Genomic DNA, 72,089 nt, shown 5'->3' with positions numbered 1-72,089 from the left:
TCGAAAGTATTGACTCAGCCAGCTGTCCATTCGAATGAGAAAGCACACTGAGTGCACTCTGACTTCACAATGATGGTCGATGCTGACGATTTGCTTCCTCCCTCGGATCGCTCATTATCACGACCCCAAAAGGACCCTGAGAATCCCCCGCTTGACCCCCGAGGGGGACCAGCTGCCAGATGCACCCAAGTCACATCCTCGGCCCAGATGGCAGTGCACAGTGGTGAAGGCACATCATACTGGTCTGAGGAGCTGGCAGAAGCAGAGAATCCAAAAGGCTCCAGCGGTCGGAGGACTGCTGGAGACCAGGACAATGCTGAGTCTGAGGCAGATGATGAGGCTCTGGCATCATCCACCAGGCAGCAGATGCTGGATGTCCAATGGGATGCACTAGAAGATCTGGCAGAGGTCCCTGAGGGTCTGTGTGCCATGGTCTCTGTCATGGAGGAGTCCATGCGGAGCGTGAGCACTGCGTTGATCCAGAGCTCAGAATGCACCGCCTCCTCCATAGAGGGGGTGGTGACTCTCATGGAGAGGCAGCTCCTGGAGCTCAATCAGCAGGTCGCTGCCAGTGTGAGAGATGGATGAGGCAACTAGTAACTCTACTAGCTGCCCGTCCATCTATGGTGAGCAGGGAGGTTCAAACCAACCTCATGCTGGCAGACAAACGGCAGCTCACATCTACAAGCTCCCGTCAGGGCACTCTGGATGATGGCAGCAGCTCCTCCGTGCCCTCTGCCAGTGAGCGTTGCATCTTAGGAGACCATGACGATTGAGGAGTGCCCAGCCTAGATGGGCCTGCACAGGCTCTGCTGACCAGACGATGGCCACCAAAGTCATCAAGGCCAATGGGGCATTCGAGTCAGCAGGCTGCCTCCAATCCATCCAGCTGCCAGCGAGCGGGGGCCTAGGTGTAGCTCTCGCAAATGAAAGTTTCAGTCACTTTGATCACTTAAGGAGTTCTCACGGGTGATTTATGTTTCCTTGGCACGTGTGTACTGGCTCATTTATATAAGACCATAAGACCATAAGACATAGGAGCAGAAATTAGGCCAATCGGCCCATCGAGTCTGCTCCGCCATTCAATCATGGCTGATAAGTTTCTCAAACCCATTCTCCCACCTTCTCCCCGTAACCTTTGACCCCCTCACCAATCAAGAACCTATCTATCTCGGTCTTAAATACATTCAATGACCTGGCCTCCACAGCCTTCTGTGGCAATGAATTCCATAGATTCACCACTCTCTGACTAAAGAAGTTTCTCCTCATCTCTGTTCTAAAAGGTCTTTCCTTTACTCTAAGGCTGTGCTCTCGTGTCCTAGTCTCTACTACCAATGGAAACATCTTCCCCACGTCCACTCTACCCAGGCCTTTCAGTATTCTGTAAGTTTCAATCAGATCCCCCCTCATCCTTCTAAACTCCATCGAGTATAGACCTAGAGTCCTCAAACGTTGCTCATATGTTAAACCTTTCATTCCTGGGATCGTTCTTGTGAACCTCCTCTGGACCCTCTCCAGGGCCAGCACATCCTTCCTGAGATACGGGGCCCAAAATTGCTCACAATATTCTAAATGTGGTCTGACCAGAGCCTTATAAAGCCTCAGCAGCACATTCCTGCTTTTATATTTGAGTCCTCTCAAAATAAATGCCAACATTGCATTTGCCTTCCTAACTACCGACTCAACCTGCAAGTTAACCTTAACAGAATCCTGGACTAGGACTCCCAAGTCCCTTTGCACTCCAGATTTCTGAATTCTTTCCCCATTTAGAAAATAGCCCATGCCTCTATTCTTCCTACCAAAGTGCATGACCTCACACTTCCCCACGATGTATTCCATCTGCCACTTCTTTGCCCATTCTCCTAACCTGTCCAAATCCTTCTGCAGCCTCCCCACCTCCTCAATACTACCTGTCCCTCCACCTATCTTTGTATCATCTGCAAACTTAGCCAGAATGCCCTCAGTTCCTTCATCTAGATCGTTAATGTATAAAGTGAAAAGTTGTGGTCCCAACACTGACCCCTGCAGAACTCCACTAGTCACCAGCCGCCATCCTGAGAAGGACCCCCTTATCCCCACTCTCTGCCTCCTGCCAGACAGCCAATCTTCTATCCATGCTAGTACCTTGCCTCTAACACCATGGGCTCTTATCTTACTGAGCAGCCTCCTGTGCGGCACCTTGTCCTACACCTTAAGCTCCCTTATCAAATCTGCCTCATTACACATCACTAAATCTAGAATTGCCTGTTCCCTAGTAGGCTCCACCACAAGGTGCTCCAAAAAGCCATCTTGTAGACATTCCACAAATTCCTTTTCTTGGGATCCACTACCAACCTGATTTTCCCAGTCTACCTGCATATTGAAATCCCCCATGATCACTGTAACCTTGCCTTTCTTACACACCTTTCCTATCTCCTGGTGTATCTTGTGCCCCACATCCTGACTACTGTTGAGGCCTGTACATAACTCCCATTATTTTTTTTTCTACCTTTGCGGTTCCTCAACTCTACCCACACAGATTCTACATCATCTGACCCTACATCATTTCTTGCTATCGATTTAATTTCATTTCTTACTAACAAAGCAACCCCACCCCCTCTGCCAACCTGCCTATCTTTTCGATAGGATGTATATCCTTGGATATTTAGCTCCCAGTCCTGATCCTCTTGCAGCCATGTCTCCGTAATGCCCACCACATCATACCTGCCAATTTCAATCTGCGCCACAAGCTCATTTACCTTATTTCGTATACTGCGTGCATTCAGATACAACACCTTCAGTCCTGTATTTCCTGTCCCCTTTCTCATTGTCATCCCTTTATCTGATGTGCTTGAAGTTAGATTCCTAGCCCTTTCCAAACACTCTGTCCTATTTTGTGTTCTGGAGACTTTAATAGCCTCTCCTGGGCTCTCCTTTCTTTTCAGTTTTTTTCATAATTTTCCATGAAGTTGAATCCACCCCCCCACACGCTAACCTGCTGCTTTGTTTCCCATTAGTCATGCTTCTTGGAGTTTTACCCTTCCCTCCCCCCCCCCCACTTTCTAGTTTAAAGTCCTGTCGACCACCCTACTTACCCTTTTTGCTAGGTATATATTTTCGTTCATTGTAAAATTGTCTCATTATGTGCAGTGGTCTTAGTGTGCTTCGTGCATTTGATAGGGAAGAGGCCTGGGAGTCACGTGCGACACAGAAGAAGGGCTGAAAAGTTTATAAGTTTATTTCAGAGGTTGGACCTTGACTTAAGGGTGACATGATTGCCTCATCAAGAAAGATCAGTAAGATGGTGTACCCCTTGCCATCACCTTGACTCCTTACTTTGGATGTCAAGCTAAGGGTCCTCTGAATCAAGGCCTCCCTAGTCTCCCTGCCTCCCATAAGGATCCTCACATCGGGATCCTGCTCGTCACCCCGGGGCTTCTCCTCAGACCCAGCGCTTGAGTCACCCTCTGCGGCCTGTGAGCAGGATCGCTGTCTTCATCTTCCAATGGGTTCCCCCTTTATAGAGGCAGATTGTGCAATGCACAGCAAACAACAACAATAAAGGAATCGTGCTCTGGAGTATATTGAAGTGAGTCCCTAAGCAGTCCAGGCAGTGGAACCTCATCTTGAGTGAGACTATGCTCCTTTCAATTACTGCCCTTCTGGAGGCACCTAAGTTTATAGCTCTCCTCGGCTTCTGTCCCTGGGTGTCTCAGGGGCTTCATGAGCCACCTTTCCAGCGGATAGCCTTTGACCCCCTGGAGCCAACCATCCAAGCGAACTGGTGCAACAAAGAGCTTTGGCACCTGGTAGTGACGGAGGATGTAGGCATCATGACAACTAGCACAGACCTCAATATCTGACCCTTGTGGTCAGAAACAAGCTGGACGTTAAAGGGAGTGGAAGCCCTTTCTATTGATGAAGACACCTGGATACCCTGCTGGTGTATTTATGGGTACATGTGTGCAGCCAATGATTCCCTGGATAAAGGGAAATCCTGTAATTGCAGCGAATCATCCTGCTCACTCAGCCTGGCTGGCTTCATTGGTCAGAAGTGAATGAAAGTATTGACCCTTCGGAACAGAGCATAAGTGACCAGCTTGATGCAGCTGTGGGCAGCCGATTGGGTGACATCACATAGATCTCCCACTGACTCCTGGAAAGAACCAGAGGCATGAAAGTTCAGGACCACAGTAACCTTAAGAGCCGCTGGCATAGGATGGCCGCCTATACCGTTAGAGGCGATCTCTGGATCAATCATCTCACATATGGAGGTGACAGTCCCCCTGGAGAAGAGGAACCTTCTTTGGCACTGAACCTCAGACACGTTCAGGTAGTAGGAGTGCTGCCTGTTGGATAATGACGCCTTCTCCAGACCCATCTGCCTTGCACTTCCTGCTGGCCCAGTACCCCTTCTGGCTGTGCCTCTCGATCCATGGGCCCCACTCTTGGATGCTGCCTGTGGGCAACTGGGCTGCTCTTCTTTCTGGTACTCTCCTCCTCTTCTGCAGAGGTCCCTCCAGCAGAGTAAACAATCCTCATTTTTGTGCTGATGTTTCCACAGGTTTCTGCACAGAAGGGGCATATTGGCAGAAGGCCTCAGCAAATGATAAGAAATCAGAAGGTTCTCTTGAACAACACAAAAATGCCAGAAACTATCTATAGACCAGCTCGACACCACTAACAGTCAAACTCCTAACTATCCAACTTTGCATCTGCCTGTAGGCCTTTAATCCCACACTGGATGTAGAATCTTTGAAAAATGTGAAGGCCGTCCAGCCAAGGGTCCCATGAGCCAAGTGTAAAAGTGCATTGGTCATGTAAAATCACAGTCAATTGCCCTTTAAGTTATCTCAATTGGTCCTTTAATTGTCAGTGGGTGCGCTTCCGACTTCCACACGTGCCCACCGCCTGAAATATCGTGAGGAGGCACAATGACATTAGGACTCCCTCCTGAGGTCATTGTGCCCCATTTCATGAATGATTGGGACCACCGTGCTGCGGCTCTGCAAGTGTAAAATTCTGTAAATATTTCCACGTGTCTATCTGCAGCTGCAACTCACTAATCTTATGCAATACACTCCACGCATACATGTACATGCACTTTAACCCTGGTTTAGTATTATTACTTTCTCTCTTATGCTGAACCCACCTAATATCTTACTCTAGAACTGTCTATCTCTTCCAATATTCTTTGCACCTTGTTATTCCTCTCTAGTATTACCTTCCAGTTCTCACACCTGCCAATTTGTTTAAATCTTCACCAATAGCACGAGCAAATCACATTGCAAGAAAATTGGTCCTGGCTCTGTTTCGGTGCAACTTGCCAGGCTGTACAGGTCCCAAGAGTCTAAAGCCCTTGTCACGATGGTGTGACTTGTGCATGAGTGATATCAATCTGTAATTTTACCGGCTTATCAAACATATATATTTAACTGTTTAAAAATGGCTTTTTAAAAGGAAGAAAAGACACTAACATAAAATGGCTGCCACAAGTCATCTGATGTCTGGTATTGCAAGTTGTCCAGCTTCTTGAAAGTTCCAATGTGAATTACAATTCAGACATGCCACAACATCCTTCTCTGTAATTTCACACCTGCTGATAAAAAGAACTTCAAGAGCATTTACTGAAAACGAAACTGGGCCTCACGTTTTCATTTCTATAAGGCTACCTCTCAAGTATAGACAGGATGTCTACTAGGACAATAGATACATGGAAAGGTATTCTTCCTATCTCATCAATGGGTATTAAGGAATTAATGGCTAGGACAATATAAAATATAATCACCTCAACCATGAAACAAAGGCCACAGTTGGTTCAGATATCAGCTAAGCAAATACTTTCTGAAATCAATATGGGAAGAGAGATCATGTAACTGAAGTAAACATTTTTGAGATCTCTTTAATATAGCACACAAGCTGCTAAAGCAATAGTACGGAAAAGCTGACACTGAAGCAGTAATGAGCTCCCCTTCTTCCTAAAGTCAAGGCTCTAACCCTGATTGTTTAAAAATCCAGCACAGAGATAGTGAATTTCCATTGAAAGGAACCTCAGGTGCAAAAATCATTGACTTCTGGGAAAGACAGCTTACGTTTTAAAAATAAATCATCTCCGGCAATTGTAGCTACACTTGGGCTTCCACTCCAGAAACTTCAAGATCACAGTAGAGAAAAATCTGCCATTTAATTTGGCTAAGAAAATAACTGCCGGCTGTATTGCTTGTGACTCTGTATGCTTGTGGGTGTGTGTTTGTGGGGGGGTGGTGTGTGTGTGTGTGTGGGCGTGTTGCAAAGGTTGAGATGTGCGAGATTACCCTTTTAGGTACTTTTTTAACTATCTTTATCTGAGTGGGTTTCTAACTCAATCCTTTTTTGTTTTAAACTCAAGAAAGTCTGCCAGACTAGTTTCTTTGTAATCAGCTCATAAATGGTTAAGAACATACATTGAGTAACTTCCTTCACCTTTACAAATTCACAACAAAACACTGTTGCAGTCAGATTTGAAGTGGTAGGATAGGGGAATCATTTTTACCCTTCCTCACAAGGTCATAACACCCTCCCTCCTACACCATCACTCCAGCCACACATTCATCTGCTCTGTCCTCCTATCTCTATACTCACTCGTGTGTGCTACCAGGAGTAATCCAAATATTATTACTTTTGAGGTCCTGCTTGCTAATTTCCTGCCTAGCTCATTCTGCAGCAGTTCACTGTGCCAGCTGCATTTGTGCCACCACAACAAACCAAAGGGTGGCTACTGGACAACAGGGCCATCGACTGATGACATGACTCATGAGTCCAGTGCAAAACCCATAAACGTGTTCAGCGTATATATAATGAAAGCCATGTTGTTATACAAAATGTGATAGGGCCGGCCATTGATGTGTTAAAACAATGCTTCTGCTCTCTGGGTTGTTCTGGAGGGGCCCTGCAGTATTTGGCAAAGCAATGTTAAGATTGGTGCTGGCCTGCTGCAAAGCCTCGCCATCATGAAGGAATAGCTTTTGCCACAAGATATACAGCAAGCAGCTGAAGAGCAGAAGCAGACGGGGGAGCAAGAAGACAAGGAGATGGAGGAGGAAGTTGGAAGGAGACAATTTAGACAGCCCTTTTCTAGTTGGGCTGCCCATGAAGACTTAGTTTGAGTCTGATACCAAGAACTACAAGCCCAGTTCTCCATTCACCAGCAATCCCATACTTTGCCTTCCTGCTGTCACTGGCCGTTCGTTAAACCATCTGCTTGGCCACAACGTTAAAATAAAAGCCACCACAAAATAAACATTCCAAACCAAATTTACAAATTAAATCATGCTATATTGCATACAGACATAAATTGATCACCCATAGTTAAAAAAGTACCTAAAAGGGTAATCCTGCACATCTCAACCTTTGCAACACGCCCACACACACGCACACACACACACACCCCAAAAACACACACCCACAAGCATACAGAATCACAAGCAATACAGCCAGCAATTATTTTCTTAGCCAAATTAAATGGCAGATAGTGCCTGTCATGCACGTGTCTTTGCCTGTGCTAATGCTCTTATGCAATGCTACCTCTGTAGCTGCAGTATGGTTCTGACTAGGGAGGGAGATAGCCAATGGCCTTACTGGATGACCTTGTGCAACTCTGGGCCTAGAAGGCTTGGTTTAGACTCTGCCATCTCAACATGGGCAGTAGCAGTCTGGGCTGGCTGTATGGGCACTGATGAAATGGCAATGGTGGGAGGATGAATGCTGTCTTCCTTAGATTGAACAGGAGGTTTGTGCTTCATAGAGTCAATCCCCTGTGATGGTGCCTCAGCATTCCTAGTAATCTTTTGGAGAAGCAAAGAAAGACTTTAATTTCTATAGTGGATTTCTTGATCCCAGGTTGTCCTAAAGCGCTCGATAGTCAATGAAGTAGCTTTGAAGTGTAGTCATTGTAACCTTACTGTTGTAATGTAGGCAAACACGGCAGTAACTTTGCACACAGTAAGCTCCCACTAACAGCATTGTGTTAGTGACCAGGTAATCTTTCTCTTAGTGATGTCGATTGAGGGATAAACATTGGGCATAATACGTGATTACTCCCCTGCTCTTCTTTGAAATAGTGCCATGGATCTTTTACATCCACGGAAAGCACAGAGGGCCTTGGTTCTCATCCAACAGCTTGCTGGACTGGTGTGACACCCTTCAAACCCCTTTGCAATTCACAGCCATAATGGCGGCAGACTGAGCTTGCATGACAGCGAGCTGGCCTTGTATGGCCGAAATCTGAGCTTCCACTGCAGCACTCAGACATTGGGTGGCTGCTACCTGAGCTACAATGGAAGTTGCGAGATCAGGCATCAGGCACTGCATCATGGTTGGGTCCACAATGGAGTTGGTCACCACTTCCACACTGCGAAGGATGGGCTCCAAACTCTGTTCATAGCCCTGTGCCAAACTGGTGCCAGACTCTCCCATGCTCCTTGACATTGAGTACAAAATGTTTTGTTGTGCATACTCTTCAGTGCTTTTTTAATGTTCAATGTTCTCATCTGAATTTTCTGCAGTGGAACTCATGTGGGGACTTGCCCACGAGTGAGTGGCATCTATGTTATTCCTGTTCCCCTTCAACCTGGCAGCAAACCACTTTGTATCTGGTGTCTCACCATGTGCAGATCCACCTCTAATCCATCTTCTATGATACGCAGAGTGTCAGCATCTGAGCTGGTGGCTGTGTGCGTGAAATCAAGTGGTGCTGCTGTGCCTTTATCATTATTTCCCTCGTGGTGTCTCCACTGCTTCACTAGGTTGGTCCTCATGAGTATCTGAATAGAGAAAAGAACAAGGTTAGGGCTGTGGTGAGGCAAGAGAGGGAATAAGAGAAGTGAATGCTTACACCATCTTCCTCTTCTTAAGTTCCTTTCCCAAGCAGGTCTGACCCAGAGTGCCATAATCTCCACCAGGGGTAGGTCAAGGAGGCAGGTCTCAAATCCACCCCAGCAGGAATGGCGATCACGCCCCATGCTGTTGGCACTGATCTGATCCACACCCGCCAGCCAGCCCCCCCAAGGAGCCCAAGTCACCATGGCAACACACGCTTTTACATGCATGTTGTGGCTTGGAGCTATGGATTGTGATGGTAGACGTTCCAATTTCTTTCCATCACCTAGCTGACCAGGAATCTCTCCCACTCTGCCATTGTGTATGTTGGAAAGAATTAAAAGTTGACACTCAACATGCTTGGCCACATTATGAACACACCCTCCTTGGTCATCAAATTCTGGGGTGGGACTCAAACCCAGAGCTTCTGGCTCAGAGGCTGCAACACTACCACTGCACTACAAGACCTCTTTACATTGTCTGCAGCTGGATGAAGAAGAAGTAGGATGTGAAAAGGAAGATTAGGTATGAGGATACTGTCATCTTCAATGATTTCAGCAATGACCATTCCAATAGTGGTTAGCAGAGTCAAGATATACAGGTGTGTCCATCTCCTTTTGGTCAGCTCCTGCTGCCTCCAGTTGTGTTCCACATTTTCCTGCAAGAGAGAGGGAAGTTTGTTAGTGAGTGTCTTGCAATGTGCTTAGGTGATGTGGCTGTCATGGTTGAATAGCTGCCAGTTCAACTCTTGAGAAGTGAATGTGAGGCTTGCAGCAGTGTTAAGTTTGTGAGGGTAAGGTGAAGTGTACGAATGTTAAGTTTTATTGCTGATTGATAGAGATTGTTGGTAGATAAATGATCCAAGTGTGGTGAATTGAGCAGTGGCTTAGGCTAGTGGTGCAGTTGGTAGATTATGGCATTTGAGGATGCATTCAATTACTCCTTGATCACTCGTGTGAGATCATTGAACTTCTTAAAGCACCATAACCAGGTCTTTGGTGTTTGGCTCCTGATATTGACTTCCACAGCTATCTGCTCCCATTACCTTTTGACCATGTGTCTGAAGGGCCTTCCACCCTGTTGTCCTCTTTCAGATATAGGACATCTTTCCTCATTTCCACCTCCACTAGAGCTCTAAGGTAGCATCTGAAAACTTTGGAGCCCACTTTCAATGAACAATTCCTCATTATTCACCAGGACAGATTCACGTCTTGCATTTGCCTCAGCCACAATGCACCTTCCCTTTAAGCAGTTCAGGCAAGCATTAATCAGTGCAGACTAGATTAAAGTGGTGTTTGAAAGTTACGAGCTTGGCCCCCCTGCAGATGTGTGTAGCCAATGAGCAGCGCAGTTAGCACTGGCTGCATGCTGAAATTGACGTGCTGCCTGCACTTCAGTCAACAAGCACATCTTAATCGTGCACCATGATCCCCGTACCCAATTTCAGGACTATTCAATTTATCCCCCAGAGTCTCATTTCTACAGCTTCTCAATGTTTAACCAGGAAGAGGCAATAGAGTAAGTTAATGCCTTTCTACATATATAAACTTCCTCAAACATGGCCGTGTGGAGCTTCACCAGCACTGAGGAATCAGGCCTACAGTGTCGCAGTTCCCCACAATCTGTTGAAGCCCGCAAGATTATCCTAATACTATTGATAAAATTTTTCTTATGTTCTGCAAATTGCTTGCTTAAAAGAGACTACAACAATGATACTAAAAGTATAATATGTTTTGTAAATGTCATTGAAAACTGTATTGAGACTCTGAAGCAGTCCTGAAGAAACGTAAGAAACAATGAACCTTTAAAAAAAGGTTAGTTAACAAATAGTGTATGTAATATAAAATACCAGTTATCAGGGAGTAAGTTAAAGCTGTAATCTAGTTTGGAGGTTCTGATGACTGATATAAACAACGTAAGCTTCATTCTTCTGGTTTTTGACTGCAACAGGCTGCTTTGGTTAGGTTACAATCTTATATCTCGCAGCCAGCTATCCATTATTTCATATTTATTCATTTATAGTAACACTGAAGCAGTTATTGGAAATCTAGCTGGATTCTAGTATGGTTGTATTATAAAAACAGCTTCTTGCTTTATTTGAACTGGGGCGCACTTTGATTTTTAATGGAATATATGTTGTAAATGTCTACAAAAAACCCAAAGCAATTTTTTACAGTACAGGATAAGCAGTTGGTACAAACCACTGAAGACAAATAAGGACCTTCAGAGGAAATCATAAAGATGATGTTAGTTGACCTCCAGTAGTTTGGAGCTCACATGAGGGAAAAAGAAGCAATTTTCCAGTCTAAAAGAGCAATGTTACTAAATAGTTACCTGTACTAGTTGCTGGCTTTGTCATGGAAAATAATCATTTTGGTTTTTATTAACTTTGTTTTAAAGCAATTATTAACTTAATTTTCTAAATACTTACACCTATTCACAGGAGCAACCCTAGAGCTCACAGCATAATTTCATAGAATACGTTTGCCCAGGTCTTCTGATCTCAAGATTGTCAGGCCACCAGCGTAGTTAAGAGTTGTGCGTCAGGGCTCTGCAGAAGTCTCCATGCCAGGACATGCAAATTTTAAACTTTCAATCAAGTGTTTTAAACTGCCCGATTACTTCCAATCTTTACAATCACAGTCATGGGCCATCATTCAAATTCCAGAAAGGCTGAGACTTGGGCTAGATGTCCAGATGTTACAAAGATAGTTAGGGGGGCTTCCTTAGACATTTTCATTGTTGGTCTGACACCAGGGAAGAGAGGCAACAGCTGCATTGGAGAACTCATGAAGGTGGGTGAAAATTATTTCTTGATATTTAATAAATGTGCCTACAATCTGTAACTCTGCAGGATGTTTAAAAAAGATAGATGTAATTTTTTTTTTACAAATTGTTCCATACAGTTTGGCTGTTTAGAATGCTTTTTAAAAGGGCCTTGTGTATGCAGCAAGGTGTATTTATGTTTTAGAAGTCTCCTTAATGCAATGTCGATCTTCAGAATCTTTTTCAAAAATAAATGCGAGCTATAAGATATAGGAGGCCTGCAGCATGTTACAAGTCTATTTATGTAATTTGGCTTTTTAGAATGTTTTATAAACATGCAACATGTTATAAATGACTAATGCAAGCCATCTGTAAACTGACGTAAGCTATCACTAGAACAGGTATTCCAGAACCTAATGCGGAATTAAACACTGAGCTGGAGACATGTTCACCACTTGTGTTTCAGAAATGGAGCTTTCCGTACTGAAACTTTGGTACTTAGGGAGAGGGCATGAAGCAGGTGCAAGGACCATGAAAGAAGAGTCAGGCAACATATCCTCTTGCTGACCAGAAAGATCAACTCCCCACCATAGAGAAGGGATAGGCAGAGGATGTACTATGAAATGATGTCGAAGGAGTTGTGCATCAGGAGGGAAGCAATTGGAAGATGCTTCTGTGATGAAGGATAACTTAAAACCAAGCCCACAATGCTGCATTGCCTTATCATTGGCAATGAAAGTCACCACGATACTGAAGTTTTTTGCATATGGGTCATTTCAGTCTTGTACTTCCCAGAGCTCTGCAAGGGCCTGCATTCACCAGGTTACTGAGGCAATGTATCGTAGGGCTTCTGACTTCATTAATTTTGACATGTCCCCTGTGAAGGAGTGGTCTGTCGCATTATACAAGATTGCTGGTTTCCCAAAAGTGATTGGAACTAGATGGAACGCATATCCCACTAAAGGCAGCAAAAGATGAGCCTGTTTCTTTCATCAACAGAAAAGGCTTCCATTCTTTGAATGCGATGATTGCATGTGATGCCCAAATGAAATTCCCGACTGTAAATGCAGTTAACTGGGAAAGTGCGCATGATTCCTTTATCCTGGTGAACTCAAGGTTGCACCAGACCATGAGTGCATCATTGGGAAATCCTACTGGGTGCAAGGGATTCCCGCTGAGAACGTGGCTGATGACACCATACTGGAGGACCAGCAATGAAGTGCAGTAAAAATACAACCATGTTTCAACATGTCAGGTGATGGAGAGGACAATAGGGGTCCTGGAGTCACATTTCCATTGCCTGGACATGTCAGGTGCACTTCACAGTACTCCCCTGTGAAAGTTTCCAAAATTGTAGTAGCATGTGTTACATTACATAACTTTGCCCTCCAGGAAAAACTGGGCCTTCACTCTAAGGATGATTCAGTGCCAGAAATGGAAGAGCTGGAGGAGTGCAACGTGGAGCCAGATGCAGACCTGCCCCCTGGAGCATGCAAGGAGGCACGGACTCCGACCACCACTAGGGCAGCGAGAGGTCACCACTGCTTTTGGACGTTGAGATGTACAAATTTCTTGTCCCTCCCTCCCCTCTGAAATAAGACAATAGAACTGTTGTTTGAAAGTTAAACAAATTACTTGATTTTAGTACCTAACATTTGAAAGACTTTTGAGGTAGTTACTACTGAACAAAGTAAAGTTCAGCTGTTCAAGTAAAATGTTATTATGTTCTCAAATATTAAACATTTTGTATCTCTTTTCATTAGTTATATGTGAATAAGATTTTTCAGAAAACTTTACAGAGACTACTGCTAATGTGTTATTCGAGCATCAGAGACAATGAACACTTAAATATAATATAAGCAAACTATTAATGAATAACATATTACTCAAATGAACAACAAATCTGAAGCAGAACAGTGCATATTAAAATAATGGCATAAATATATCAATAAATAGCACAGTAAACTAAAAAAACTCAAGTCTGTGACAGGAAACTGTGCGGTCAAATATAGTGGTGAATATAACAATAAATAAAGAGCATAACACAAAACAATGAAAAAACAATAGTAATACCCCTCATGTTGAAAGGGGGGTTAATGAGGTAGAGAAGGCAGTGATGGGGGGAGGGACCCTAATTGCTTCTACCTCTTCCCCTTCTCATGATGTGATGTCTCCTGAGCCAGAGGCATGCCTGGCAGCAGATGTCTCTAGCACTGGGCTGCAGCTGGCCAGAAGGAGCAGGCATTACAATCTGAACCAGAATCTGCCTCATTTCATTTAAAGTTTCATTGTTTCTTTGCAGAAGTTACAAAGAACCTCATTCTGCTGGGGAAGAACCTGCAGATGTTAACTAACACCTGCAGCCATCTTACACACACTTTGAACTAATTCAGTCAAAGTCTACTGAAACAACTTAGAAATGGTCAGATGCCTCTCACTATCCTGAACCTAATCCTAATATAACCATTCAAGGACCGCCAGACCATTTGCACAATCTGGTTTTGTTCACCAGTGACATGGGCCTCAAGTTGCCCGTGTGCTCAAGGAGGTGCCAGGGCTTCTGTTCCCAAAGCCACAGGTTCCTCACCTCCTGAAAGGTCTGAGCACTTTCCTTCCACCACAGCAGCCATAACATCACAGGTCTCCCTTTCGTCATAAATTTTAAGATTTAATGTTACCACAGAAGTTTCAGCACTTTTGTGACTGCCCTCCAAATCAGAGATCTCACCTTTCTGATATTCCTCTCCCGCTTCCGCTGCAGCTGCCATACTGCCCTGGTGTGAAGCATTCACCTCCATCCCTTGTACATCAACCCTTTCAGAAACCTTGGATGCTGCTGCCAAATCACCTCCATCACCACCTGATGTGTCCATGGGCACCTGTGCATCTGCTAGAGAAAAAAAAATCATAATTATTTTTTGTCACATAAATTATCTCTCCTCCTGATGGTTTAAGCATTCAGCTGATGACAGCACCTTTGCTTATCCCCACATCAGATCCCCACTAGTTATCATATGGGCGGGGAGGCCAAATAGCTCCCTCGTCAAATCCTCATGTTCTGCCCACGGCTCGATGTACATCATGCCCCGCCCCTGCCCCAGTCAATGAGCGGTCCCAGCTGTTATGGACCAGCTTTACCTAAAAGAAGAAATGAATTTCTTTTTAAAAAATCATTCTCCAGACTTTGCAGAGCTGTCTTGGGACGCATTTTAAAACTACCAGAGACATCCTGCTCGTTGTACTCAGGATGGAGTTGTGATTAGTTATACAACCAGTCCCTGGGAAAGGCTCCCCCAATTTGTTATGATCATGGAACAACGTACTCCAAATTATGCTCTCAGTGATAAACTGGCTCCCCTTCTTTATTCAACCCCCTCGGCTGGTTACAACAAGGTTAATTTAAAAAGGATCCCTTCCCTCGTGGATACCTTTTCCCTGCCCAAATGTATTTATGTTTTAAATGGAGCCAATTAGCAAAGCTTTCTTGAGTAAAAGAAAGAGTGAGCTTATTAGTTACTAAAATGCGAGAAAAATAACAAAAATGCAACACCCATACACAGAGATTAGAAATGAGAAGGGAGTTCAGAAATTAAGGTTTAAAAAATATATATGAATTAGTCTTTGGCTTGTCCATGAGGAGTAGATGGCAGAATGTTGCAGCCGTTAAGTTGAGTGATTCTGGTTGAGCTGGCTTTGGCAGTTGAACAGTGGGTTTGGAGATTCCTGGTTCTGCAGGTTAGCTGAAAGGAGTTGTCCTGTTTTCTTTTCCACTGTGGCTTTGCTGACTTGTGACTTGCCTCCAGTGATCAGAGGGAGAGGACTTTCTTTACCTGCAAGCGTGGGGATGCCTAGTTGATGTTTTTCAGTTGTGATATTCACAGCACATCCTCATACACCAGACCTGGAACACGAAAACTTGCACACAGAGACCAGGCCTGCAGTTGGCTTTTAACCCCTGTTCTTGTGTATTCCTGGAGGGGAAAAATCAAACATGTCTTTCACCCAGAATCTGCTTTCTTTCAACTCACATCATGTCCACAGTCTGGGATATTACTCATAGAAGATGGTTTCTGCTGAGATGGTAATCAGCTTTCATTATCTCCGCTACCACAGGAGATTACAGTTCAGTTTTTGCATTGTATCTTGCCCTTTGAAGTGTCTCTGTCTGCAGTAGACCTTGACACCATTTTAGGTGTGACATTCTGTTCCCTGAACTAGTTAGTCAAGTGTAATCCACATAGTAATTTTCTAGCTATTGGTTACTTTACAGTTTGTGCCAGCTTTTGCTATATGTCCTTTTTAAAAAAAAAACATCTTACTTACAAGTTCAATATATCCATAAGTAATTCGGGGCTATTATCTGTGGTCATGACATTTCGAGTAAAACTAATCAAAGTCAGAGCCATTTCCAAGGCAACTGCATTTCACGACACCTCATAAATTTAGTGAACATAAACAACATCTCATGAACTTTCAGTGTTTTCAACTCAAAAAGTAGGATTTCAAGTTTCAGAAAATAGCATATTTTACATATATATATACACACATGCATTTGTGTGTACTGGAAGCTATATATATTAATACTAATCTTTGCAGACCGAAAGAACATGTACACACATTGCGCCTGTTTCAGCTAAACAAAATAAGTGGCAGCCATTTGCTGAATTATTCCTCAAGGCAATGCCTTGACCAATCAGGGTCAAGCTGCATGTTTAAGTTTCAAACAATGCTTGGCAGTTAACTATCAGTCACCATCACTGCTGCATTCCCCAGGGCAACGCCTCTACCAATCAGAGTCCACTTGCCAACTAATCAGCACTCTCTTTTCATATAGTATAAATTGTTGTTTTCCCCCTTATATTGGTATTATTGTAAAGCATCCTGATGAGTGCATGGTGAAAAGCCTTGACATGTCTCCTTTTTCAGCAATATATATTGTCATGCTCAGTGAAGACATGCTCCCTTCATAACTTTAAGCATGGACTTCATCCAGTATATAATTTTCTGGAACTGTCTTTTATTTAAAAAAATGGACACTAGGAAGGTGGCTAAGATGGCTGCCAAGGGTCAGGTGATTTTAGCAATTACTGCACGGATGAAGGATTAACTCATGTCTGAAAATGCCTCTGAAAAGTTCTCAAATATAAATAGGTTTCTCAGATGGAAATTCACCAACGTTCCCAGCTCAATGGGAGAGATCTAACAAACAATGACACCCGAGCATGTCGGAGAAGTGAGGATGGAATATCAAATAAGGTCAAATCAATGAGCTAATCATAGCTGGTATGTTGATGGGTTATCAGTCATTCTCCTGTTGTTATCAATCACTCTGGCACCAACCAATTATGTGGACAATGGAAGGCCCTGTAACTTGCCATCATGTGATCAAAACTAGCTTCTGATATCAAATCCTTTATCATTCCAAGAACCAGAGAGAAACCAGTCAGTCAATCTGCAAAGAACACCCACTGTGCATTGCCAGCTTCACTACGATGCAGTAATACCTATGCCATGTTGAACCTGAAGACTGCTCCATCTTAAAAGTTTCCCAGCCTGGTTTCTATTCTAAGCCCACTTGTAAAGAAACTTGACTTCCTGGTAAGAATAAACTACAAGTGACCAGATTTGCAACCTGCTAAACATCTATCTCTTCAAGGGAATCCTACAATAACCCTGGATATACAACTACACTTATTGAAACCACCTAAACTACTCTTTCAGAGTGAAAATGCCACCTTCACCAGTCCCGCAATGACTGTTTTTCCTACAACAAGCCAAACACATGAACTATGAATGATTCTTCAAATTTCTCGTATCTTTTTTGCATATGTGTGTGTGTATGTGTATGCATGAATAAATAGTCATCTGTATTTAAACCCATGAAAGCTTGCTGCTGTTATTTAAATTGCCCACAGGCACTGGGGGCTAAGACACACACTCATGTTCCTCTCTTAAACCACACTGATACGGACAGTAAGGGAAAGGGTGCAAAGGTTTCAGTTGTTTCCCGACCCTGTTCGTAAAAGAACATAATATACATAGCTTGGCATTAAGTTCCTTCCTACATTGATCTACCAAACATGGCACAATATTATTCAAGCTGGCTGCCTGCACTACTTCATTGCAGGCTAAGGACTTCACTTTCTTGGGCGATTTCACTTTTCCACCTCCTGTGGTTACATCTTGCTTCCACCTCACTGAGAAGAATATTCATTTCTTCCTCCAAGAAATTCTGACCCCTTTTCTTCTAGACACTCTGCGCTGACAACTTCTACATGTAAAACCAAAAATACATCTCACTTGGCTACACTTAGGATTATTGAATAACATCAAATGTTTGAAAGAGAATAAAAAATGCAATGCTGGAGAAGTTTAAATCACTCACCTGACTCTTTTAAATCCCAAGCAATCTGCCCTCAGTGAGAGTTTCCAGCTCTTCCAGCATCATAGGGGGCATGGCCTCACCTCTTCTTCACTGCAATGGAGGCCGTCCTGGATTGCTGTGACGGAGGCTTCTGGGCCAGGCCACACTCAGGTGCCTGGCCTCAAAAAAACATAGGCATGTAAGCACCTACTTTTTGGTGTGTCAACGCAACAGTTCCGACACTGATTGCAAGATTTGAGCCAGTGATTCTTTCAGCACTGCCTCTCCTCTCAGTTTGTGACATGCAGTTATATACTGAAAGCATTTCATGCTGACAACAACATTGAGAGATTGTAATATAAACATTACAAAAGTGGGGGAAAGACAAACATTAAGTTGATTCAATGGGAAACCCAAATCCCTGCCATATATTTTTTGACTGTGATGTGCAAATGCTCCTATAGCTCTTTTTGCGTTAACAATCGGTATAATGACAGGCAATGCTGACGCTGAACAAATACTGAGGTTGATTAAAGAAGTCAAACTGAAGGATGTGGAAGAGGCTTAAGGGAAACTTCACTCACCAATAGTTTAATCATTGGGAGATATAATTTCACAGTAAGTTTTAGGTTTATGACAGAGTGAGGACAGTGAAGGCACATCAAGCCACTGTAGATTATAAGCATCTTGCTGAGCAGTACATTTGAAGTTTCAAAAATAGCAAATAGGAGATTTGGACAACATCCCCATCCCTGAAACCCAGTGAACATATGCAGCAAAATGTGCAATTCTTTCCCCTTACTCTTCAGTGGTCTTTGCTCTTTTTATGTTTCATTCACTAATCAATGTTGTTTGTAACCACCTTTAACAGATGGAATTTTAAACCTATACCATTTAATTTACCGAAATGTAATCGCTTTTAAGTTGTGTTGTTGTTTGCTGCCTTGTGTAGCTTCATTTACAATTTTTAAACATGTTCTTGTTCAGAATTAAACCCTTGTAGCCCTTCTTCCATATAAATGGATAGAGTTGCTCAATTTAGGGGCAATTTCTTCTTAAGAGGAATTTACCTTATATAGCAATGTTTGGATCAAATAATGATCTCAGTGCTTTTATTCTTCGTACTTTGTTTCAACTGGAAAATCCAATTTGCTGAAAAGATGAATTGACTATACTTAGCTTTTGAAGAAAATGCCTGCTGGATGACATTAATGATTTGTACTGTTTCTTCTCTCTTACTTTTGTGTGATCATTTTGCATCTGCAGGACATTAAGCAAGAAGTGCACACAAGTGCCATATAATTTTAGCAAAATTATGAAATGAATCTCAATTGAACACAAAGCACATAAAAATTTCGTTGGAGACTTTATCCCATATTAAACCCAGTACTCACGCTAAAGTCTTCACATACGATATTGGTTTGAAATTAAAATGGTGCCTTAGAGCTATGAATTCAATACTTCGGGAGTTTTTACTCCCCAATAAAGGCAGTCTAATTAGATGTCCCAATGAGGCTTCTGTATAATTCCATTAACCCCTGCTATTCAAAACAAAAGAAAAGCTAACATGGTTCTTGGTGCTCTCCTTAACTTCAGATGTGAGTGTACTGGCATTTGTCCAGTAATTGGGCCTCCATGCGGTTTTAATCACATTTTTTAATGTATATGGAGCAACTATTAAATAGATCTCTACTGGAACCTAAGATTGTATTGGATTCCCTCTGTAAAATCAATCACTTGTGAAGGAGTTTTAGTGGCCTAAGCCTGAACTTTTCAAGGCACATTATAGACAAAAATGATTATTTTATGTTTTGTTTGAACATGTTATTTTGAAAATGTTACTGTGGTAAAGCAGAGTACTATGTGCCTTTAAGAGAATGACTGAACACATGACCACCCGACCAATCGCTATACAGCACAGGCGACTTGGGTAACTGTAAGTCTAGGGCTGGAGGTGATTGAAGAAGCACACATGGGCCTGGATTTTTCCCATGATGGGCGGGCAAGACCGGACCGGGCGGGGTGCTTGGCCAATTAAGGCCTGCCCAGCGCAACGCGCGGCCGGTAGCGCTATGTGCAGGCGGCGGGAGGAAAGAGGGTAAGGAGCTGCCCCGGGGAGATTGAAAGGCTATGAGAATTAATAAAGAATAGATTTAAAAATTTATTCAAACATGTCCCCTCCTGTGACTGTGTCACATGAGTTGGTTCATGTTTGTGAAGGTGGGAAAATTTATGTATTGATTTTATAAAAGCTTCAGGAAACCTCATCCCGCCCATGGATGAGGTTTCCTGAAAAATGTGAAGGCCGCTTGGGCTTTTCGCCTGCCCACCAACCTTAAGGTTGGACGGGCAGCGTTCTGAACTTCCTTAATGGCCTTAAGAAATTACTCCCTTAATGGCCTTAATAGGCCATTGACATTTCGGCGGGGGCGCAGCTGCCTCCGCCGAACTAAATATCGAGATGACCCGCGATGACGTTGGGACGCATGCCCGATGTCATCACGCATCATTTTACGCGTCAGCGTGTGGGGCCCACCCCCACACGCTGACCGGAAGATTCAGCCCATGGTGTTAGTAGTCCGTTCTTTATTCCAATAAACCACCAGTGTTTGTTCAGTTAATCGGTCTCTCTGCCAATATTATTTCAAGCAGCAACTAATGTGTTAATATTCAAGGGCACAGATAGCGTTCGCAGGACAAAGCAAACCTGAAAACCTAAAACATAAAACCGGACCAATTGACGGCAATGAAGAAAGCCGCGGTAAGCCAGCTCTGTTACTTTGCTACTATCCTGAAATCTGTTTGAAAGCGCAGTCTCCTTAGTCATCGAGTGTGCTGTGACTTGGGCATCTTGAACAATCGACCACAATGACTGGTCTCATTTCGTCGAACACCTAGCGTTCTTCTTTACTGCTAATGACACCGTCGGGGAGGACAAGAAGAGGGTGATTCTTTTGTCCACATGTGGGAGCAAACCATATGGGCTGATCCACAGCCTCACGTCACCCAACACCCCTGATACGAAGACTTTCGACGAGTTAGTAAACATTGTCAAAAATCACCTGAAGCCAAAGCTCTCAGTCACTATGCAGCATTTTAAATTCAATTCGAGGAATAGGCTTCCAGGGGAGACAATCACTGGCTATGTAGCTGCTTTAAAGGAATTAACAGAACATTGTGAGTTCGGAACTTCAATCAATGACATGTTGAGAGACCATTTGATATGCAGAATCGGGGTCGATGCTATTCAAAAGCGATTGCTATCTGAAACTAATCTAGACTTCACTAAGGCATCAGAATTGGCAACAGCCATGGAGAGCACTGTTAGAGACTCGGAGGCAATAAAAGATATTCAAAATGGCGCCGTCCATCTTGTAGGGCAGGAAGGGCCGGTAACAAAAGGCACGAAAACGACGTACTCCGCAGAAAGCTGGGGAATGCCCACTATGTGCATTGAAGAACAACAGTACCACAGTGAAAACCCACAACATTAATGAGAGAAATGCATCCAGGCAGCCTGCAGGCGATCGACAGGTCAGAAATATCGAATGCTTTTTCTGCCACCACAATGGTCACATAATCCGGCACTGTAAAAATAGGCTGAGACAGCATTTTAAAATCAAGGTAGAAACCGTAGAATCTGTCTCGTTGAAGAACCAGAGGAAGCAGAATCTGACATCTATTTATTATACACCCTGAAACTGGGTAAAACTGAGCCAATCCAGGTAGTCATTAGAGGCAATGAACAACCATTCAAGATCGATACTGGGGCATCAATGTCTGTCATAGGAGAACATACGCCCAGACACTTGAATAAAGGAGTCCATCCTTTAAGTTTGGAAGAATCAGGCGCTAAATTAAAAACATATACGGGTGAAGAAATGAGAGTGAAAGGGATGAAAAAGATGTGTTAAGTCCTGGTGCAGCATGGGTATCAGTCTGCAAATTTACCCCTTATAGTAGTAGCTGGGCAGGCCCCAGTTTAATTGGTTGCAACTGGCTCAAAAAGATTATATTGCAATGGGCTGAGATTATTCAAATCAGAACGAGAAACTTACAGGAAGTACACTTCCATTTTCAGTGACGTGCTAGGAAGGATTCATGGGCTGCAAGCCAAAATCCATATAAACCGGAACGCCACCCTCAGATTTATCAGAGCCAGACCAGTCCTTTATGCTCTACGGGACAAGGTTGAGACCGAGCTAAACAGGCTGGAAAAGTTCAGTATCATACAACCAGAGCAATTTTCCGAGTGGGCGGCACCCATAGAGCAGAATATCGCGCTCATTGGGCGAGTGTGTAGCTGACCCAAACGAGCATAAAAGGAGCATCCTGGCGTCATCGCGCACTCGCGCGATATTTCAGTCAGCGGGCATGCCCGTGAGGCGACAGCAGGCCTGCCAACAATTAAGCGGCCCAGTAAGGCCCTTAATCAACTAATTGTTCAGAATTTTTCACTACCCGTCCAACATGCTCGATTGGCGGGCGGGCAAAAAGGTTGCATTTTTGACAAAACCTCATCCGTGGGTGGGATAAGGTTTTGTCCGGTCATTAAAAAAAAACTTTTTGCACTCATATTTTACATGTCCCAACTCATGTGACAGATGAGGGGACAAGTTTTCATTATTTTAAAATCATTTATTTATATTGATAAAATTCTCAGCTCCCTGAGGCAGCTCTGTGCCTCAGGGAGCTTTTACTGCGTGCACCCCCAAACATGCGCACATTTCTGCGCTCACACTTCTCTCACTCCCACCCCAGCAGTGCTCAGCGTTGCAGCATGCATTTGATACTGGCTGGCTGTTAATTGGCCAGCCAGCGTGAAATCCATGTTGGGGCCCGATCACAGGCAGCGGTCAGCTTTGTGACTGCTCCCAGGCCTGCATGCCGCGTCCACCCAACAAGAGAAAAATTCTGCCCATGGTTCCCGCATTGAAGCCAGACCAAAGTGTTTGCTTATGCAGTGACTATAAGTTAACTGTAAACAGAGTGACCAAACTTGATAGACACCGGATGCCGAAAATTGACGAATTATATTCAAAATTGGCAGGGGGCAGCACATATTCAAATCTCGACATGTGTCAGGAAGAGATATCAATGTATGCAAAGTTATTGGAAATTATTATTTTTTAATTACAGGTTTAGTCTGTGTGTGTGTGTTAATTGGATTAAAGCCAGCTAGTCTGGATGCTTTGATGTATAGTAGTTTTGAGATGTAAACAGTAAGGTAGAGGGTGCGTTTGCATTTTGTTGAGTGGAACATTCAAGAGTGGGAGTGAAATCTTGCACCTAGCTAGGAGACTCCAAGCCATGTTTATATTACTAATAAAATTGGTACCATGAAAGGGGTACAGAGGGCCTGGTGGTACAATGAGAATTTACATTCAAAGAGAAAGGCTGGGTATATAGAAAGGAGTTTGTGTGTGCAGGTCAGAGGCATGTAAGATCTAAGCCTGTAAGCCTACCACTATGTCTGCAAAGGAACCAAATTGAAAGGAACCTCATTTTGAATTTGTGAGGTGAAAAATGCTTTGCCTGGTGTCTGTTTAAGTCTGTTGGTTATTGTTGCCTCAGTGGAAATTAATTTGGGAATTTGTTAAAAGTTAAGATAGCAATATTTTGTAGCCATGTGTATGTGTTTAATTTGTTGTAAATTAATAGATGTCTCATTTAGTTTGATATAAAAACCTCTTGAGAACTGGTGGTCTTATTCCTGAATTTAGAGCTGCAACACAAAACATGCCAATTGAAAATATAGGTTATGACAGTTGTTTAAAGTTTCCCCCGGGGATCTTAAATAACTCAGCCTTTACAAACTGCTGTGTCATAACAATTGGGGGCTCTTGGCGGGCTAATATTTATAATTCCTTGATTGGTTTGGAATTGGTAAATCCTAAGGTTAACGAGTACAAGAAGCATTTTGAATTCAGGAGTTGGTGAGGTATTTTAGAAGTGGTGAGACTGCAAGATAGCTTTGGCAATTGCTAGGACTTGTCTGGGAGTAGAAGATATAACTCTGAGTGAGTTGCAACAAATAACCAAGAGTAAGTTAACAGAGTTGGCAGATAAATTAAAATTGGGGTTACCAGTGGGGACTAGGAAATCAGATATAATTAAAAATATAGCACAGCATCTACAGTTGGAAGTGATACCTGACACTAGTGAGTCACAGCTGGAGGTAGTGAGACTTCAGTTACAAATGAAGATGTTTGAATTTGAACAAGCAAAGGAACTGAAAAGGCTTGAATTATAATCAGGGGACAGAGAAATGGCTTTTAAAAGGGAATTAGAAATTGCAAAGATAGAGAAGGAGGAAAGAGAAACAGAGAGAGATAATGAAAATGTTGGTAGTTAAAGCTCTTCCAAAGTTTGAGGAAAAATATATTGAAGCATTCTTTATTTCATTTGAGTAGCTATCTAAACAGATGAAATGATCACAGGAAAATTGGACATTATTATTACTGTCTAAATAGGTGGGTAGAGCTCATAAGGTATATGCTTCGCTATCAGAGAAATGTTGGTAAATTATGATATGGTGAAAAAGGCTGTCTTGAGTGCATATGAGTTAGTTTCTGAAGCATACAGGCAGAAATTTAGGGATATGAGAAAACAGTCTGGGCAAACTTATATTGAGTTTGAAAGAGTAAAACAAAGTAATTTTGACCAGTGGATAGGGGCACTAAAAATTGGGACAATGTATGTAGCTCTTAGGGAAGTAATTCTTTTGGAAGAATTTAAAGATTCAATCCCTTCGGTAGTGAGAACTCACGTGGAGGAACTGAGGGTTGATTCTGTAGGACAAGTAGTAGAGATAGCTGATGATTATGAGTTAGTTCATAGAGCTAAACCTCTTTCCATCACCCTTTCAAATTGGAAAAGGATAAAAAGTGGGAAGGTGAAAAGAGGGTAGGCAGTTAGGGAAGAGAAGGAGTAGCTGGAAGTTCCCAGGAAGTTTTTTTCTCAGAATAAAAAGGAAGGTGCTGAAGATAGAAGTGGCATTCAAAAATTGAGGTGTTTTCATTGTAATAAAGTGGGGCACATAACATCAGTGCGTTGGAAATTGCAGGGAAAATCTGTTGGAATTATTGGGGTACAGAAAAGCGTAGAAAGTAAAAGTACTATGGGTTCTGAGGTTCAGGCACAGGAGAAACCAGTGATTTGTGTACAGGTGAAACAGGGAGAATCAGTGAGAGGTGAATAAGTGGAAATGTGTTCACAGTTTACTCAAGAAAATTCTGAGGAGCAGGTTGCAGAAATGTTTAAAGATTTTGTGTGTGAAGGGAAATTCTTTCCATGCGTATAGGGTGGAGTAGGTAAAGATCTTAAAATTATAAGAGACACAGGGGCTAGTCAATCCTTAATGTTGTGGGATAGTGATATTTGTTGCTCAAAGGGAGTATTGCAGGAGCAGGTAATAATAAGTGAAGTTCATGGAGATGCTAAATCTATCCCATTGTGGAAGGTAAATTTAAAGGGCAAATGGAAGACAGGTGAAGTTATAGTTGGAGTGGTGGAAAAATTGCCCATTGCAGGGGCTCAATTTATTCTGGGCAATGATATAGCTGGATCACAAATGTGGGTGATGCCTATGGTAGTTGATCAGCCTGTAGAGGTGTTTTCAACAGAGGTGCTACAGAAGGAGCATCCTGGATTGTTTCCTGATTGTATTGTAATGAGATCAAAAGCTCATAGGGAAGAACAAGAAAAACAAGAAGGGCAGGCAGTTCAAGGGCAAGGAAAAGGTGTTGAAATCAATTAGCTGGAATTGTGTTTGATAACATTGTTCAGGAGGAAAGAATACAGGACAATTCAGCTGAAGTGTTTAACTCAAGGAGGTTAGTGGAGTTACTGAAAAATGGTTTGCAATTAAAGAAGTTATCTCAAAAAGCTTATTCAGAAACAGAAGTAAAATGTATTCCAGTATGTTATTACCTTCAGGGAGATATTTTAATGAGAAAATGGAGGTCAGATCATATCTCAGCACATGAAAACTGGAGGGAGGTGCATCAGATTGTTATCCCAGTTGGGTATAGAACTGAGATTCTGAGGATTGCTCATGAAATTCCAAAGGGGGAGCATTTAGGAATTAGGAAAACACAGGGAAAGATTCAGAGGGTCTTTGTTTGGCCAGGATTGCATAGGGATGTAGTCAAATTCTGTAAAACTTGTCATACGTGTCAAGTAACAGAAAAACCACAAGCAGTGATTAAGCCAGTGCCTTTAATCCAAACCTTTGAAGAACCTGTTACCAGGGTCATGATTGATTGTGTAGGAACCCCCCCAGACTAAAAATAGAAATCAGTATTTACTGACAATAACGATGTGTCTACCAGGTTTCCTGAAGTGCTACCTTTAAGAAATATTACAACCAAGAAGATTATAGAGAAGTTAACTAAATTTTTTACAAGATATGGTTTACCTAAGGAAATACAATCAGATCAGGGGTCAAATTTCATGTCACAGCTGTTTAAGGAAATAATGAACAGTTTGGGGATAAAACAATTTAAATCAACAGCTTATCATCCAGAGTCACAAGGAGCTTTGGAAAGATGGCATCAAACTTTAAAAACTATGATGAGAGCATACTATCAGGATTATCCACAGGATTGGGATACAGGAATTCCATTCTTATTATTTACTATTAGAGACACTCCTAATGCATTGACTGGTTTTAGCCCTTTTGAACTAGTTTATGGTCATGAGGTAAGGGGACCACTGAAATTGATTCATGAGAAATTGGTGGATCAAATTCAGAAACTATTCTCCTGGGTTACATATCAAATTTCAGGGAAAGATTGAACAAAGCATGTGGGTTTGCTAGGGAACATTTAAAAACATCACAGCAAGTGATGAAAGCGAAAGCAGATGAGAAGGCCAAAACTCACAGTTTTATGTCTGGAGAGGAAGAATTAGTTTTGTTGCCAGTACTAGGTGATTCATTAAATGCAAGATTTAGTGGGCCTTACAGGATTGAAAAGAAATTGAGTGAAATAAATTATTTAATAAATACTCCAGAAAGAAGAAAGAAGCAAAGGGTGTGTCATGTAAATATGCGTAAAAAGTACTTTGACAGGGAAGAGAAACAAAAAGAATTATTAGTGGATGGTGGATAATGAGAAAGAGGTAGAAATGCAAGACTCTGAAAATGATTTTCCTCTAATCAAATTGGGTAAAGAGGGGGTGCTTGAAAATTTAAATGAAATATTGAGTTACCTCCCAAACAAGTGTCAAAGTTATTTGGAAAAGCTGTTGCATTCACACAAACCTATTTGTGGAAATAAGTTGGGAAAGACACATCCCATTATGCTGTTGGGGCTGTACTTTCACATCCGATGGCGGATGGCTCCAAACGACCCATTGGTTATATATCTCGCACGCTCAGCGCCGCAGAACAACGATATTCTCAAATTGAGAAGGAGGCTTGTCTGTTGTGTTTGGTGTTCGGAAATTCCATCAATACCTTCACAGTCGCCATTTTCACATTATATCTGACCACAAACCTCTGTTGGGATTTCCTGGAGAAGATGAGATGATACCCCCCTTCGCATCTGCTGACATCCAGAGGTGGGCACTGATATTGGCTGCTTACAAGTACACTTTTATTAACCAGTCGGGAAGCCAGATCGCACATGCTGACGCGCTGAGCCGCTTCCCCCTGCCAGATAACAATGTGAAGGTTCCAATTCCCCAGGAACTTGGTCTTAGTACTAAATTTTTTGGATTCCTCCCCTGTCCAGGCCAAACAAATCCATGAGCGGATAAGCCAAGATCCACTTTTATCTCACATCCGGGAGCATGTGTTGAATGGGTGGTCAGGCGAGCCAAAATCTGATGACATGAAGCCTTATTTCAATCACAGATACGAGCTCACCTGCCAGGATGGCATATTGCTCTGGGGAGCAAGGGTTATCGTGCCCCCTAGAGACGAAGGCCATTACTGGCCGAATTACATAGCTCTCACCCTGGCATTAGTAGGATGAAGATGCTCACATGCAGCTACTTGTGGTGGCCAGAGAAGGACGCAGGCATCGAAAAGCTAGTCAAAAGTTTTCTTCAATGCCAGTAGGTACAAAAGCTACAACTCCTTAGCTCCATTGCAGCCCTGGGAATGGCTGTGGCAGCCTTGGGTACATCTCCACGTCGACTACATGGGGCCTGTCTTGGGCACGATGTTCCTTTTACTAATAGACGCCCACTCCAAGTGGATGGATATCTACAAAGTCCAGTCACCCACGTCTGCTGCCTCCCTAGACCATTTGCAACAGAGTTTTGCAGTGCATGGGTTACCAGAGGTGATCATGTCAGACAACAGGACTGCATTTATCAGCGGGGAGTTCCACAGGTTTATAACCCTCAACGGAATAAATCATATCAAAACTCGCCTTACCACCCCACCTCTAATGGTTTGGCTGAGCAGATGGTCCAAACTTTTAAGTCCGGAATGAAAAAGCTGGACAGGGATTCCATCAACACCAGATTGTCACGTTCCTGTTCACATACCAGACGATGCCACACACAACCACTGGTGTTACCCCCGCTGAATTATTAATAAAGAGACGTCTCCGCACCCGTCTAATTCTTATCAGGCCGAATTTAGGGGGGAGGGTGGAGAGAAGCCAAAATGCCCAGAAGGCTAGACATGATGACCATAATCATGAAAGAAATTTCATGGTGGGAGACACAGTTCTTGTGAAGAGCTTTGGAGATGGGCCCAATTGGCTATTAGGTGAAGTGAGTGCCATGACAGGACCTCTCTCCCATGATGTGCTGGTAAATGGCTGAATAATTAGATGACACGTGGATCATCTCCAGAGAAGAGAGACAGTCCCACAAGAAGGAATGCTGTCATCATTTGCATTTGAGTCTGCACCGCACGTGGAAGAAACGTCACATGATTTGCAAGTACCGGTGGGACCCGAGAGGGTCAAAGACACAAACTTGCTCACTTGCACCGAACATCCTGGTGGACAGTTGACCCCTGAGAAGGGGATCTCGGAAAAACCAACCAGGGTCGTTGAGCTACGATGCCCGACACGTCCAAGGAAGCCTCCTGAGAGACTTGACTTGAAAAGTTATTCATGTAAATAATTGGGATGCTGTAAAACTTGTCAATTGCACTTTCAAGTAAAGAGGGAGGGATGTGGTAAAGTGGAGTGCTATGTACCTTTAAGAGAATGTAGTTAACTGACCATGTGACTGTATCAACCAATTGTTATTATAGCGCGGGCTACTTGTGTAACTCTAAGTCTGGAGCTGGAGGTGACTGAAGAAGCACACATTGGCCAGAATTTTGCCCTGGTCAGGCGGGCTCAGCAGGGGCAGACAGGAACTGTCGGGAAGCTGGCCATTGCCCACAATCGGGGTCCGACCACAATTTCACACTGGCGGGCCAATTAATGCCCGCCCAGTGTGAAACAGCTCATCGGTTAGGGGTGGGGGCAGGGGCCTGTCAGCTGCCTGGTCCAAAGGAGACCCGGCAGCCTGTTTAAAAATGGCCCAGGCAGCCCCAGAGAAGCTGCCAGGGAAGGACATCTGTCTGCTGTTGTAAAGCTGGACACGAGTGCGGCAGCAAACGCCAGGCTGGAGGGCAGGTTGGGTGGGTGCTCGGCTCCTCGTTTTTCCGACGAGTATCTCGCCACCCTCCTGGAGGAGGTGGCTGCAAATGGGACACCCTTGTCCCCAGAGATGGGAGGAGGAGACCACCGTACCTCACAAAGAGGGCATGGGAGGAGGTGGCAGCCCAGGTGAGCAGCCACGGCGTGGTGTAGCGCACCTGGGTGCAGCGTTGGGAGCACTTCAATGACCTGCTGCACTTAGGAAGGGTAAGTACCTTGTTGGCATGAGTCAGTGTGTTGAATTATTTTGGGCTTGCCATTCCCCCCATGGAGCTCAGGGGAGTTAGAGTCTGAGAGCCAACTGTCAATCATGCTGGAGCTGGCCAAGAGGCTGAGCCCTGGCTGCTTTGACTGAGTGCCTTGCTTCTTGAGGGCGACGACTCGGATCTGCCCTGCAAGGTACCCCTCAGCTGGAGTTGGCCAGGCTGCGATGGTGCTGCAGGTAGAGAGTGGACTAATCCATGTTCCTCTGTCCTTTCAGGAGAAGATGACCCATAACAATACTGAGAGATCGCAGACTGACTGAGGACCCCCACACCTCCCCATCCTCTCTTGGTCCGAGCATGAGGCCTTGGAGCTCGAGGGGCGCCATGCATCTCGGTCAGCCAGCTGTGGTGAGGCTGTGGTGTCAGACGAAGATAAGAGTGCAGTGCACTGAGGTGAGAATTTCGGCTTGTGCAACTATTCTTGTGTAGTCTCTTCATTGATGGGGCCCTCAAACCTCGAGTCCCCATTGATTATTGAAAGACGATGGCACCATGATGCAGATCTCCGTTGTCTCACCAGGGTGTCTGGCATGCACAGTGACAGTGTGATGACTTTAACTAATGACATGTCCTTGTTCTCCCTTTCAGGTTCGCCAACAGGCATTCGCATTGAGGACCCTGAAGGGCTACCCCTGAGCCCAGAGGACCACCATCACCCCAAGCACCTGCGTCACACCCATTCTCTGAACCAGGCACCAGCGCAGACACCAGCACATTGGGGGGTTTTAGTTCGGCAGCTAGTATCTCAGTGTACATTGATGAGGGCACTTAACACTCACTTGAGTTGCAGACAGAGGTAGAGAGTGCCCAGGGCACCTTCAGTCAGAGGACTGCTGAAGACCAGGATGACGCTCTGTTGAAGGCTGATGATCAGCCTCTGGAGTCAACCATTAGGCAGCAGATGCTGGACCTCCAGTGGGATGTGCGGGGAATCTAACGGAGATCCAAGAAGGTATGCCTGTCATTGTGGAGCAGTCCCTGTGGAGCATGAGCACTGTGTTAACCCTCATGGCTGAGCGCAATGCCTCCTCCATGGAGAGAGTGGTGACTCTCATGAAGAGGCTGCTCCAGAATCAGGGATTCCTGGGGTTGCGCTGGGACCTCCAAGCCCTTACGCAGGCACTGACCTCAACTGGTCAGTGTCCATGTGTGAGGCGGATAGGGCGCCCAGTATCCAAGCTAGGTGCCCGTCCATCAATGGTGAGCAGGGAGGTCCACAGTGACCTCACATCGGCACACGAGCTGCTTGTCATCTCTGCGGGCTCCTCTCAGGGTGCCCTGGATGATGGCAACAGCTCCTCCACCCCTCTGCCAGTGACCGTGGCATCTGATGAGGATGCAGCAACTGGGGACATGCCAGCCGTGGCACTGGCCGCTCCCTCCCAGGCGGGGCCAGCACAGGCTCCACTGGCCAAAGGACGACTGCCAAGGTCATCAAGACCAACAGGACAGCACAGTCAGCAGGCTGTCTCCAATGCCAGTGAAAGTGGGAGGGGAGCATCTAGGCGTAGTACCGTAAACGTAAGTTTAAAGCACCTGAAGCACAAGAGGGATTGGTCACGGGTGATCTTTTGTTCCCCTATTTTGTTTTTCTTTTTTTAATGGTGTGACCAACACCACCGATATTGTTCCGTCCAATACTATGTGAGTTCCAACATTATATTACGTTTGCTTTTGTGCTATTGGCCTGAGTATGCTTCATTTGTTTTGTAGATGCAGCGTAGGCCAGTATGTAATGCTAGATGTGGGTGGCTCAATCTTTATTGCACAAGCACTAAGTGTATCTTGGGGACCAAGAAAAGTATCATTTCTGGGATCCAGGATAGAGGCAGCAGCCCTGGCATGAGGCGGTTGTTCTTATTTGGCAGCTTGGCTGAAGAAGTGTTGGATCAAGGCTTCCCTGGTGCCCCTGTCTCCCTGGAGGTTACCAAGGTCTGTCTCCACGCCCTCAGTGTTCTCCTCACTGTGCTCCTCTTCTGACTCACTACTGGATTCATCATCTGTGGCCTGTGCAGCTGCATCAAGATCCTCTTCCTCCAGTGGGTCCCCCCCTTGCCAGTGCCAGATTATGGAGAGCGAAGCATGCAACCACTGTCAGTGACCCCCACTCTGGAGGGTATTGCAGTGCACCCCCTGAACAGTCCAGGCATTGGAAACGAGTCTTCAGAAGACCAATGGTTCTCTCTATCACTGCCCCTGTGGAACCATGGTTCCTGTTGTACTGCTGCTCCGCCTCTGTTTTTGGGTGACAGAGAAGCGTCATCAGCCACCTTTTCAAGGGATAACCCTTGTCACCCAGCAGCCATCCATCCAGCCGAGCTGGAGCACTGAAGAGCCTCTGCACCCGGGAGTGTCTGAGGAGGCGTCGTGGGAGCTGCCTGGGTACCTTGCACAGACTTGCAGAATCAGCATCCTGTGATCACACACTATCTGCACGTTCATGGAGTGGAAGCCCTTCCTGTTGACGAAGGCACCGGGCTCACCCGCTGGCGCCTTGATGGCCACATATGTGCAGTCTATAGCACCCTGGATGTGGGGGATCCCAGCAATCGCTGCAAAGCCTCTGGCTTGCTCAGTCTGGCTGGCCTCGTCCGTACGGAAATGAATAAATGTCATTACCCACCTGAACAGAGCTTCTGTCACCAGTTTGACACAACTGTGGACAGCTGATTGGGAGACTCCACACAGATCCCCCACTGACCCCTGGAAAGAGCTGGAGGCATAGAAGTTGAGGGCCACTGTGACCTTCAGCGCCACTGGCATGGGGTATCCACCCACACAGTTGGAGGTGATCTCAGGCCCAATCATCTGGCAAATGGAGATCACGGTCTCCCTTGAGAGACGGAGCCTCCTTTGACATTGCACCTCAGACATATTGAGGCAGCTGCATCACCTCCTGTAAACTCTGGCAGTAGCATCTTCTGCAGCCCCTTCCACCTTGGACTTCCTGCTGGCCCTGAGCCCCTTGTGCCTGCACCTCTCCACCCACAAATCCTTCCCCTTGAAGCTGCATAGGGACACCTGGCCTCCTCTCCCTTCTGCCCCTCTCTTCCTCCTCAGAGGAGGTGCCTCCAGTGGAGACCACAATCCCCATTACCAGGGTAAGGGAAGGCTGTCTGATACCTGGAAGGGTCCACATGGTCCAAATGCTCAGGGGGCCTGGAAGGCATCAATGAGTCCAGAAATGACGCATGGAAATACTAAGAATGAAGCCCCGATCAGAGATGAAGCTGCCAAGTCTCAATAAGCCACCAGCAGCAAGTTGTCCAAAACTCCTCACTACTCACATTGACAACGCTACTGACCTTTTTTATACCGCCCATAGATGAGGTTTTGAAAATTGTGACCTGCCCGACTGCCAGTTTTGTACATGCGACAAGTGAAAAATCGCACAGGCAATGTTAAATCACCATCAACTGGGTTCTCAAGGGTCTTAACAGGCCTCTGAATTAATTAATGGCGGGCACAGTTCCGGCTCCTGCACGCGCCTGCCGAGCGAAATATCGCGTGAGTGCGAGATGACGTCGGGACACTCAACCGATGTCATCACATGTCATTTTACACTCGAGTAGGTCAGGCGCGCACCCGCCCGCTCAACAAAAAGTTCTGCCCATTGTGTTAGTGCCTTATTCTTAGTTTCAATAAACCACCAGTGTTTGCTCAGTTAATCGGTCTCTCTGCCAGTATTGTTTCAAGCACCAACTAATGTCTTGCTGCAATTGTACAGGGCCTTGGTGAGACCACACCTGGAATATTGTGTGCAGTTTTGGTCTCCTTATCTGAGGAAGGATGTTCTTGCTATAGAGGGAGTGCAGCGAAGGTTTACCCGACTGATTCCTGGGACGATGGGACTGACATATTCCTATAGAGGAGAGATTGAGTCAATTAGGATTATATTCGCTTGAGTTCAGAAGAATGAGGGGGGATCTCATAGAAACCTATAAAATTCTAACAGGACTAGGCAGGGTAGATGCAGGAAGGATGTCCCCGATGGTGGGGGAGTCCAGAACCAGGGGTCACAGTTTGAGGATATGGGGTAGACCATTTAGGACTGAAATGAGGAGAAATTTCTTCACCCAGAGAGTGGTGAGCCTGTGGAATTCGTTACCACAGAAAGTAGTTGAGACCAAAACATTGTATGCTTTCAAGAAGGAGTTAGGTATAGCTCTTGGGGCAAAAGGGATCAAAGGATATGGGGAGAAAGCGGGAGCAGGCTATTGAGTTGGATGATCAGCCATGATCATAATGAATGGCGGAGCAGGCTCGAAGGGCTGAATGGCCTACTCCTGCTCCCAGTTTCTATGTTTCTATGTTAATGTCAAGGGTGCAGCTCGCGTTCGCTGGAGAAAGTGAACCTGAAAACTTAAAACATAAAAGTTACTTGTTATGGATCTGAAAAATAAATGCACATCTGTATTTCTGCCAGTTATTCGCAGCCCTGGTTGTGGTTTCAGGGGGAAAGTTTATGGAAAGCAAAACCATCAAAAATTGAGACAGGCTAGAGGAAGATTCATCCACTTCCTACTGGACAGTTTCAGTGTGGCAGAGGAGTGGAAGTAGATTTTTTGTCTATCCTCAAAGTTGGGCATTGGTGTGCATCATTGTGGGGTAAAGAAGGAAAAACATGGAAAAATGTAGAGAAATTCTGCTGTGGTACCACCGGATAAGGCACAAACTTTCCATAGCCTAATGCACCATAGCATATACACATTATATTTATCACAAAGCACAAAGAGCTAACAGTACAAGTTGATTCTGCTGTCTAGGAGATAGCTCCATTGATGGAAAAAACCATATTCTGTGAGCATATTTTCAAACTGATATGAAAAATTGAGGTGTAGCTGATTTTTCACTGTACAAACATGAAGATTACATATTTTAAATTCATTCACGGGATGTGGGTTCACTGGCTGGACCAGCATTTATTGCCCATCCCTAATTGCCTTTGAGAAGCTGGTGGTGAGCTGCCTTCTTGAACCGCTGCAGTCCATGTGGCGTGGGTACACCCACAGTGCTGTTAGGAAGGGAGTTCCAGGATTTTGACCCAAGGACAGTGAAGGAATGACGATAGATTTCCAAGTCAGGAGTGACTTGGAGAGGAACTTCCAGGTGGTGGTGTTCCCATGTATCTGCTGCCCTTATTTTTCTAGATGGTACTGGTCGTGGGTTTGGAAGGTGCTGTAGAAGGAGCCTTGGTGAATTCCTGCAGTGCATCTTGTAGATTGTACACACTGCTGCTACTGTGCGTCGGTGGTAGAGGGAGTGAATGCTTGTGGATGTGGCGCCAATCAAGCGGGCTGCTTTGTCCTGGACGGTGTCAAACTTCTTGAGTGTTGTGGGAGCTGCACTCATCCAGGCAAGTGTATCAAGTCCCTTCAAAACTTGTGACCCTTCTGGCACAGCCCTCCTGAAGCTACGGCAGAGGACATGGGAAGAAATGCCAATATTTCAGGCTTGAGAGTCCAGTGGTGTTTTCTCCATTTGAGGTCCCTGATCTAAGCCTACTATCCTGCTCATTCCCTACACCTTTTCCCGCAATTATTTAATCCCCTTTTTAAAAGTTTATTAGCTATATTTCAACAGCAGTTTGTGGTGGAGAATTTTACATTCTAATCACCCTTTATGCAAAGATATCTTTCTAACCATCTCCATTAATTCTGTTAACACTCCTATGACATTAGACAGAAAAGGCACTTTTCTGTGAAATAAAAATCATATAGTCAGCTAAAATTGAGAATTCCCCAATTTCTCACTGTAACTTTGGAAGAATATCAGCGAAAACTGCCATTTACACTATTTCTTCCGAGTTGCTGCTGATTTTCTGCCAATATTACAGTGGGAGATCAAAAGAACCCCCATGGACATTCCAGCCAAGTCTTAGTGGGGCACCTTGTAATTTTTCAATCATGGTGTATATTCATTTTTTAGGGCCTTTCATTCTGATTACAAATAAACTTATTTTACTCAAAATAATGCTGGAGCTCAAATTGTTACAAATTTTATTTCCATATAAAACATATCTTCTGGCTTCAAATTTTATAAATCAAGTTACCTCCCTTCTCTCAGTAACTGTGGGGAAAGGAAACTCGTAGGATTCATGCTTCAGGTTGATGATCTGCACAATGGATTTTTTTAGGCCCAGGGTCAATGTACCCTCTAAGCTGCTCAGCTGTGCAGCAATCTGAATAGTCCCGTCCAGGTCGGCCCCTTTAAGTTCCAGCCCGTGCAAAAAAATTTAAACAAGCTGCACACATAAACAAATCACCCGCACAATTCAAGAAAAAAATTAGAGGGCACATTGGCCTTGATGTCTGAAAAATTGTTCCCATGCATTTACCAGTAGGATGATGTCTGTGCGGATGGCGTGTAGCCAACCCACCATAAATTAGTATGCTATGCACCCATTTTAAGCCTGAAAATGGCCATACCAGTTTCTATACCATATCCTTTGTAATAAAATAATTAAAGATGAAAATTCCAATATAGATCAGAATCCTATTATCCTGATAGTTATGCAATAGTAACTTTTAAACATTTTTCCTAACATTGTTTTTCTCCCAAACAGATGCCCACTCTGCAGTCACAACCCCGTAGGAGAATCTGCAATCCGTGACTTCTAATTGATCAAATCAAGAGAAAAACACGACCCCTGAATTGTAGTGCAGTGATATCCTGATTAAGTGGCTGCTTTGTTTTCAAAGATCAGAAGACATGATGGTTTAATAAGGTGACTGAATAAAACATTGAGCGTAATCACATACAATTTTGGGCAGGGACCTTTGTCTCTGTCAGGGAACACATATAAACTTCTTTAATAGCTGCAATATGTGTTGTATGAGATGCTCGTCTCTTCCCTCAGACTGTCTCCTAAATATTCAAAGAAAAACTAATCACCACAGATGATTTTTAAAAGGAGCTGCTAATTGTGGCGACTACTGTTGATTTCAAAAGAACTAACCTTCAGCTTTAGCTTTACTGCAGTTTATATACATATTACTTTTATGTTGGTTTGTCTCTTATTGAATTCATTTTACCTCACTTTGGATTTCCTTTTGTCTTGCATCATTCCTGAACTGAGGGGATGAACAACTAGACTATTATTCCTCTCAACCCATCTCGCATGTTTCCCCTCTCCCATTCCTATCAGCTGGACATCCACAATCTATTATTTATCTTATATTTTTTCCCCCACCCTGGTTTCTATGCCAATGTAAAACTCTTCTGATTTCCTCCTCTCCTGTTGATTTCTCAGCCTTGAATCCTCATTGAACAAGCAGACATCTAACCTGTCACCTCTCTCAGCAATTTCCTGATGGGACCATTGTGGCACCAATTGTTGCCTCATTACAACCAGTAATCCCAACTTCCACATCCTCCTCTCTCATGTATATTAGGGGCTGATCTCACCAACCACCTCCCATCCCGATCATCCTATCTGCCACAATCCCCTTGGACTCTACTCATGGATCAACAATCACTGCTCCTCTCTGCATCTTCCTCCAAGATAGGCACATCTGTGTTTTCGATGGGGAAGGATTCAGATTGAGGCCCACTGTGGAGTACTGTTCCTTTCAAGTTGTCATGAAGGTGACTGGCAATTGCACCAAACTTTTGAGGTCAACCAAACTTCAAGAGAATTTTCCATCAAGCCTCTCAGTTCACTGAACGTAAGACTTAGCAGGATTGATAAACAGTATGTATAAATCATAGTGCTGCTCTTGGTATTTTTATTGTAGCTGCTTCAAAAACTTCAAAATATCATGTCATTAGTACCCCTACCAGCTCTGAAACTACCCTGTCCCACTGGTAGAGGCCTGGGGAGTAGGTTGTCTCTCATTCTTGTAGCTTAAAGAGAAAGAATGAAACTTAAAACTTAAAAGGCCTAACAAAAGTGTGATCTTAGCAATGTAATGAAACATTCAGCCTGTTACATAAATTCATCCAAAGGTAGATTTTCAAGATTCCTTTATTAATTGGGGAGTAAGGGGTCGGGAAAGCCAGGTTAGTGCAGCCAGTCATTCTGTGCCTATATTGTTTCAACTGTGTTGGTGCTAAAGTAAACTCTACCCTGGAAACTGTTCAAGTTAGCAATTGTGTCAGTGATTTTCTAGAAATCTACTGGATAATAAATCTCCTCAGCAAGCGTCAGAAAAGTCCTATAGTGTTTCCAATGCTGTGTATAGTAATGAGTATTAAATAACCATTCATGGAAATATTGTGATTAGTTTTTTTCACTACTTACATGTTTGTTCACAGCCAAATTCAGCTATTTAAGAACACAAAAAGAATTTTAAGTGCCTTAATCAATGTTAACCCTTCTAATTGCCTGTTCTGTTCAAGCAAATCCAAACATTGCTTTGGTTATAAATCACTGAAAATTATTTCTTTGTTTGGCTAAAATTCTTATTAAATTGTATTCACTTCATCAACACATTGATTTATAATTGTAATATTTTATTGGGTGAACAAAGGCAGCAGTGGAACCGGAAAACTAGGCCATGTGATGACATCATTGTGTCCATTGTTGATGTGTTAAATTTGTTTAGTAAAGATTTCTCTTGATAAATTTAGGGATGAAATGCATTACGGCAGTTGGGTGCAGCGGGCTGTTCCTGGCAATGTGAGTAGGTCATAGGTTCTCAAACTTTATTGAGCCACACCCCAGCAAAAATATCCCTGAGGACCAGAAGGTCCTGTGGCTCCACTCTGCACATTGTGCCGATAAGAGTGTTTTGGTGCCACCAGCATGGAATTGCCACAGGAATGTTGGATTGGTGCCATGCCAATCTACTAGGCCAGAGGGAAGCCTGAATGGGGTCAGCTAGAAGTTTAAATTTTTATATCTTCTGCTCCAAATGAAGGAAATGGACCACCTGTAGACACTAATCAACCCCAAAGGAGATGGGGTACCTTTCCCTGGTGACAAGCGTTGTGGCCTTTGTGAGGCCCTCAGCATGGCTCAAGACAAGATGACAAACATTTTGCTGAAGCCTTCTGTTGAATCCAGTGTCCTGGTTTGTTGGGGCTAAAGGATCTGGGTTACACACTTGTTTCGGGGTGACCGACTTGGTACCAAGACAGAAAAGATCAGCAGACCATTCTTAGAAGAAACACATTCTGTTCATGTACAAAAGGAATTCAACAGCTACACTTGTGTGCTTACAACTCAAAACTCTGCATTTTCTCTTCGGACTCTGACTCAAGGCTACTGACTACAGAGCTACCCCATGCTACGCTGCTATTGGTACTAAGATCATGTGATCTTACATTACAACAATTGTCTTAAAGGTATATTACACATTAGATTACTACATCCCTCTCCCTTTACTCAGAAATACATTTTACAATTTTTCTCAAAATATCAAATTATTCACACAGATAAATAATTTACAAAGTCAGTCTCTCTGGGGGTTTCCTTATGCATGTAGAACATCTCAGCTCCACAGCTTCTGATGTTTGATCCAGAACCTCCCCCGCTGTAGTCATCTGAGCATCTGATGCTTCACTAGGTACCTGCAAGTCTGTCTCTTCAACTCTTTCAGGTACAGCCAACCCTTCAGACACATCTGTACTCAGTTGAGTTCTTTCAACGGGAGACGCCGATTCAGTCACGAACACTGGAGGAATCATTTCTGGGTATTTTGTTTCTCCTCTTCTTACATGATCCACATGTCTTCATATGACTCAATCTTCCACTTTCATGTGGTAGGAAAGAGGTCCCGTTACTGCACTTATTTCACCAAACAACCATGTTTCTAAAATTTTTCACAAGTACTTTCTCTTTACATTAAAAGTCCTGTCGTGATTATGACAGTCATGTCCAATTTTCTGATTTCCCTGACTCCTTTCCACCTTCCCCCTGCCCACCAAGTTTGACATAATTAGACTCAATCTCGATCGGACGCAACGCTCCATCGACAATTCCGCAGGTGTGACACCTGTTGTCATATGAGGGGTGGTCCTATAATGGAAAAGAAAAGGTGCTAATTTAGTTGCTATAGAATCCCAAGACAATTTCTTCAGACCAGATTTGAAAATCTGGACTGCTCTCTCAGCCAGTCCATTTGAAGAAGGGTGGTGTAGTGAAGTTCTCACAGAAGTAATACTGTTAAGGCTGATAAGTCGGTGAAACTCAGCACTCATGAATATTGTTCCATTGCCTGATACGACCACTTTAGGTAGTCTATTGATTGCGAAACTTTGTCGTAGGTTGTCTATTGTAGCAGAAGATGTCAGCAACCTCACTTCGTATATGTCCATCCATTTTAAATATGCATCGAATATAAGTAGAAACATTGTTCCCATAATAGGTCCCACGTAGTCGATGTGTACTCACACTCATGACTTTCCTGGCCACTCCCATGTGTGTAATGGAGCTGTTGCAGGTAATTTTTGTACTTGCTGACACTGCATACAACTTCTCAATAAGTTTTCTATTTCTCCATCCATCCCAGGTCACCATAGATAGCTGTGTGCTATGGCCTTTATTCTGGAAATTTCTGGATGTACACTGTGAAATTGAGGTAACAATGACTTTCGTCCTTTTGGAGAAACAATCACTCACGTCCCCACAATAAGATACTTTCCTGGCTGGTTATTTCATATCTTCTCTGGAAATACGGTTTCATTTCATCAGATTCTTGTTTTTGTGACCAACCATGAAGAACTTGATCTCACACTTTGGATAAGACTGGGTCTCGATTTGTCCAATCTTTAATCTGTCCAGCACATATCAATGATAAGCCCAGGAAGTTCAAAAATAAAATGAACTCTTGAGGAATTGAAACATCCTCATCTTTTACTTGCATGGGCAAGTGACTCTGCATCTGCGTTTGCAATTTGAGTTCCGGATCTATGAATGAAAGTATACTCATACGCTGCCAAGATCAATGCCCATCTTTGTACTCTTGCTGAGACTATATAGGGGATATAGCCTTGTCTTTGCTGAATAATCCCAATAATGGCTTGTGGTCCGATATGATAGTAAAATGTTGACCGTGTATGTATTGGTGAAACTTCTTAACACCGAAAATAATTGTCAGGCCGCCTTTTTCTATTTGAGAGTACCCTTTTTCTGCTGTATTGAGTGTTCTCAATGCATGTGCTATAGGTCGCTCTGATCCATCATCCATTCGATAGGAAAGCATTGGTCCCACTCCATAGGGCAATGTGTCACACGTTAATGCCAGCTCTTTTTTGGGTCAAAATGCACTAGAAGTGTAGATGATTAGAACAAGTCTTTCACTTTTGTGAAAGCTTCTTCCTGTGATGTCTGCCAAGACCATTGCTGGTTTTTCTTGTGCAAGTTATATAATGGTGCCAGTTCTGTCGACAAAATAGGCAAGAAGCGTCCATAGTAATTGATCATCCCCAAGAATGATTTCAGTTCGGATGTATTCTTTGGTGCTGGTGTTTCCCTAATGGCTTTCGCTTTTTCTTCAACTGGATGTAGGTCTTGTGAATCTACCTTGTGACCTAGGCGAGCTACCTCTTTCATGTGGAATGTGCACTTTGCTTTTTTCAACTGCACTCCAATCTGTGAAAAACATTTCAAAACTTCTTCCAAGTTCATCAAATGTTCCTTTTCAGTGAGTCCCATCACGAAAACATCATCCAAATAAACTACAACAAGGGACAGTCCCTGTAGTAAACTTTCCATGGTTCTTTGGAATATGGAGCAAGCTAAAGATACGCCAAATGGTAAACGGGTGTATTGGTGCAATCCTTTGTGCGTATTAATGGTGACAAACTTCCGGGAGGCCTTCTCTAATTCCAATTGTTCATAAGCATGACTCATATCAAGCTTCATGAGGGTCTTCGAAAGTCTTCGATTTTTGGTATAGGGTGTCTGTCCAACTTAGCCACTTTATTGGCTGTTAATTTGTTGTCCCCACAAATTTAAATGCTTCGGTCAGGTTTGAGAACAGGTACAATTGGTGCTGCCCATTCTGAAAACTGTACTGCTTGTATCACTCCCAGTTTTTCTAATCTGTCCAGTTCGGCGTCTACCATTTTCCACATTGCATAAGGCACTGGTCTTGCCTTCATGAATCTTGGTATTGCGTCTGGATCTACATGAATTTTTACTTGCAGCCCCTCAATCTTTCCAAGTTCATCCCTGAAAACTGAGGCACATTTTTGTAATAGCTCTGATAGCCCATTAATTCTCAGTTGGAAGATTTCAGACCATTCCAATTTAATTTCTTTCAGCCAGTTTCGTTCATGGAGTCTAGGTCCCTCAACTGCTTTCACCTTCAGGGTAGTTTCACTGTTTGACCTCCGTAGTGCACTATTACTTTACATATGCCGTTGACTTGTATGTCTTCTCTCGTGTAAGTTTAAATTTGGCATCAGTTTCTTCCAAATTTAGGTTACATTCCCCATGATTCAGGTATGCTCACCTATCACCATAGTGGCTGCTCCAGTATCCACCTCCACTCTGATAGGCTCTGTTCTTCCTACCTTTAAATTATATAATGAATAAATATCTGAATCTATTTCCTCAGGCTTTTCAGCGCCATTCTACTATTGGGTACTAAGATCATGTGGTCTTACATTACATTTGTCTTAAAAGTATATTACACATCAGATTACCACACCTTCCCAAGGCTGAAAACTACTCTAGACTTGCCCATGGGTGCAAGTAGAAGATTCGCCTGTACTCCCCATCTTCCAGGGAAATGACAGGATTTAAAAATCAGAACAAACCCAGATTCCATATCACATTCTTCTCTCCAATCCAGAGATCCACTAGATTTCTGGAATTGTGAGCCCATAATCTCTGGAGCTCCACTAGTTATGGCAATGAACTTTTTTTTACACTAAACAAAGGCACATTGTCATGGGCCTCACTTTGCCTTGGTATGAATTGAATTAGCAACTCTTTAATCATCAGAAATCAGCTTAAAAATTTCAAGTTATAACTGTTATCCAGCACCAGTTTTGAATGCGGTTTGTCAATAGTGAGAACGGCTAGAAGACATTAATAAACTGAATACTAGAAGACATTAATAAACATGCAGAATGGGCACATAATTGGCAAATTAATTTAATAGTAGGTAAGTGCGGGTTAAAACATTTTTGTAAGAAAAATAAGGATGTCACATATTACTTATAAAATAAGAATCTAAATGGGGTAGAGAAGCAAAGGGATCTGCAAATCACTATAAGTAGTGATGCAGGTTAATAAGACCATCAAAAAAGCAAACCAAGCTCTAAGGTTTATTTCTAGAGAGATAGAAGTGAAAAGCAGAGGTTATGCTAAACTTGCATTAAACCTTGTTGGACTACACTTGGAGCAGTGTACAGTTCTGGTCGTAATATTAAAGCAAAGAACCACCGGAGAGGTTGCAAAAAATAATTGTTTTTACCGGAACTGTGAAGCTATACCAGTCAGGAGAGGGTGAACAGACTGGTGCTGTTACTAGTAGTGATACTGTTATGAGCAATGGTACTAGTCCTGGTACTAGTGATGGTATGAGTAATGGTACTGGTCCTGGTACTAGTAATGGTGCTGGTACTAAGACTAGAAATGGTACTGATACTGGTACTAGTAATGGCGCTGGTTCTAGTTCTATGTTACGACCAGTCCCTGGGCTAGGTCCCTCCATCTGTTATAATCCCGGGCGAGATATCCCAAATTGTTAACTTCCCAAACGGGACCCCAATTTTGTTATGCTTCTGGGTGAGGAGGAATGTCCCAGTTCCCATTATTTATTCAAACCTCTCGGTTGGTCGCAACAATGTTAATTTAAAAAAGATCCCTTCCCTTGGGGATAATTTTTCCCAGTCCAAATGTGTTTAGGTTTTAGAAGGAGCCAATTTAACCAGGCTTTCTTGAGTCAGAGAAAGAGTAAATTCATTACTTGCTAAAAACCTGAGAAAAAATAATAAAAATGCACCACACATACAAACAGATCAGAAATGAGACGTTGAGTCCAAAGATAAAAGTTAAGAAAGATAGATGAATTAGTCTTTGGCATGTCCACGAGGGATAGATGGCGAAACATTGCGGCCGTTAAGTTGGGTGATCCCAGTCGAGCTGACTTTGACAGTTGAGCAGCTGGTTTGGAGACATTTGGTTCAGCAGGTTAGCTTAAGGAGTTGTCCTGTTTCCTTTTTGACTGTAGTTTTGCTGACTTGCCTCCAGCCAGAGAGAGAGACAGACTTTTACCTGCAAGCTGCAGTGATAGCTAGCTGATATTTTTCTGATGTGACCTTCACAGCACACACTAGCACACCAGAACTAGAACACGCAGATCAGGTTTGCAGCTGGCTTTTTAACCCCTTTTTCTTGTGTATTCCTGGAAGGGAAAGAACAAACGCGTCTTTTGCCCAGAATCGGCTTTCTTTCAACTCAGACCATTTCTACATTCTGAGATATAACTTAACAGGAGATGGTTTCTGCTGAGATGTGGTAATCAGTCTCCATTGTCTCCGCAACCACAGGAGATTAAAGTTCAGTCTTTTGCATTGCATTTCTTCCTTTTCAAGTGTCTCTGTCTGAAGTGGGCCTTGACAGATTTTTAGGCGTGACATACTATGAACTCCCTGGACTAGTTGGTCAAGTATAATCCACATAGGAATTTTCCAGAAAGTGGAAAAAAATGAAACATTGGGTGGAATTTTACTGTCCCTTGGTTGATGGGAATGGAGGCAGGGGGTCCAATAAAATGCTGAGGAACTAAGTCAGGATGGATCCCCAACACAGTCCAGCCACCAGGGAAGTTTCCTAATGGTGGGAACAGAAGTAGCTCAGCTGTCCAGCAAACTGAGGCAGGTAGTCAATTTCAATGACTAACAGCCCAACTAAGGGCGACTTTCCCAGGGCAGCTGGCATTTTACCAGAAGCAGAAGCCTCGTGGTGGCAGGGGCAGAGGTGCCATCAAAACCATTCCGTGGTGAAGGAAGGAGGCTGCAGACAACAATGACGTCCCCGCACCCTTAATGCTGCCACTGGAGGGCATTCCCCTCTTCTTCGAGGCTTTCCTGTTTGGCCCACCTAAAAATGTATATAATGCTCAGCCTTGCAAGGGCAGCTCAAAATGGAGGTTCCCTCACATTCTCCTTGCTACCTCAACAGCAACCATCTCTCTCAGTGGCATTGCCGTGGTTCCAGGGCTGCCAGCCCTCCAATTGGGCGAACAGAGTGGGTGTCCCACCCACTGTCCTTAATTGATCACGTACCCTATCTGCCGGCTCTTAATTGCCACTTCCTGCCAATATTGTGGGGGAGGTCTCACTTCCCACTGAGTGCACTAGCTGCCTGAAAACCACCCCGACAACTGGATCTCCACTCTTTTGGCAAAATCCCACTCATTACCCTGTTTCTTTCTTCACAGTTGCTGTCAGACCTGCTGAGCATTTGGAGTATTTTCCGTTGTTTTTATTTCACTTTTCCAGCAACTGCAGTATCTGGCTTTTGTATTAGTGAATCACATACTGTCGCATCTCTTCCAGGAATGGCCACCATTACGAAGTCTCTTCATCTTTCCAGCAGCTCTGATGAAAGGTTGCAGACCTGAAACCTAAGCCTTGTTTCCCTCCATAGATGCTGCCTGATTCACTGAGTATTCCCATATTTTCTGGTTTTATTATGAACAGACTGCGGGCAGAATCATCCCAGGTTTGCACTAAGTTGGGTAGGGGGCGGGTAAAATGACACTATACCCTCCGGCCACAATGACGGTTTCTCACGCCGCATCATCCCAAACCCACCACATTAATCATACATTCCTGAGAAACATGCCGTTTCCATGGTGGGCGGGCTCTCATTCACTGTCATGCCATCACCTTGCCGCTGCACCACGCCAGGCACCATATTTAAAGTGTAGCTGCACGCACACATCTCAGTGCTTCCAGCCCACCACTGCCACAAAGAAGACAGGATGGCCCCGAAAGGCAAGAGGACTGCAGCCCCCAGGTTCAATGACGTGTCCCTCGAGCACCTTTTGGATGCAGTGGAGGCTCACCATGATGTCCTCTACCCCCGCCCTGGCCAGAGGATGGGCAGCAACATCACTAATCTAGCTTGGGAGGTGGTGGCAGTGGTGGTCAATGACAACGCCCTTCAAAAGAGGATGGCCACCCGGTGCTACTACAGGATGAATGGTCTCATCCATTCCACAAGGGTAACTCACTCTTCTCATTACTCTCAACTCACTCACAAACCCATCACACATCCACAGGGATCTTACACCTCAAGGGCCAACACCACTAACTCTCACACACACCCTCACATCTCCATCAGGCTCATATCCTCTGGAGCTCGCGTCCTCATCCTGTCCATGGCTCCGCTCACCACACAAACATTCCACACAGCACTATGTGTCCTGCTCACACTCTCTCCATCTGTTCCCATGCAGGAGAAGCCTGCTCACATTCAGCAGGAAGAGGAAGAAGTCCCAGGCCGGGGGTGGAGTGGCCCACATTCCACCCACTTTAAGGAGCGTGCCATCGCACTGACTGGTGAAGATATGGGCCATGCCTGCGGTGACGATGAGGTCAGCAGCGAATACCCACATGAGGATCCTGTATCACATCATCCCTCTCTCAAAGCAAATGTGAGTACTCTCTCTCCAGCTTTTGACTCTGCTGCCATGCACTAATTATCTCTACTTTGGTTCACACGGAGCTCTACCAAGCGACCGACACCCTCAGCCAGCCAGTCCCTCAGCTCCATTCATGTTCTCACCTCCAGCCATGAGGACACCTCCTCCATTAAAGAGCTAGATATAAGCAGCCTGGAAGACCCATCACGGTGCTAACCCACAACCTCCACCAGCACAGAGACACTCGGTGGGACCTAGATCTAGATCAGGCTTGGGTTCACAATCAGGTGGTCACCGCATGGACACATATCCACAGCAGCAGGAGACAGGCTCGTGCGAACTCTCCGGCACTCAGGACTGTTGGGGATCAGGCATCTGTGAGGTCCGACTCACATACTGAGCCTCTAGATTTGGCCTTCCAACTCATCCTGGAGAGTCAGCAGAAGGCATGGGAACATCACAAGAGCTGTTGAAAGCCCTCAGCAGAGTGCCACGTGAGTCGGAGGAGTGCGTCCACCTGCTCTCTGATGAAGTAGTGCCCACATGTGCACACATGGAGGTCTCCATGGGAAGGATGGTGGACTCCATGGAGACCCTGGTGCAGCAGAACATGGAGATACGCGCAGACCCGCACTCTGTCGCATGAGCCATGGGTGAATTCCTGTAGTGGCAATGCGGGAGGGAAATGGGGCACCTCGACATCCCCCCCTGGTGCTCCTTCCCCTCAAGGAATCAGGCCAGAGTCCCCGGGCACCCAAAGGGAGGAGGAGCGGCATCTGATCACCCTGCCTCATCCACTCAGGAATCTCAGAGGCTGTCCTCTCCCTCCAAGTCCCCTTTGCCTGTGAGCCCCTCAGCCTCACCCTCTGTCACCACAGAGGGAGCAGTTGGCAAACAAGTAATTCTGCAGGAAGAAGTGTGTGTGCGTGGCAAGGTGTTTCGGAGCCTTGTGCAAGCACTCTCCCACACACGCGGATCCTTCACATATCATACTCACCTCAACGTCCTGAGCATTTTCACTGCTGCAGCCGGGGTTCGCTTTCAGTTGTCCAACTGAGCTGACCTCCATCTCCACCTACCCAATGATCTCACTCCCATGCAGTACCTGATCTCTCCCACCATGACTATCATTTCACTTTCGATGTGGACAGCATGCTCTGGATTTGCTTTTTCGTGCACTCCCACATCTTTTCTCCTCCCCTAGTCACCCATATACTTTCCCCATCACAGCTGACTCCCTGGCATCACCTTCCACCTCCCCTCTGTTACCTTCCAGCTGCAATCCTTTATCCTTCAGGGATGTCCAGGCGAACGTGCACATTCCCTTCCTTCCCAAAAATCTCACTCCCATCCACATTCACCTCCTCCTTCCCACCCCCAGGTGCTGTGTCTGCCTCCAAGTCTCCACAAACCACCCTTGACGTCCCTTCTACCGTCAAACACTCACCCTCCCATTCTCCTGCCTCACTCTGCCCTCGGTAATTTTCACCATTCACTCATACCACGCCCACCCTCAATTCGCTCCCCAGGAGACAGTCATGGACCCATCAGACCCCTCCTTTGCACGTTCACTTGGACAGCCCACCCCCCAGAACCCCTTCCCCACCCTTAGCCCTCCCACCTTCTTGGACTCCCCACCCCTCCGTTTAATCCCTACCCTTTCCTAACTCCCTCACACAGCCTTATTTCTTCCACCACCCTTAGTCCTTCCCCCACCAACTCCTTCCTCCAGCCTTACTTCTTCCTCCACCCTTACTCCTACCTCCACCCTTACTTCCTCCCCTCTTCACACTCCTTCCTCTCTCTGCACTCCTTCATCCCTCTGGACTCTTTCCCCACTCTGCACACCTTCCCCCCTCTGAACTCCTTCCCTTACATATTGCACCCCCCATGCACCTACCTCCCCAGTTGCCATCTTCTCCTCCATTACCTCCTCCTCCCTGTACTCCCTACCCCCTCCCAACTTCACCTCCCTGACACCTTCAATCCCCCCTCCCAACTTCACCCCCAACACCCTCATTCACCACCTCCTAACCTCACCCCCTCCGACACCTTCATTCCCCACCCCCCAACCTCACACACCCGACACCTCTTCCTCTCTCAGTCGATCCTAGACCTTCCTCTCCCATCCCCTTGACCATCGTTCGTTGTGAGCATCAATGGTGACTTTCCAACTTCTGTGAGCTGCTTTGCAGCAGAGCCATGTCCATGAGAATCCCAGCATGCCATGGACATTCCTCCAGGATCCCGTTATTCTTCGGCTCCAGCATCTTCTGCTCCATGAATGTCCACGATGTGAGCAAGGCCCTGGCGATGTCTCGACTTTCGCATGTCACAGTTGTCAAGGCGTGTTCTGCACCAACATATTTTCCCACCAACATGGGCGGATGATCCAGCAGGTGGGGAAAGAGTCCGGCGGGCTGGCCTTACAATGATAGGCTGATATATTACAATGAGGTTCCTAATGTCTGATGGCAGATAATGCAGCCCGTCATCAGCGGGTGGAGCAGACAATCGCAAACTGATTTCATGACGTCGTGAAGCTGATTTTTGACCTCGCCATATTGTCTGCGCACGCTCGATGCCAGTGGGCATCAAAAATCCCGGCCTGGGTCTCTTTTCTCTTTCAAAGAGGAGGTTGAGGGGTGGCCTGATTGAGGTCTTTAAAATTTAAGCAGGTCTGGCAGCATCTGCGGAGAGAGGAACAAAGTGAATGTTTCTGGTCTGTGATTCATCAGAGCTGGGAAAAGTTAGAAATGTCATAGGTTTTGAGCAAGTGAAGAGGGGGGAGAAAGGGAAAGAGAACAAAGGAGAAGCAGTAATTGGGCAGAAAGCAAGAGAGATTAAATGACAAATGGTTTCATGCTGCAAAACCAAAAAGAGTGGTAATGGGACAAGTAAATAAATAAAGGATTTGCCTAGAGGAGGTGAGAATGGCAGGATCCCGAATAGATTCCTTCGGAGGCTGGTGAAGTGGAAGGTGAGGGCAAAGCTATCTACCAATATTCGTTATTAGTCACTCCTAAGTTCCAAAGTTCTAGGACTGCTCTAGGATCTAGGGAATTTTGGAAAATCATAACAACTGTATTCATTATCTATAATTCCCCTACCTTCATCACCCCCACCCCTCAACCTCACCACTCACCACCACCCCCTCCGCCCCCACCAACGCCTCTTCCTTTCCCTGACTGGGGAATGAGGTATTCAGTATTCAAGATCCTGAGGGGTATGGACAGGGTAAATAGTGAGAAACTGTTCCCACTGAAGAGAGCATCAAGGACGAGAGGTCACAGATTCAAAATACTTGGCAAAAGGAATAAATGTGATGTGAGGAAAAATGTTTTCACCCAGAGGGTGGTTGGAATCTGGAACAAACTTCTTGAGAGGCTGGTGGAGGCAGGTTCGATTGAGATATTCAGAAGGGAATTGGATTGCTACCCGAAAAGAGAGAATGTGGAAGGTTACGGAGATAAGGCAGGGGAGTAGGACTAGGTGTAATGCTCTTTCAAAGAGCCAATGAAGACTCGATGGGCTGAATGATCTCCTGCTGCACTGTAAATATACTGTGATACTATGGCTATCTCTTTTAGAACCATATCATGGTTCTGGGAGGGAGAGAAAGGGGTGAGAGTAGAAGCGCGTGAAATAGAATGAACATAGTCAAATGCCCTGTTAAACATGGTGGGGTAAATCCTCGGTTGGGGAAAAGTGGGGATATATTGAATGTCCTATTATGGAAGGTTGCATTGTCCAAACAGATGTGGGTAGAGTTAATGGCGAATATCACTTGTGTTGCTACTGCGTAATAGCAATATGGAACAGCTAGCTTCATCACTTGCTCAATTTATTTTTAAGGTTAGCAAAATGGTGCATTCTCCATGGCAATGCCTCTACCAATCAGGGTCCACTTGCCAACCAATCAGCACTCTCTTCTCATGCAATATAAATTATTGTTCCCTTTACTAATGGTATTCTTGCAAAACTGTCTGGATGAGTGCAAGACAAAAAGCTTCAACAGCATGTCTCTTTTTTCAGCAATACTCAAATATCTATTCAAGAAGTGCAGATAATGATGACCTTGTAAATTTGGATGATCCCAACTAGTGGAGTAGGCACTGCCCATTTTGGAAGTTGGAGTAGGTAAAGGCAGCTTTCTGAGGTGTAACCCCCTGGCTGTGAAAGCACATAATGGCAGCTCTGCCAGGCAGGCCATTCCTACAATTCAAAAAAATATGAGCAGCTTTGCAAGGCAGGTTTTGCTTTATTGTTCAAAAATATAATGATACCTAGTTATAGCCATATTCATCGCCTTAAATCCAGAGTCTAATTTTAACACCAATATATAGCAAGTTAAACAGGCAGTTGAATGATATTACTCAAGCCAAGTATTACTGTTGGAACAACAGTTTCCTGGGTAGAATATAATTAGAGCATTATAAGCCATTAGAGCCTTAGTGCAAAGTGTAAGGAATTAAATATTAATGGATAAACTATCCATAGAGGTGAAGGTCTTCCATTATTACCTTATTAATACCCAATTGTCACCGTCAATTTTTACAATGCGTGTGATAGCTGTGACGTGAGGATAGAGTGAATGATTAAGATTTGAGTCAGTGAGGTTAAAACAGAAAGAGTGACAATGGGACTAATTCTATCTTCTGCATAAAGTCCTGTTTAGTCTTCAGGCACCATAGCCATGTGCTACAATGAACCACATAAGCCTTGTTTCTCATCAAGAATGTAACCAATTGTTGAAATCTGGTACATCTATCCATTTATGTTGATTCAGGCCTAAAATTGCTGAAATCCTCCAATCCTCTATTAGAAATGCAGCAAGATGGGGCTCCCCACTGACAGAAAATCACACCTTTGGCCAACGCCCAAGCTCCATGAACAAAGGCATTTTAATATTCAGAAAATGGGTGCCCCACCTGAGAAGGAACAACAGAGGTTCCTGCCCTGTTGATGAGCTAGAAAATCAGAATAACACCTGCTACAACAGTAGAGCAGTGCAAGGCGAAGAGGTAATTTGCCAGATTTTAATGTCTCCAAGCTTGAAATGAAGAGGAAGGAGTCAAAAGGTGATCACTGGGATCAATCACCTTTCACTTTACACATTACTGGGGTCTCTCGTTAGCACATAAGGGACCCACAGCTATTCTCAGCAGGCATGGCTTCTATTGGGCCTTAGCACAGCATATTGCCCAAAATTCCTGGGGTAGCATGGCAATGCATCCAAGTACATTTCCAAAGCCGAATATGGATACAAAGGATGGGGCAGGTGAAGAATATGTCTCATCCACAATCCAATCAAAATTTAGATTGGAGCATTTTGGATGAAAACTGAATGGATTCAGATTCCACTCAAATTCTTCACCCTTCCCCCTTTTCCACAGGAATCTTGGGTTTCACCCCCTCTCATTCAAGTAATTTTGGTTCAGTGTTTGAACTGGCAGGTTACTGAAGATGTAAATCTGTGAATTCTTGCCACCAATGAGCATTATTGAGAAAATCAGAGTGCTTCTTAAATTCAGGTAAATAATTTTTAAATATTGCATGGATCAAAAATACAGACAAAATGTCTGGTGCTCTAATAGCAGACAGTTTTGGATCAAATGTACAATTTGCAATTGTCTCCAGTCTATTTTCCGTGCAATATATTAGAATGTTGAATGCAGTTGCAGGTTGTGAAGGACTGAAATTGGACTTTTGGGGAAAGGTTTAGTGATTTATTTTATTCTTGAAATCTTCTGTGCTGTCAGAGAGCCTCAATATTAGCTACCACAATGAAGGCAGGAGAGGGTTAAAAATTTTTAAATGGGTAATGTGTTCGCAAATACCACATACACACCTGTAGCTGTCTTTACAGGTTTCAAGGAGCCTGAGTGTCCCATCAGAGAAAAGCAAGACACTTCAATAACATATTTCAATCAGTCTCTCACAGTGCAATTAGGAGACTGATTTCAATTTAACCATTACCATCCATGTCTTCCAGGATCAGGAAACCTACTGGCAGTGAAAAGAAGGAAGGAGCAGCCAGCTCAAGAAGGTGCATACATTTACAGCATTCTTTGTTGGCCAGGAGAAGCAGGAGCGGTTCCATAGGCACCTCAAAGAAGCCTAAGGCCTCTGTTCTGCTGCATGGGCCCCCTCCCTCAGCTCAGCATGATTCCCTACTGACCCTGATTTCTCCTGATCACTTATAGGGCCATACCCAAGGGTCTCTGACTTTCCCGCCTGGCAGCAGGCCATGTCATTGCGGCAAGCTGCCAGGTGGGAAATGGGAGGAAAAAATTATAGCTATCCTGCCATTAAATTTGGCAGCAGTTCAGCAATCCCAGCTTTGCTGAGTTTCCCTCAATCCATATCCCGCTCCCCCACCGCCTCCCTGATTCCCTATAAATATAGGGGCCTATGAATCAATGAAAAGGATTAAGATAGAGGTGGAGTTTAAGATTTGCAGCTGATATATATTTTAATCAATTTCAGATCTTCAACCTAATTCGCTAATTTGCATCCATCTTTATATTCTTTTATGAGGTGTTTGGTCGATATATTGGCCTCCTGCCTATGGTATATTTGGATTTATATGAAAATTTTATTTTTTTAAAAGTTAATTATTAATGCAGACTTTTTCATATTTACCTCAATTCCTACCAGGTACTTCAGATTGGGCTCAGTGTTGCATTTTCATCCAAAATCTTGGTTGCATAAAGTAATTCCACAGTAACTGGAACGATGAGGGATGTGTCACTTTGGCCGAAAAGGTTCTGTGACATTTTTACAACAAATGCATCAAATTAACTGCTGATTTAAGCAATGAAATTAAGAACCTCAGGGCTCAGACAGGCAGTAAGTTTCCTTTAGTATGCCAACACTTTGCTCTAAATGTTGAGCACTGCCTGCATAAAGAACTATCCTGATATCAATTCTAAAGTTATCTTTTACTAATTTGAAGCTGTATCTCCTTGTCCTGGTTCCACCATTTAATTTAGAACAATATTCTGAATTAACTTTTCCTTTACCATTTACTATCTAATAGCTGTGAAATTGGGTTTCATGCTACAGAAGCCCTGAACTCAAAACTTGGCGGCCAGAACACTTCTGGCCATCTCCAGAGTGGCCCAAGAGGTGTGTGCTGACTAACAGGGTGTTAGCACAGATGTGCTATGCAGGCACTGAAAACATGAAAACAGCCACTAACACTAATTTGGTGCATAATCTACTATCTTGCAGGTCTAGTTAATGCCCTGTCTTAATTACCAACAGCTCAATATGTGCTCAGCTGCACAAGGGACTTCCCACGACCGACTAGTACTATTTAAAGAGTTAACAATCCAATTTCCAGTTGAGGTGCTTTCAACCTTCTTTTGCTGCTGCAGATGGTGGAAATACTGCATTGTGTGTTATAGGAGGAGGTTTGCAAACTTTTTGGATTTACAAGGGAATGATACTGGATCTTGACAAGGAGGTCAGGGAAGTTCGTTGGCCTCGCAGGAGAAAGTCTGCTTTAGTAATGAGGGCTGTACCTGTCTTGGGTTACAGCATGATTTGCACCTGAAGCACCGGCAGCAGAGAGAGGAGGCGGTGAGCAGAGGGACAAAGAGGAGCAGGGTTCTCAATAGAAAGATCTTCAGGGAGCACTTCTCCTATCTCCAGCTCAGCCAGGAGTAGTCTCTGAGGTGCCTGCCTTTCATCCAAAGAGGATGGCCAAAGGTTGAAAAGTGGGATTTTGAAAGTGAATTGGGAGAGAGCTTTTTCAGGGACGGACACAGCTACATTTAGGTTTGGCAAGGCAAAGGGGGATGTGGGTGGAGATTGATTCAGGACGGGACCAGGAATGGCCTCATCTGTGATTGGCATGAAGGGAGTAGTGAGGCCACATGGGATGGCAAAGTCAAGAGGGTAGCTGTCAATATGGGTTGGGGAGAGCAGTAATTGAAAGTATAGCCTTTCCTATTGCCTATCAGGGGTCACGTGATTGTTCTTGGAGACTCTGACCAATGATCCCTAAGCACGGGCCGCGGGTAATCCAGGGGTGCAGCTTTCTAGTCGAGGACCTGGTTCAAGCATGTTGCTTCTGAAAATCTCTCTGTAATAAAGTTACCTGTTTCAAACAGAAACCTGTCCGGTATGTAAAGTCATTGCACTTGGTGACAAGGGTAAAATAGCTCCAATGTTGCACTTCGCCTTGTGAATGTGAGTATATCAGATCTTAAGAAAAAATAAAAATATACTCACCAGTCATGTCACCCTTCAGCAGAACTGACATTGTCCAGGTCTTGCTGCACTTGGACATGGACTGCTTCGGTATCTGAGCAATCGCGAATAGTGCTGAACATTGTGCAATCATCAGTGAACATTCCCACTACCCTGAGGAACTCCTGCAGGAATTAACCAAGGCTCCTTCGACAACACCTTCCAAACCCACGACCAGTACCATCCAGGACAAGGGCAGCAGATAAAAGGGAACACCAGCACCTGGAAGTTCCCCTCCAAGTCACTCACCATCCTGACTTGGAAATATATCGCTGTTCCCTCACTGTTGCTGAGTCAAAATCATGGAACTCTCTTCCTAACAGTACTGTGGGTGTACCTACACCACATGGACTGCAGCAGCTCAAGAAGGCAGCTCACCACCACCTTCTCAAGGGCAATTAGGGATGGCCAATAAATGCTGACCCAGCTAGCGAAGCCCACATCCCGTGAATGAATTTTTTTAAAAATCGATCCCTATGACGCGAATTTGGAAGGCTGGAGCCAGTATATAGGGCGCCTTGGAGGCAGAATACCATTATTGCCATAAGAAAGGTCACATAATAAAGCAATGCAGGGCAGAATCAAAACAGCTCATAAGGCAGCAGACCAATAGGATTGAATTTAATGATATAACAGAACCTGAAGCTGCCAATACCAACATCTATTCCCTGTACAATGTCACAGCAGTAAAAACTGAACCTATAACTGTCATAATCCAAGTGTATGGGAAGCCACTAATAATGGAGGTAGATCTGGGAGTCTCAACCAAAGTGGTGGGAGAGCACACATTTAAATACCTAAATGAAGGTTCCCAGCCACTGAATCTTGAGCAAACAATGGCTCAATTGAAGACATACATGGAGAATCCATACAGGTAAAGGGCATCGCCACAGTACCTGTGTCCTATAGACAGCCCAGCTTCCAGGCACAGATGAAGGACCTAGTCTTGTGGGCCAAGACTGGCTACAAAAAATTAAGCTCAATTGGTCTGAAATATTTCACTTGAGAACAGGAGTTCCTGAACCGTTAAGGGAATATGACAATGCAGTTCAGGGTGAGTTAGGAGAATTGAAGGACCTTCACATGATGCAGGATCCCTCAGGTCAGAGCTGATTCCTCTGGAAAATCATAGGCCTGAATTTTACCCTTGGCGGGTGCACGCAATTGGCGAGCCCCAGACCAGTCAGGAAACAGGCCCCCACCCAAGACCAGTCCACGACCGCGATTTCACATTGGCCAATTAAGGCCCGCCCAGTATGAAACACGTTTTCCCAATGGTCAGGCAGGGCCGGGAGGGAGCCTGTTGGGCACTGGGTCCAATGGCAACCCGGCGGGTGGTTTAAAAATGGCACAGGCAGCTCCTTGAAGGCTGCCAGGGAAGAACATATCTTCTGCATTCTGGAGACCAAAGCTATGGCCTCAACTGAGGCTGGAGACGCCAGGTGGTAGGGCAGGTCAGGTGGGCACTCAGCCGCCCGGTTTTCAGATGAATGCCTTGCGGTCCTCCTGAAGGAGCTGACTGCCAGGAGGGACACCCTCATCCCCAGAGATGGAAGGAGGAGGCCACCGCACCTGACAAAAAAAGCTTGGGAGGAGGGGGCAGTCGAGGTCAGCAGCCACAACGTTGTGCGGCACACATGGGTGCAGCGCTGCAAAAGGTTCAATGACCTGCTGCACTCGGGAAGGGTGAGTACCATATTAGCATGGATCAGTGTGGTGAAGTGTTAAGGGCTGGCCGTTCCCCGTGGAGCTCGGGGGTGTTAGAGTCTGAGTACCAAGTGTCAATGATGCCAGAGCTGGCCAAGGGGGTGAGCTCTGGCTGATTGGACTGAGTGCCTTGCTGCTCCAGGGCCATGACTCAGATGTGCCCTGCAAGGTGTTCCTCAGGTGGGGTTGGCCAGGCTGCAATGGCGCTGCAGGTAGGGTGTGGATTAATCAATGCTCCTCTATCCTTTCAGGAGAAGATGAGCGATAACCAAATTGAGAGGTCACGGACAGGTGGAGGCCCCCCCAAACTTCCTAATCCTGACAAGATTTGAGCAGGACACCTTGGAGCTGGAGAGGTGACATGCACCTCAGTCAACCGGCTGCGAAGAGTCTGGGGTGCCAGACGAAGGTAAGAACGCAGTGCACGGAGGTGAGAGTTTCCAATTGTGTAAACATTCTTGTGGAGCCTCATCATTAATGGGAGCCTCAAAACTGGATTCCCCATTGATCATTGAAAGATGATGGCACCATGATGCAGATCTCCATTGTCTCACCAGGGTGACTGGCATGCACAGTGACAGTGTGAAGACTTAAACTAATGACATGTCATTGTTCTCCCTTAGATTCACCGGCAGGTACTTGTCACAGGACCCCCAAAGAGCCACCCCTGACGCCAGAGGATGGCCAGGCTTCAGATGTACCTGCATCACATCCGCTCTCTGAACAAGGCACCAGCGCAGATACCAGCACCTCAGTGGGCACTAGATCTTCGGCTAGAATGTCGGAGCACAGCTGTGAGGGCACTTCACACTCGGAGGAGGAGGCGGAGACAGAGAGTGCCCAGAGCACCAGCAGTCGAGGGCTGCTGGAGACCAGGACGATGCTGAGTCGAAGGCAGATGATGAGCCTCTGGAGTTGTCCATTAGGCGGCAGATGCTGGATGTTCAGCGGGATGTGCGGGAGGGTCTAGCGGAGATCAATGAAGGTATGCATGTCATGGTCTCTATTGTGGAGTTCATGTGGAGCATAAGCAGTGCGTTGACCCTCATGGCCGAGCACACTGCCTCCTCCATTGAGAGACTGGTGACTCTCATGGGGAGGCAGCTCCAGGGACAGAATCTGGGGTTCCTGGGATTGTGCTCAGACCTGCAAACCCTCACACAGACACTGACCTCAGGTGGTCAGTGCCAGTGTGGGAGATGGATGTGGCACCCAGTATCCCAGCTAGGTGTCCGTCCATCAATGGTGAGCAGGGAGGTCCAGAGCGACCTCACGTTAGCCCATGAGCTGCTTGTTGTCTCTGTGGGCTCCTCTCAGGGCACTCTGGATGATGGCAGCAGCTCCTCCACCCCTATGCCAGTGAGTGTGGCATCTGATGAGGCCACGATGGCTGGGGAGATGCCAGCCATGGCACTGGCTACTCCCTCCCAGTTGGGGCCAGCACAGGTTCCACTGGCCAGAGGACGCCCACCAAGGGGATCAAGGCCAACAAGACAGCAGAGTCAGCAGGCTGCCTCCAGTGCCACTGCCAGCGAGGGGGGTGTGGGGTGGGGTGTGCCAAGACGCAGCACTCGTAAATGTAGGTTTAAACCACCATGAGCACAAGAGGGACTGGTCACAGGTCACCTTCTGTTCTTTAATGTTTTGTTTATGTTTACTGGTGTAGAAATGAACACCAGAGATGGTAATGTTACTTTGTTTTGATTGTGAAAATTACATAAATTTTGTTTTTGTTGTAATGGCCTGAGTATGCTTCCCCTTTTTGTTGGTACAGGGTACACCAGTATGTAATGCTGGTGAGTGGCTCTAAACTTTATTGCACAGGCACTGAGTGGACTTTGGGTTCGAATGAAAGGGTCATTTCAGACACCCGGGATGGAGGCAGCAGCCCTGGCATGAGGTGGAAGCAGATCTTTGGCAGCCTAGCTGAAGGAGCGTTGGATCAAGGAGTCCTTGGTGTCCCTGTCTCCCTGAAGGATACAGTGGTCTGCCTCCATACCCTCAGCATTCTCCTCACCGTGCTCCTGTTCTGACTCACCACTGGATTCAGCCTCTGTGATCTGTGGACCTGCTTCAAGATCCTCTTCCTCCAGTGGGTCCCCCCCTTGCCAGTGCCAGATTGTGGAGAGCACAGCATGGAACCCTGAACAGTCTAGGCATCAGAAACACATCTTCAGAATACCTAAGGTCCTCTCTTTCAGCGCCCATGTGGAGGCATGACACCTGTTATAACGCTGCTCTGTCTTGGTGGCAGAGAGGCATCATAAGCCACCTTTTTAACCGGTAGCCCTTGTCACCCAGCAGCCATCCAGTCGGGCTGGGGCACTGAAGAGCCCCGGCACTTTGGAGTGTCTCAGGATATAAACGTCATGGGAGCTGCCAGTACTTGCACAGACTTGCATAATCTGCATCCTGTGGTCACACATTATCTGGACATTCAGCGAGTAGAATCTCTTCCTGTTGACGAAGGCACCCGGCTGACCCGCTGGTGCCTTGATGGCCACATGTGTGCAGTATATTGCACCCTGGATGCGGGGGAACCCAGCAATCGCTGAAAACCCTCTGGCTCGCTCAGCCTGACTGGCCTCGTCCATACAGTAAAGAATAAAGATCAGTACCCGCCTGAAGAGAGCTTCTGTCACCAGCTTGACACAACTGTGGACAGATGATTGGGACACTCCACAAAGATCCCACACTGACCCATGGAAAGATCCAGAGGCATAGAAGTTGAGGGTCACTGTGACCTTCAGAGCCACTGACATGGGGTTTCCACTCGCACAGTCAGAGCTGATCTCAGGCCCGATCATCTGGCAAATGGAGGTCACAGTCTCCCTGGAGAGGCAGAGCCTCCTTCAGCATTGCACCTCAGACATATTGAGGTAGCTGCATCACTGCCTGTAAACACTGGCAGCAGGATAGTGGCGTCTTCTGCAGCCCCTTCTGCCTTGAACTTCCTGCTGGCCCTGCCCCCCTTGTGCCTGCGCCTCTCATCCCACAGGTCCCTCCCCTGGAAGCTGCATTGGGACACCTGGACTCCCCTCCCTTCTGCCCCTCTCTTCCTCCTCAGAGGAGGTGCCTCCAGCGGAGACCACAATCCCCATCACCAGGCTTACAAAAGGCTGTCAAATACCTGGAAGGGTTCACGTGGTCAAAATCTTCCTGGGGCCGTGGAGACAATAATGAGTCCTGAAATGAAGCCTGGAAATGCTAAGATAAGAATAAAGCTTAGAACAGAGATGAAGCGGTCAAGTTGAAATAAGCAACCAGCAGCAAACTATCTCCTAAACTCCTCACTACTCACAATGGCAATGCTGCTGGCCCTTTTCATCCCGCCCTTGGATGATGAGGTTTTGCAAATGTGGGCTACCCGCCTGCCCGTGCAATGAGTGCAAAATTGCACAGGCAATGTAAGATCTGGATCAATTGGGTTTTTAATGGCCTTAAGTGGCCTTTTAATTGATGGGGGGCACGGCTCTAAGACACGCGCGCGCCCACCGACCTGAAGATTGCGCGCATGTGGGATGACATTGGGATGCTCGCCCAGCGTCTTCTCGTGCTATTTTACACCCGATTGGGTCGGGCGTGTGCCTGCCTGCCTTTGAGGTGTAAAATTCTGCCCATAAAGAGAAACAAAATGAATTTAGTGCCACTCTGGACAAACTGAAGAAACAGTTGGCAGAGAAGACTCAACAATGTTCAATGTTCCAGGAAGAAGCCAAGAGACACAAGAAAGAGACTGAAGAACTGAAGAATCAGCTGAATGAAACAAAAGAGGCATTGGAACTTTCCAAGATGTGACTGGATAATGAAGCCATGGGTAGCTCAACTACCGGACTGAACCAAGTTAAGACTTCACCAGAGAGATATTTGACCGATTGTGAAATCAAAATGAAGAACGAGACAAAACTCTGTGACAAACAGAAGAAGAAAAGACAGGATCAGATCTGAAAGGCCATATACCTATCTCTCTGCAGCCAAGAAGGGTTATTCACAATTAGAAAGGGAAGGTTTATCAGTGGTATTCGGAGTGAAGAAATTCCACCAGTACCTTTATAAACAACATTTCACCATAGTGTCGGACGATAAACCATTAATAGGTTTATTCAGTGAGGATAAAGCCATTCCGCCAATAGCCTCAGCAAGAATTCAATGTTCGGCTTTGATACTATCTGTGTATGAGTATAGCTTTATGTACCGTTCTGGCTATCATATTGCAAATGCGGACGCACTCAGTCATCTCCCATTACCAAATAGCATTGTACATGCTCCAGTGCCACAAGAAGTGGTGCTTGTACTGAATTTCTTGGACTCTTTGCCTGTGTGCATGAAGCAAATTAGGAATTTGATGAACAGAAATCCAATTTTGTCGAAAGTCCAAGACCTTGTATTGCAACGGTGGTCAAATTTGCATTTATCTGAAAAAATGAGACCATTCCATGCCCGAAAAACAGAGTTAAGTTCTCAAGATGGAATCTTGTTGTGGGGATCAAGAGTCATCACTCCTTCGCAAGGAAGAGAACCACTCTTGACAGAGCTTCACAGTGCGCATCCAGGCACATGGAAGATGAAGATGCTTGCCCGAAGCAATGTCTGGTAGCCAGACATAGACAGTGACATTGAAAGCATGGTCAAGAACAATCTCCAGCGTCAGCAACAACAGAAGTTTCCTGTTTCAGCTCCACTGCATCTGCCGGAGTGGCCTGGTCGACCCTGGGTTAGACTACACATTGATTATGTAGGACCATTCTTCAGTACCATGTTTTTATTGATCATAGATGTGCATCCTAAATATGGGTTGTATGAAGTCAGATCACTAACAACGAGTGCAACTATTGAAAAACTGTGTCAATGTTTTAGTATACGTGGCCTACCGGAAGGCATTGTTTCAGATAACAGTACTATCTTCACCAGTACAGAATTTCAGAGATTCATGAGTTTAAGTGGAATCAGACATATTAAAACAGCACCATATCACCCTTCATCAAATGGGTTAGCTGGAACAGATGTGCAAACTTTCAAATCAGGAATGACGAGGTTACCCGAAGGTACTCCAAAAACTCGACTTTCCCACTTTCTTCTCAATTATTGTACAGTGCATCATTCAACCATGGGTTCACCGCCGTCTGAATTATTGATGAAATGCCGCCTATGTATAAGGTTAAGTCTGGTGTTTCCAAACTTAGAGGAGAAGGTAGAGAAGAATCAGGGTAATTGTTACAGACTTGACTTTCCAGACAAGTTTCTCATAAGAAACATTAAACTTTATTTACAGGGCTTCAGCAGCAATTACATGCTTCCATCAAGTACTGCAACTAGACACCAGCTCCGCTGTTAAGGTTCCCCGTGCTTAGGGCTGATTCACTCACACTGTCAAGTGATACTAAACAGTAGAATAAGTCTTAAAGCTACAGTCACTACATTCCTTGAAGCTACAGTTACTACATTCCTTAAAGAGGAGGCGTCACAAGTTAGCACCAATTCTTTTGTCAGGTCATAGTGTACTAATAAGTTCAAAGAGTGCAAGTGCTGGCTAACTTTTGTGAAGGTTTCTTCTTGAGGTGACTTCCAAGACCAACGTTGGTTTTTCTTTAATAATGTGTAGATGGGTTAGGACCGTTGCTAAATTGGGTAGGAATTGGCCATAATAATTTACCATACCCGAGAATAACTTGAGCTCTGAGACATTTGTAGGTGAAGGTGCCTCCTTAATAGCTTTAACTTTTTCTTCTACCGGGTCTAACCCTTGGGCATCCGCCCAGTGGCCCAAGTAAACGATTTCACTTGCCTAAAGGTACACTTTTCCTTTTTCAAGTGCACCCCTGCTTCCAAGAATCATTTTAAGACTCCTTCCAAGTTAGCCAAGTGTTCCGCTTCTGTGAACCCAGTTATTAGGACATCATCCAGGTAGACCACATCTCGAGGTAGTCCTTATAGAAAGCTCTCCATCATCCTCTGGAAAATCATGCAGGCCAAAGAAACACTGAAAGGCAGACACGTGTATTGATACAACCCTTTGTGTGTTTATGGTTACAAATCCTCTGGATGTATCATCCAGTTCCAGCTGCTGATATGCGTGACTCATATTTAATTTAGTGTAAGTTCTCTGTCCTGCTAATTTGGCATGCAGATCATCGATCCTGGGGATAGGGTACTTGTCCGACTTGGCAGCCTTGTTTACTGTTAACTTGTTATCCCCACAGAAACGGATGGTCTCATCCAGTTTCAAGACAGGGACTATGGGTACTGCCCATTCCGAAAATTGAACCAGCTGAACAATACCCAGCTTCTCTAAACAGCTTAATTTGGTGTCAACCTTCTCGCTCAGGGCATAAGGCACAGGCTTGGCTTTAAAAAAACGAGTTGCTTCAGAGTCAACGTAGATCCGATCCAGCAGGCCCTTGATTTTCCTCAGTTCCTTTCGAAATACCTTGTCATATTTCTTTAGCAGCTCTGGCAGTCCTCCAGCTCTCAGCTGGGAAATTTCAGACCAATTTAGTTTAATTTCTTTTGACCAATCACGACCTAGAAGGCTTGGCCCTTCATCTTCCACTACAATCACAGGGAGCTGTGCTGTCTGGTGCTGGTAATAAACAGGTACAGTGGTAATACCTTTCACTTGTATGGCTTCACCAGTATACATTTTCAATTTGGCTGAAGTCTGCTCCATATTCAATTGTTGGATACCCTTGTTTGCATATTTGAATGTGTGCTCCCCCACTACAATGGTTTTTGCATCGGTATCCGCTTCCTTAAAGGTTTTCCATTGACCTGCAGAGTAACAGTGATTGGCTCTGTTTTTCCCTACTTTCACATTAAATAGAGAATAAACATTGGAATTAGTGGTTCTTCCATATTATGTACTTCAATCAGTTTAGTTTGCTGCCTGGGAGTCTATCTCAATCTTGCTTTACGTTGCTTCAGTGTGTGACCTCTTTCATAACAATAATGGCATTCCACCTCTTTAAAAAGGCAAGTTTCAGGGATACAATTACTTCCACATCAGTAACAATTCATTTTCAGATTTGCTGCTGAGCTGTCTCCTGTATATTTTGTAAATTTTCGGGTAGCAGGGACTGTCTTCCGCCTTGCGGATGACTCCCTGGTTTTCGCACATCCAGCAGTCTGTTCCCGCCCCAAATGGAAGATGCCACCATTTTGTACACCATGTAAGGCCTTCAAATCCGCTCGGCACTTTCCATCACAAGCGCTATTTCCAATGCTCTTTTAAAATCAATATTTATTTCAGTTAATAGCCATCGTTGAATGGCATCATCATGCACACCGCAGACCAAACGATCCCTTAACATATCATTTAGGGTCTCCCCGAAGTCACAATATTCAGTTAGCTGTTTCAACTTCACTATATACATTGCTATGTTCTCCCCTGGGGGTCTTACTCTTGAATTAAATTTGAACCTCTGCATGTTTACAGAGGGTTTGGGTTGAAAATGACCTTCTACGATATCTACCAATTCACTGAAGGCCTTCAAATCGGGAACATTCGGGGTATCAAACTACAGATTAAATTATAAGTTTTACTTCCACAGACACTTAGGAGAATTGCTTTCCTTTTTTCCTCCACTGTTATTTCTCTTGCTTGGAAAAAGAAACTGAGGCGTTCTATACATTGACTCCAATCCTCTGTGGATGAGTTGAAGTGGTCTATCCTGCCAAAAAGTGGCAGACCTGATAAGTATATTTTCCCTTTTTTTGTTTGAAACAAAATACTCACATTCACTGGGCGAGGGAAGTGCCGGAACAATTTATCCTCATTGCCAGTTGTTATACACTTGATTTTCCAGACAGGTTTCTCATTAAAAAATTGAACTTTTTTTTCACAGAGCTTCAGCAGCAGTTACATGTTTCCATCAAGATCTACAACTAGACACCAACTCCACCCTTAAGGTTCTTCGCCCTTCAGGCTGATTTGTTCACACTGTCACGTGATACCACACAGTACAATGAGTCTTAAAGCTACAGTCACTACATTCCTTAAAGCGACAGTTACTACGTCTTTAAAGCTACAGTGACTACAGTAATCAAAAATTGAATCACGAAATTCATAGCAAAGCTCGAAGATTTACTGTAGGAGACACAGTTTTTGTGTGGAATTTTGGAATTGGACCTTGTTGAGTTCCTGATACAATTGTCTCATGAGCTTATCCCTTGTCCTGCCAGGTGGAAGTGGAAAACATGTGGATCATCTTAGGAATAGAGAGACTTTCCACCAACCTAGTTATTCTGCCTGTGATTAACATCGAACCATTTATCCCTGAGATGACAGATTGACCTAGAATAGACATAACTGATGTCTCTGTAGAGGTGCCATACCCTGAACTGCCACTTTCTAATGGTTACCTGATGCTGCAGTTCCTGATCATGTCGATCCGGTGAAAGAACCTCAATTGGTAGAGCTGCGCTGGTCTAACCGAAAAAGGAAAACACCTTAGAGACTTAGGGGAGAATTTTCCCAGGTCAGCAAGCGGGGGTGGGGCCCACTTGCCGATGCATAAAATGATGCACAGTAATGTCGGGGGTGCGCCCCGATGTCACCGCGCGTAATTTCGATTTTAAGTTCGGCGGGCACGCACTCGAGTCGGCTGCGTGCTGGCTGAATTGTCAAAGGCCTATTAAGGCCTGTTTAAAACTAATTAAATCAATTAAATGAGCTACCCGTCCAACCTTAGGGTTGGTGAGCAGGCAAAGAGCCCAGGCGGCCTTCGCATTTTTCATGGAACCTCATCCACAGGCGGGATGAGGTTTCATGAAGTGTTTATAAATTAAATAAATTTTTAAATTAAGGTTCCTTGACATGTCCCAGCTCATGTGACTCAGCGCTTCTGGGCGAGCGTAACGCTGGGCGGGCCTTAATTGTCCCACCGACATAAAATGGCGGCATGCACCCAATCGGGGGCACCAATTGGGTTCGCGCTCGCTCCCACCCGCCCCCGCACTACCCCCCCCGACAGGGGGAGAATTCAGCCCTTAATCTTTAATCAACTGACTTGTATATATGTATATGTTGTGGGTAATTCAAATGTTCTCTGTAAATATGAAGTGTAAAAACTTAAAGGGGGATGAAATTTAGTAATTGAAGGTATAGCCTTTCCTACTGCCTATCAGGGATCAGGTGATTTTTCCTGGAGATTCTGACCAATGAGCCCTAAGCGTGGGTAATCCAGGTTGGGGGGCTGGGGGGCAGGGGGGCGGGGGGTGGAGGGGCGGAGGGGTGGGGGGTGGGCGGGGGGGCGGGGGGGTGGGGTGGGGGGGGTGGGAGGTGGGGGGGTGGGGCGGGGGGGTGGGAGGTGGGGGGGTGGGGCGTGGCTTTCTGGTCGAGGGCCTGGTTCAAGCACGTAGCTTCTGAAAATCTCTCTGTAATAAAGTTATCTGTTTCAAGTAGAAACCAGTCCGGTACGTCAAGTTGTTACAGGGAGTTTATCTGGAGGGTGAGATTAAGGAAGGATAGGTGCAGAGTGAACTCAGAGAAAGAGAGAGAGAGAGAACATGAAAAATTGAGATGGAAGGTGAAATCACCAAGGCTCAGGGAGGAAAGCAGTGAAGATATCTCAGTGAGAAAATGTTTGTGGTTCTTGGGTATACAGTAGAGAACAAAGATTTTAAATGAGAGATGAAGAAGTGGACAAGATGAGATGCTGAAAGGATGAGACTGTGCCAGAGGAGTAAAGAGACAGACCAAGCTAGTAATAAGCACCACACCACACTGTGATGGTCTTGAAAAGGCAAGTGGTAGCAGCTATAGCCAGGGAGAGAGGCTTCAGGTCAGGGGGTATAAGACATCATCCCTTCGCCAGGTTTCTGTCAAGATCATGATATTGATGAAATCATCGACAATAAGATCATGGATGGCATGGGCCTTGTTCACAAGTAAATGGATATTCTGGAGGGAGATGCAGAGAGGGGCAGCCAAAGCTAATCCATTGGCAGAGTTCAGAGGGTCAGCAATAGGAAGGGTGAGTTGGGCAGGAAGGAGTTTAACACAATCAGATCCCAGCTGGTGCGCTGGGCAGGAAGGTCAATGAGAAGGTAGGATTGGGCAGTTGGCATTTCTGCTCCTAAGGAGGCACTGACAAAAGCCTTGATGGGCCCTTCAGAGGATGCCAAGGGAGATACGAAGCAAAACTGTAGGATCATCTAAGAGGAAGTCAAGAGTTAGGATGGTGGCAGGAGAGTAGGAAGATTGAGGACTACTGAAGGGTTGGGGTAGGAATCGGTAAAGGCATAGGGCAGAAATTTAAGGAGGCATGATGACAGGAGAGTGGAGTCGAGGAAGAATAAAATAATTAAAAGAGGGGAAGGAAAAGTTGGAAAGAAAAGTAATAGAACAAATAGGGAATAGAAGTAAAAGCCGCCTGCCTGACCTTGGGCCTATTGAGGTCATTAAGTAGCCAATTAATGGCCATTTAAGGGCTTCATTCTGTCTCTGCCACCATATTACTCGCTACAAGGGAAGGCCCAGGCTAGGCTAGTAGCCTGGCAGTTTTCACTAGTGTCTGGCAAGAAGGGCGGAAGGAGAGGAGGTATTATCTCCTTGTGCCCATCAGAGGTACCCCTCCCTCCACCAATTGAGCCAATTAATGCTACTCCCAGAGAAAATAGCTGCAGAGCATCCGGCTGTTGCATTGTTGGGTTCACGACTAACATTTTAGTCAGGGATGGAGGATGGGGAATATGGTGTCCTGTAAAATCCAGCCCATAGGGCTGAACTTTCAGGCTCCCCAGAGGGTGGGAACGAAGGAGGACTGGGCCCGAATATACTGTCGCCGGCTGGCACACTGGATTTCCGACTCTGTTCCTGGTGCAACTATTTTTGCCAAGGGGGCTATGGAGCGGGTAGCCAATTAGACTCATTGTGAGCCTTATTAATGACTGTCAAAGAAGGCTGATTAGGATTTTCCAATCAGCCTCCAGTTTCTGGCCCGATGGGGGCAGTTTAACTGCCTGTAGGCATGCAAACAGCAGCAGGCTGGAGGGCCATTGCTCCAGGCAGGCCTAAAGGTCCTCCCTGCCGGCCTTGGTATGGGCACAACCAAAATCCATCCTGTAGAGAGATTCCCTACTCCCCGTAAATCCCCCACTCCACCCTAACCCACCCCACAATGGCGACTTAAGGCCGTTGAATGGGTTTTCTATTTAGATGTTTCTATTTAAGTTCTAAAAAAGTTGGTGATAGAGAGACTCCGTCCTGAAATACCTTCTCATCTACTTAGCCTCCACTGCAACCTGCTCTGATTGGCCTCCAGTTTCAAGAGCTCACCTGCCACCCTTAGTTGGACATGGAATCTGTCTCGATGCCAATTAAAGGGCACCCCTCTGTCAAAATCCCAAAGAAGGGCTGCTCTGCCCCTATCCCCCCAGGGTGGGGCTGGGACCCAGAAACAGTCTTGACTCTGTTTCCCACCCCTGGAGGGAAAATCTAGCCCATGGTCACTACCCACATCTACTTTTTTCCTGCCGTTGATTTCACAATGTAGTTAACACCCAGCAAGAATGAGATTGAGGCGAGAACTCCCTGTACCCAATGTATCTGAGGCACAGGCGCGAGCCCCAAAGTGTTTATAATGAAATGGCTTCAAAGTTGAGGATTGAACATTCCAGAGAGAGTAAATAGAAACAGCTGATCATTCAGATAGAATCTAAAATAACAATTTGCCCTTTACTAATGTCAGGTTGTTTAAACTCAGGCAGAACTGGGAACTGACAGCTGACACAAACAGTTAACATTAGCAACTGATCACCATGCGCTGCTGCTAGAGGAGGTTACTGAGAAATCAATGCACTGGATCCAAAGTTTGTTTTTACTGAAGTCATTTCCTTTTCAGTGTCAGCTTTCTTAAGAGAGCAAACTCTTCTGATACTTGCAGGTGAATGCAAATTCCTTTTAATTTGTAAATCACTAGTAGATCAGAGTAAATCTGGGGTCTGGAAAACACTTCCTGATGTGTACTGTGAAGGATGAGAATATAAAATGTTTGTCCCTTCTATTCAATAATAGCTGATCTCATGATGTTGTTCACAGACAGAATATATGGATTCATATAACACAGCTTATTATAAATTCATATGCTGATTGCACGGTTAATTATTTATATATGTTCAATGAATTAACCAGATATTTAATTATTAGTTTGAATCAATAACATTGGAGAAAATTTTAACTCGCCAAAATGGGTGGGTTTAAGTCAGTTGGGATGTTAAATCTTAAAAAATCTCAAACCCAACCCATTTGGAACCCCTCCGACTTCCAGTTTTATGGAAGGTGTGTCAGGAGGCGACCAATAGGCTCCCAGGAAACAGGTTGGTCAGTTAAATCATGTAGTGAGGCTGCAAGCATCAGATTTTTCTAACTTCCAGGTTTAACCCTAATCACCCAGGTTTCCCGGGCTTCAGGAAACCTTCAGCTAAACGGAGGCAAGTTCTGCTGCATGGAACGGGTAGGTGCCACTACAATGCTTGTGGGCCATGAGGGAGAGGACAGCTTCGCTCCAGTTGACCAAGCTAACCTGCTCCTCTCCACGCAATCCCCCTTCCCCACAATTAGACCTGCAACCCATCCCTTTCTGGCGATTGGACCCATCCTGCAATTGGACCCTCCTGAAATGGGTCAACCACACCACCCCCACCATCTGATCATTCACCCCCTACATGATTGCTGAGGCCTCCTAGCTCCCCTTCTCTGACACCATCTCTCTCTGAGCCCCGGGATCACCCTTGAAAACCCCCAAAAGCCTTCAGGCAGGGCTTTACCCGGCCCACCCACCTTGCAATCTCTTCCTAGGTGATTGGAAACCTACCTGCTCCTGGGATGTGACCCCCATCAGCAAAGTTTCCTGCCTGATAGGGAGGAAAGTCGATCAATCAGAACGACTGCCAGAGGATCCTGTCAAAAAGAAGAAATGCACATTGTGGAGTTAAAACTTCGCCCAACCAAAACTCTTCCTCCATATCTCCACAACCATTCCACATGGAAATTCCATCCCTGTAAAGATCAGGGCAAATTATTTACTTCAGTCCAATGTTCCCTTAAACTTCTGTTTGCTGTGCACAGCTGGCTTGTTGCATTGTGCAGTCCCTTTAAGAATGGTGCGCAGACATGCATTCCACCTCTTAAAGGGAACATTTCTCACGCACAGTGTATTTGTTCCCTACACCACATTCCTGATTGCTGCATGGCTGTGCACCCATGCAGTTTAGAGGCAGCATTGGTTCAGTCAGTCATTTTTGACAAGAATAACCAAATCAATTTAACCTTTACGAATTGTTTTGGTTTGCGTATAATCAAACACCTCAACCTGATTTTAACTCAATCTGGGTGGCAGGATAAAGCTAGTGGTTCAAATTGTAAAAATTGACTTTGTTCACCATTCCTGCTGGAGACCTCCTGACTATCATTTTTGCTGTAGAGGGGACCCATCATAAATGCACCTTCCAGAAAGAGGTGGGTCGCATGAGCAGATTCAAATAAGGGTCCATCATGTCATTTGGACTCTGACACAATCTTAACTGGAGCATCAGATGTCCTGACCAACTCACTGAATCAATGCTACTGAGACGGCTTTCACAAACTAACTGACATAACTGGAGACAAATGAGTACTCAACAGTAGGTGTTTAGACCATTAGGATATGTATGCCATTGTAAGTAGTGCATTTCCAGGCCAGTTCAGAGTTTCCAGTTTGCTTCTTTTTCATATTTTTCTCCCTTACCTACCTTCATTATTACTCACCACTCATCCTGCATGATGATTTCTATTCACCCCTATGGATGGACCAAGAGTTGGAGGAAGAGAAGCAGCAGCAAAAGCCTGAAAAAGCAAATTGAACAGCATGATCCCAGGTAATCACATGGTACTGACTAGGGTAAAGATTGTACGTATTTTAATATTGTAATTTTGTGAGTTAGTCTCGATGGACCAGAGGACCTTTTTCTATCTGTCATTGTTTGTATTTTCATATGTTGATATCCCGAGCCTGTTAGGAGCGAGCAGGTGAGGGGAACTGTTTGCAGATGGCTTAATTCACCCTACAGGGCCTAAAGGCCCAGAGTTACATTCCTCGATATTTCTGAGGAGCTGTGCAGGATTCTGCATTTCACCAGCATGGATGTCACTGATCTATACAACCCCTTGCGGAAGGACCTGCTGCTTGCTAAACTAAGAAACCATGCTTTTCCATTGGCTATCAACATGCACAGCTGCAAACAGGCCACCAGTACCTACCTTGCCAGAGCAAGCCAGAACCCTGCATTTCCAATGGATGTCAAGACCAATGAGAGAGCTCTGGGATTTACAGCAGTATCTGGCTTCCCTCATGTCTATGGCTTAATAGTCTCCGCTCATTGAGTTATCACAACACCAGAAGATGAACCAGCAGCTTCTGTGACCAGGAGGAGCTTCCACTCCATCAATGTTCAAGTGGTGTGTGATTACTGCAGAAAGAGAATGCAATTGTTTAATAAAAACACAAAATGCTTGAAATAGTCAGTAGGTTTGGCATCATCTGTGGAGAGAGAAACAGAATCAACATTTCAGAACTGTAAAGCAATTGTATTTTACTTTTGCTGGGAGTTCCCATAACATCTTCATCCTGCAAAACTTGTCCACCCCCTCCCACTTTTCCAAAATCATCTACACCTTTTCTGAGCCCTAGAACAGATGGGTTATCCTTTTTAAATCAAGTAAGATTATTTAAATTGGGAAGGGATTTTTTAAAAATTATTTTTATATTACACAAGAGTAATTAGTTTATATTAGAAGCATATTAGTTCATATCAATTGAACTAAGGGACTCTAATCATATGTGTTGTTCAGTACATTTCACTTTATTGTGGAATAAAGTGGCTTACAATCCAAACAATAGTCAGAATATTTTTGAAGCATTGGGAGTCTCTCCTGCCAGCTGGAGAGCTGGTGAGGGACCTGCACTGCCTCATTTCAGGAAGGCCCGGTGAGCCATACACCAACCAGGCAGTGGCGAGGCCACCGGCAGGCATTCCCCTGGAATAAAGACCATGGGGCCAGAAATCCTGTCTAGCAGAGAGCTGCCAGTCAATCAGAGGTTGACAACGCTTGTGCCCAGCAGTGCCAATGAGGAGGACAGGCACCGGAGCCACAGGATCACGCGGACCAAGGCTACAGGTAAGTAATGTTGGGGGGGGAGGTTGCGCTTTTCTGGGATGGGGGTCATGGGGAGAGGGGCAAGGGGTCAGAAGCAATGTCAGGGGTTAGGTCTCAGTGGGATCCCCACCTCTTCCTGATGTCTAGTCCCTCGATGAGGCACCAAATGCCTTTGATCGAGGGGCCCCCTCCCCCCACCAGGTGACAAGCAGCCCGCACACCTATTGTGCACACCATATGGCAACAGGCCCGCTTGCAGCTAGGTTATTCCCAGCGGGAGTGGGATGAGGTCCTTAAGTGGTCACTAATTGGCCACTTAAGAGCCTCAATTGGCAGCGGGGCAAGAAGGTCAGATGTGAGCCTTCCCGCCCAGAACTTAATTCTGGTAGAGGCAGGGAGGCAGCAGGGTTCATGTATGCAACCACCCCACCTCAGTAAATGCCCTTCCCATCTCGAAGCTCACCACCAGCGAGAGCAGAAGATTCCGCCCTACGTCTCATCTACTGTTAACTGAGTCCACTTTCAGAAAGATTGGAAAAGTGTGCATAGGAAATAATCAAGGATTCAGTCCAAATCACAAGCCAAGTTTCTTTA

The 72,089-nt window shown here is 45.0% G+C and overlaps 1 long non-coding RNA gene across 1 annotated transcript; it reads right to left on the bottom strand.

Annotated features, from left to right (window-relative positions):
- Positions 1 to 14,373: 14,373 nt before the first annotated feature.
- On the bottom strand, positions 14,374 to 64,252 carry LOC144690131 (uncharacterized). Its single transcript, XR_013578760.1, has 4 exons — positions 64,095 to 64,252; positions 17,987 to 18,140; positions 15,432 to 15,572; positions 14,374 to 14,488 (listed from the first exon to the last, which is right to left on the bottom strand). It is a non-coding gene; the product is annotated as an uncharacterized LOC144690131 (long non-coding RNA).
- Between the last annotated feature and the right edge of the window lie 7,837 nt (positions 64,253 to 72,089).

The sequence above is a fragment of the Cetorhinus maximus genome, chromosome 14 (assembly GCF_964194155.1).
Source record: "Cetorhinus maximus chromosome 14, sCetMax3.hap1.1, whole genome shotgun sequence".
Taxonomy (NCBI): Eukaryota; Metazoa; Chordata; class Chondrichthyes; order Lamniformes; family Cetorhinidae; genus Cetorhinus; species Cetorhinus maximus.
The sequence above is the reverse complement of the archived record's forward strand: the minus strand, read 5'-3'. Positions and strand labels throughout refer to the sequence as shown.